The sequence below is a fragment of the Piliocolobus tephrosceles genome, chromosome 1 (assembly GCF_002776525.5).
Source record: "Piliocolobus tephrosceles isolate RC106 chromosome 1, ASM277652v3, whole genome shotgun sequence".
In the NCBI taxonomy this organism is placed as follows: domain Eukaryota; kingdom Metazoa; phylum Chordata; class Mammalia; order Primates; family Cercopithecidae; genus Piliocolobus; species Piliocolobus tephrosceles.
In genome coordinates this window covers 102,294,679-102,366,767 of record NC_045434.1, presented here as the reverse complement: position 1 = coordinate 102,366,767, position 72,089 = coordinate 102,294,679, and positions in this window count along the sequence as shown.

The window sequence follows — 72,089 nt, the reverse complement described above, 5'->3', positions numbered from 1 at the left end:
CCAGTCAATGCCACAGACTTATGTAAATCAGACCTGACACCCTGCACCTCTCTGTTTTCTTCCCCAGGACATTTCCCTTCTAGCCTTGACAGGATCCACAGCCTCAGAGCAGCCCTGAGCACCAAGTTCTCACTTTTGGAGATCTTACCAAGAGATTTGTGGTGTGGCAGCTTGCCAGGCCCTGATCACTTAGCCAGGAGAGCCTGCTGTGGGGGAGGGAGTCTGACATGCAGAATCAGGAACAAGCCTCCCTTTCCAAAAGCACTGCTAGAGCATCAGTGCTAAATTGTACTTGACATTGAATTTCAGCTTGGGGCAGTTTTGTGTGAAACTTGACTTCAGTGAGACATTGATCAACACGAATCTCTTCATGAGTTTTGACACAATCAATTTTCTCCAGTGGATTGGGTGATCGTTAGCTGACTTACAGAAAGGCCGGGGTCACACACAGCTTTCTGTGGGCCTCAAACCTGCATGCAAGGAAGAAATTATGAGAAATTGCTGCTGGCAGTGGATCGCCTCCGTCCCTACAGAACATAACCAATAAGAGTCTATGAAGAGCAGACCCGCCTTTAATCTCATTAGCTCAGAATCTGGGTTTTTGAGAGAGTTAAGAAAATCTAGTTGATTTAGGAAATGGGAGCAAAGTTGGATGAGACTGCTCACTCAAGGTGTCCTTCATAACCATGCCTTGTCTCAAACTTCCTTCACTTACTAGCTTCGTCTTTATTTACCTAGAATTGGCTAGAGATGGAAAGAAAAATAAAGCTCTTGATAAGTGTGGATTTGTATAATTAATTGTGAGACTTTGGTCAGTGAACCAACAGGCAGTATTGGGTTCTTAGAAAGACTCTGCAGTCAGAACAAGATTTTAAGACACTAAACCCCACCCTTATAGTGCAAAGCTGTCCTGCAACAAGTCAGTTGAATACTTTTCTGAATTTACATGATTCACAAGAAACAAAAAGGCTTACTTCTCCAAAAACATGAACTATACCAACAGAAATAATGTCTACATTTGTTCCCAACTCTATGCCCAGTGGTCAGCTCAATGTCTGCTACATGTTTAGCATTCATTTAAAAAATGTTGAATGCACGAATGAATAATTCAACTGTCATATTCCTAATATTGGAGTACTTTTGGTGGTATTACTAGAAGTGGTTCTAGAAAGCTCCCATTAACAAACATAAATACTGACTTATTGGCACACCTGTATATGTGAGCATGGCATAGCATATATTCAGTATTTCCAAGTTACTGAACTTTGCTTATTCAGTCAATTTGGAATGTGAAGTGACAAGTACATTTTCAGGTGAGGGAGCAGTCTTAAAGCACTTCTGAATGTGCATTACTAGAGACACAATTGTGATCAGCAAGAAGCAGAGAGTCATCCGACTGCAGCATTCCCCAGGGAGTATTGTGCTATCCCCGCTACCAGAGCAACTGAGAGCCTAATAATCACACAAGTAACCCCTACCTATTACCATGTGTATTATTTCATTTTCACACCGCTATAAAGAACTACCTGAGACTGGGTAATTTATGAAGAAAACAGGCTTAATTGATTCACAGTTCTGCAGACTGTACAGGAAACTTACAATCATACAAAGCAGGAGAGAGAGAGAGAGAGTGAAGGGGGAGGTGCTACATATATTCAACCAACCAGATCTCATGATAACTCTATGACAAGAACAGCATGGGGGAGATCCACTCCCATGAATCAATCACCTCCCAACCAGGCCCCTCCTTGAACATGGGGAGATTACAATTCGATATGAGATTTGGGTGGGGTCACAGAACCAAACCATATCACTATGACTTGAAAGATTGTTAATAAGAGTGTCCTTTAAGCATGTCTCCTTTTCCTCCCCACCTAAATGCACTGGTTATTCTGCATCTTCATGAGGAGATAGACCTTTCAGTTCTTAAGAGGGAGAAGATCTGTGGGGCCTGAACTAAATGGGCTTTGAATTAACTCTTCAAGAAAAGCCAGGACCTTCCTCAGACAAAATCAATTTACCAGGAAACTGGCAGATTGTGCAAGATAGGCCAGTCTCAGTTATATCACACTTGAGACTCAAGAGCATCTAGTACAAATTAAATTTTATTTTATTTTTTTAATATATTGTTTTTTTCCTGTGTTCAGAATGTGTCCCCACCCCTAAATTCATACGTTGAAATCCTTATCCCCAAAGTGATAAACCTAGAAAGCACAGCATTAGGAGGTGGGGCAATGGCACCCAAGATGATAGCATTAGGAGGTGAGGGCTTTGGGAGGTCATTAGGTCACGAAGGTGGAGCCCTCCTGAATGGGATCAGTGCCCTTACAAAAGAGATCTGAAGTAGACTCCCATTTCTTACACCATATGAGGTTACAGCAAGGAGACTGTGGTTTATGAACCAGTAAACGGTCCCTCACCACACACTGAATTTGCTGATGCCTTAACCTTGCACATTTCAGCCTCCAGAAATGTTAAAAATAAATTTATGTTGTTTATAAGCCACTCAGTTTATTATATTTTGTTATAGCAGGACAAATGACCTAAGACATTTGTAAAACAAATGTTTTCATATTATTTCTTAAAGCGGTGGCTCAGAATTAAAAGACATAGATTTCAATCTTGTATACACCTATCTTGGTGTATACACCAAGATTTTTTCTTATTTTTTCTGGCCTGTTTCCTCAGCTATAAAGTGGGTATGATAGCTTTGCTGCCCCCCCTTATAGTTTTTATAGGAATTAAATAAGTTGATAAATATGAAAGCTTGTAGGAAACTGTAATTTACTGCACAAATAAAATGCAAGCTTTCATTAGTATATACAATATATAGCTTGACAATACAAATAATTTATATTTATTACATGGTACGTATTGGTATATAATTTTACATATATTGTTGAAAACCTCTAATTAGTATTGAGTTTTTTATAGATGAGGGATGCTCATCTTAAAGAAAAGTAGAAATTCAGACCATTCTATTCTCAATATAACCTTCAACAAGTCACTTAGCTTCCTCAAGTATCAATTTCTCTGTTTTTAAAATTGGTAAGTCCCCCAGCCCAAGGAAATGGTGAGTGATTGTGTGATCCCAGAAACCACACTTCTCCCATGGATTTCTGCAGCCCTCGGGTTAGGAGATCCCCTCATGAACCCGTTCCAACCAGGGTCTTTGGTCTGACACACACAGCTGCATGAAGTCTTGGCAGAGCAGCTGCCAGGCATGCAGAAAGACCCAAGAGTTTTGTATGTTCTGGTTCTGGGATCCCTGCCAAAGGTGACTGCAACTCAGGCAAGGCAGGAAGTCCACATATACCCCTAAGAAGAGGGCTGGATCCAAGGGGCTGAGCAGTGTCAATCTGTGGGCCCCACTGCCATGGAGCCTCACAGAATAAGATCCACTGGCTTGGAATTTCAGCTAGCCTCTAGCAACAGTGTTGCACTGTCCTGGGAGAGGAGGGGTTTCTTGGGGAGAGGGGAAGGCCACCATCTGTTTAGATGGCTCAACCATTCCAGCCGGGGGTTTAGGAGAGCCCAAACCAACAGGGGACAGAAGGGATCCCCTAGCATGGCATAGCTGCTCTACCAAAACTTTGCCAGACTGCTTCTTTAATTGGGACCCTGATCAGTTCCTCATTTCTGGGTGGGACCTCCCAACCAGCGCCTGTATTTTCTGACTGACAGAGTTTTTATTTCTTCCTGGGACAGAGTTCTCAGGGGAGGGGTGGGCCACCATATTTGCTGTTTGGGCAACTCAGTTGATCCAGCCTGTGGGCTTTGGAGAGCCCAAGTCAACTGGGACAGAAGCGGTACCCCAGCATGGCACAGCTGCTCTATGAAAGTGTGGCCAGGCTGCTTCCTTAAGTGGGTCCCCATTATCTTTCTCTTCGCTGGGCAGGACTTTGAACCAGAGCCACCAGCCACTCCTGCCAAAGTTCTCTGGCCAACAGAGGTCTGAAAACTTCCTGGGACAGAGCTCCTAGAGGGAGGGGCAGGCCACCATCGTTGCTGCTTTGACAACTTAGCCATTCCAGCCTCTAGGCTTTGGAAAGCCCAAGCCAACTGGAGGTGGAAGTGGCACTCCAGCACAGCACAGCTGCTCTACAAAAGCACGGCTAGGCTGATTCTTTAAGTGGGTCCCTGATCCTATTCCTCCTGACTGGGTGAGACTCCCAACTGGGATCTCCAGCCACCTCCTACAGCTGCATTTGGACTGGCAGCAGGTCCATACCTCCTGGGACAGAGCTCCCAGAGGAAAGGGAAGACTGCCATCTTTGCTATTTCACAGACTGCAGTGGTGATACCTCCAGGTACCAGAACATCCAAGGTGACTAGGGACTGGAGTAGATACCCAACAAACCACACAAGCCATGCTGTTAAAAGAAAAACAAACAGACAAAAAACCTCATCCAAAAGTCAGCAACCTTGAAGATTGAAAGTAGATAAATCCACAAAGATGAGAAGGAATCAGTGAAAGAATACTGAAAACTCAAAAAGCCAGAGTACCCTCTGTCCTCCAAATGACCACATCAACCCTCCAGCAAGGGTTCAGAACCAGGCTGAAGTTGAGATGACTGAAATAGCAGAAGTAGACTTCAGAATGTGGATTAAAATGATATTCACTGAGCTAAAAGAGAACATTCTAACTCAATGCAAGGAAGTTAAAAATCATGATAAAACATTGCATGAGCTGACAGTCAAAATAGCCAGTAAAGAGAGGAACATAACCAACCTGATACAGCTGAAAAGCACAGTACGAGAATTTCATAATTCAATCACAAGTGTTAATAGCAGAACAGACGAAGCAAAGAAAGAATCTCAGAACTTGAAGACTGTCTTTCTGAAATAAGACAAGCAGATAAGAATAGAGAAAAAAGAATTAAAAAAATTAAAGAAACCTCTGAGCAATATGGGATTATGTAAAGAGACCAAATCTATAACTACATGGTGTACCTGAAAGAGATGGGAAGAATGAAACTAATTAGGGAAACATATTTCAGGATATAATGCATGAGAACTTCCCCAATCTGGCTAGACAGGACAACGTTCAAATACAGGAAATGCAGAGAAACCCAATACTCCATGAGAAGATCATCCCCAAGACACATAATCATCAGATTCTCCAAGGTCAAAATGTAGAAACAAACAAACAAACAAAACTGTTAAGAATGGCCAGAGAGAAAGGCCAGGTCACCTACAAAAGAAAGCCCATCAGACTAACAGTAGGCCTCTCAGCAGAAACCCTACATGCCAGAAGAGATTGGGGTCCAACATTCAACATTTTTTTCTTTCAAGACAGAGTCTCGCTGTGTCACCAGGCTGGAGTGCAGTGGGGTGATCTTGGCTCACTGCAACCTCTGCCTCCCAAGTTCAAGCAATTCTTCTGCCTCAGCCTCCCAAGTAGCTGGGGAACTATGGTGCAGACCACCATGCCCAGCTAATTTTTGTATTTTTAGTAGAGATGGGGTTTTACCATGTTGGCCGGGATGGTCTTGATCTTTTGACCTCGTGATCTGCTTGTCTCAGACTCCCAAAGTCCTGGGATTACAACATGAGCCACCACATCTGGCCCCTCAACATTCTTAAAGAAAAGAATTTCCATCCCAGAATTTAATATCTCTCCAAACTAAGCTTCATAAATGAAGGAGAAATAAGATTCTCTTCAGACAATCAAATGCTGAGGGAATTTTTAACCACCAGATCTGCTTTAGAAGAATTCCTGAAGGAAGCACTAAATATGAAAAGGAAAAACCATTACCAGTCACTACAAAAACACACTGAAATACACAGACCAGTGACACTATAAAGCAACCACATAAATAAGTCTGCAAAATAACTAGCTAGCATCAGAATAAAAGTATCAAATCCACACAACCAATAGTAACCTTAAGTATAAATGGAAATTCCCCAATTAAAAAACATAGTATGGCAAGCTGGATGAAGACCCAAGACCCATTGGCATGCTGTCTTCAAGAGACCCGTCTCACATGCAGTGTCACACATAGGTTTAAAACTGAAGGATGGAGGAAAATTTACAAAGTAAATGAAAAAACAGATAAAAGCAGGAGTTGCAAACCTAGTTTCTGACAAAACAGACCTTAAACCAACAAAAACAAAAAAAGACAAAGGGTATTACATAATGGTAAAGGGTTTGATTCAACATGAAGAACTAACTATCCTAAATATATATGCACCCAACATTGGAACTCCCACATTCTTAAAGCAAGTTCCTGGAAACCTTCAAAGGGACTTAGACTTCCACATAATAATAGTGGGAGACTTTAACACCCCACTGACAGTACTAGAACACATCATCAAGAGAGAAAATTAACAAAGATATTCAGGACCTGAATTCAGCTCTGAATCAAATGGATCTAATAGATAGCTGCAAAACTCTCCACCCAAAAAACAACATAATACACATTTTTCTCATTACCACATGGCATTTACTCTAAAACTGACCACATAATCTGAAGTAAAAGGCACTCCTCTGCAAATACAAAATAACTGAAATAATAACAAATGGTCTCTCAGACAACAGTGCAATCAAATTAAAACTCAAAACTAAGAAATTCACTCAAAACCACACAATTACATGGAAATTGAATAACCTGCTCCTGTATGACTTCTGAATACACAATAAAATCAAGGCAGAAATCAAGAAGTTCTTTTAAACTAATGAGAACAAAGATAAAATGTACCAGAATCTCTGGGACACAGCTAAGGCAGTGTAAAGAAAGAAATTATAGCACCAGGTCGCCCTGTGGACCCTAGGCCACAGCAACAGACTCACTTGCATATAGATGTGGGCACTAGGGCTGCCCACGAACCCCAGACTGCAGCACCAGGTCTGCCTACCGATGGAGAAGAGTACTAGATAAAAAGTATAAATCTCACTGGTGAAAGTAAATATATAAACAATCACAGAATAACATAATACTGTAATAATGATGTGTAAATCACTTTTAACCCTAGCATAAAAGTCAAAACGGAAAAACTGAGGATAACTGTAACCACAAAAAAATTGCTGCTAAATACACAATATAAAAAGAAATAAACTCTGACATCAGTAACATAAAGTGAACAGTAAAAGTATGGAGTTTTTATGTCATTAAAGTTGTTATTATCAGCTTAAAATTGAATGTTATACTATGAGAGTTTCAATGCGAGCCTCATATTAACTAGAGAGAAAAACCTGTAGTAGACACACAGAAGATAAAAAGAAAAGTATGAAAACATATAATTACAAAAATTCATCACACCATGAAGAAAATTAGCAAGAGATGAAGAGAAGAACAAAAGAACTACAAACAGACAGAAAACAATTTTTAAAATGACAATACTAAGTACTTCTGATGAATAACTATTTAAATGTAAATAAACTTTTCAATCAAAAGATATAAAATAGCTGATCAAAAAAAAAAAGACCCAGCTATGTGCTGTCTACAAGGGACTTACTTTACATTTAAGGATAAACATAAGCTGAAAGCACAGGGATGGAAATTGTAACCAAAAGAGAGCAGGGGTGGCTATAGCTATAATTATATCATATAAAATAGACTTTAGGTCATAAATTTAAACTCAAAAATGTGTCACTAGAGACAAGATCACTATACAATAATAAGGGGTCAATTCAACAGGGAGATATAACAATTATAAATATATATGCACCCATCATAAGAGAACCTAATATATAAAGGAAACTGACAGATATGAAGGGAAAAATAGATAACCATTAAAAAAAGTAGAAGAATTTAATAACCGAGTTGCATTAATGGTCATATCTTCCAGGCAGAAAATCAACAAGGAATCAGCAGACTTGACAATCAACCTAACAGACATACATAGAACATTCCACCCAACAGTAGCAGAATATACATTTTTCTAAAGTGCACATGAAACATTCTCCAGGGTACATCACATGCTAGGTCACAAAACAAGTATTAGTAAATTTAAGATGATTCAAATAATTCCAAATATCTTTTCTGACCACAATAAAATTAAGTTAAAACCAATAAAAAAGGAAAATGGAAACATCTATGAATACATAAAAATTAAACCATGCACTCTTGAACAATCATTGAGTCAATGCAGAAATCAAAGGGGAAATGATAAAATATCTCAGGCAAACAAAAATAAAAGGTAACACACTGAAACTTATAGGAGGCAGTTAAAGCACTACTAAGAGGAAAGTTTACAGCTATAAATACCTGTATTTAAAAAAAAGAATGATTTTAAATGAACAACCTAACACTACACCTCAAGGAACTGGATAAAAAATGAACTAAGCTTAAAGTTAGTAGAAGAAAAAAATAATAGGGTGGAGCAAGATGGCCAAAGAGGAACAGCTCCAGTTTCCAGCTCCCAGCGCGAGTGACACAGAAGACGGGTGATTTCTGCATTTTCAACTGAGGAATGCAGCTCATCACCAGCAACAGATCAAAGCTGGATGGAGAATGACTTTGACGAGCTGAGAGAAGAAGGCTTCAGTCCATCAAACTTCTCAGAGCTAAAGGAGGAATAATGTACCCAGCGAAAGAAGCTAAAAATCTTGAAAAAAGAATGGAAGAATGGATAACTAGATTAATCAATGCAGAGAAGGTCATAAACGAACTGACAGAGATAAAACCCATGACACAAGAAATAAGTGACAAATGCACAAGCTTCAGTAACCAACTCGATCAACTGGAAGAAAGAGTATCAGCGATTGGGGATCAAATGAATGAAATGAAGTGAGAAGAGAAGTCTAAAGAAAAAAGAGGAAAAAGAAATGAACAAAGCCTGCAAGAAGTATGGGATTATGTGAAAAGACCAAATCTACGTCTGATTGGGGTGCCTGAAAGTGAGGGGGAAAATGGAACCAAGGTGGAAAACACTCTTCAGGATATCATCCAGGAGAACTTCCCCAACCTAGTAAGGCAGGCCAACATTCAAATTCAGGAAATACAGAGAATGCCACAAAGATACTCCTCGAGAAGAGCAACTCCAAGACACATAATTGCCAGATTCACCAAAGTTGAAATGAAGGAAAAACTGTTAAGGACAGCCAGGGAGAAAGGTCGGGTAGCCCACAAAGAGAAGCCCATCAGACTAACAACAGATCTGTTGGCAGAAATTCTACAAGCCAGAAGGGAGTGGGAACCAATATTCAACATTCTTAAAGAAAAGAATTTTCAACCCAGAATTTCATATCCAGCCAAACTAAGTTTCATAAGTGAAGGAGAAATAAAATCCTTTACAGACAAGCAAATGCTTAGAGATTTTGTCACCACGAGGCCTGCCTTACAAGAGACCCTGAAGGAAGCCCTAAACATGGAAAGGAACAACCGGTACCAGCCATTGCAAAAACATGCCAAAATGTAAAGACCTTCGAGGCTAGGAAGAAACTGCATCAACTAACGAGCAAAATAACCAGCTAATATCATAATGGCAGGATCAAGTTCACACATATCAATATGAACCTTAAATGTTAATGGAATAAATGCTCCAATTAAAAGACACAGACTGGCAAACTGGATAAAGAGTCAAGACCCATCAGTCTGCTGTCTTCAGGAGACCCATCTCACATGCAGAGATACACATAGGCTCAAAATAAAAGGAGGGAGGAAGATCTACCAAGCAAATGGAGAACAAAAAAAAGCAGGGGTTGCAATCCTAGTCTCTGATAAAACAGACTTTAAACCATCAAAGATCAAAAGAGACAAAGAGGCCATTACATAATGATAAAGGGATGAATTCAACAGAAAGAGCTAACTATCCTAAATATATATGCGCCCAATACAGGAGCACCCAGATTCATAAAGCAAGTCCTTAGAGATTTACAAAGAGACTTAGACTCCCATACAATAATAATGGGAGACTTCAACACCCCACTGTCAACATTAGACAGATCAATGAGACAGAAAGTTAACAAGGATATCCAGGAATTGAACTCAACTCTGCACCAAGTGGACCCAATAGACATCTACAGAAATCTCCACCCCAAATCCACAGAATATACATTCTTCTCAGCACCACATTGCACTTATTCCAAAATTAACCACACAATTGGAAGTAAAGCACTCCTAAGCAAATGTAAAAGAACAGAAATTATAACAAACTGTCTCTCTGACCACAGTGCAATCAAACTAGAACTCAGGACTAAGAAAATCAATCAAAACTGCTCAACTACATGGAAACTGAACAACCTGCTCCTGAATCACTACTGGATACATAACGAAATGAAGGCAGAAATAAAGATGTTCTTTGAAACCAATGAGAACAAAGATACAACATACCAGAATCTCTGCGACACATTTAAAGCAGAGTGTAGAGGGAAATTTATACCACTAAATGCCCACAAGAGAAAGCTGGAAAGATTTAAAATTGACGCTCTAACATCACAATTAAAAGAACTAGAGAAGCAAGAGCAAACACATTCAAAAGCTAGCAGAAGGCAAGAAATAATTAAGATCAGAGCAGAACTGAAGGATATAGAGACACAAAAAACCCTCCAAAAAAATCAATGAATCCAGGAGTTGGTTCTTTGAAAAGATCAACAAAATTGATAGACCACTAGCAAGACTAATAAAGAAGAAGAGAGAAGAATCAAATAGATGCAATAAAAAATGATAAAGGGAATATCACCAACAACCCCGCAGAAATACAAACTACCATCAGAGAATACTATAAACACCTCTATGCAAATCAACTAGAAAATCTAGAAGAAATGGATAATTTCCTGGACACTTACAATCTCCCAAAGCTAAACCAGAAAGAAGTTGAATCCCTGAATAGACCAATAGCAGCCTCTGGAACTGAGGCAATAATTAATCACCTACTAACCAAAAAAAGTCCAGGACCAGATGAATTCACAGCTGAAGTCAACCAGAGGTACAAGGAGGAGCTGGTACCATTCCTTCTGAAACTATTCCAATCAATAGAAAAAGAGGGAATCCTCCCTAACTCATTTTATGAGGCCAACATCATCCTGATACCAAAGCCTGGCAGAGACACAACAAAAAAAAGAGAATTTTAGACCAATATCCTTGATGAACATCGATGCAAAAATCCTCAATAAAATACTGGCAAACCGAATCCAACAGCACATCAAAAACCTTATCCACCATGATCAAGTGGGCTTCATCCCTGGGATGCAAGGCTGGTTCAACATACAGAAATCAATACACGTAATCCAGCATATAAACAGAACCAAAGACAAAAACCACATCATTATCTCAATAGATGCAGAAAAGGCCTTTGACAAAATTCAACAGCCCTCATGCTAAAAACTCTCAATAAATTTGGTATTGATGGAATGTATCTCAAAATAATAAGAGCTATTTATGACAAACCCACAGCCAATATCATACTGAATGGGCAAAAACTGGAAGCATTCCCTTTGAAAACTGGAACAAGATAGGGATGCCCTCTCTCACCACTCCTATTCAACATAGTGTTGGAAGTTCTGGCTAGGGCAATCAGGCAAGAGAAAGAAATCAAGGGTATTCAGTTAGGAAAAGAAGAAGTCAAATTGTCCCTCTTTGCAAATGACATGATTGTATATTTAGAAAACCCCATCATCTCAGCCCAAAATCTCCTTAAGCTGATAAGCAACTTCAGCAAAGTCTCAGGATACAAAATTAATGTGCAAAAATCACAAGCATTCTTATACACCAGTAACAGACAAACAGAGAGCCAAATCAGGAATGAACTTCCATTCACAATTGCTTCAAAGAGAATAAAATACCTAAGAATCCAACTTACAAGGGATGTAAAGGACCTCTTCAAGGAGAACTACAAACCACTGCTCAGTGAAATCAAAGAGGACACAAACAAATGGAAGAACATAGCATGCTCATGGATAGGAAGAATCAATATCGTGAAAATGGCCATACTGCCCAAGGTTATTTATAGATTCAATGCCATCCCCATCAAGCTACCAATGAGTTTCTTCACAGAATTGGAAAAAACTGCTTTAAAGTTCATATGGAACCAAAAAAGAGCCCGCATTGCCAAGACAATCCTAACTCAAAAGGACAAAGCTGGAGGCGTCATGCTACCTGACTTCAAACTATACTACAAGGCTATAGTAACCAAAACAGCATGGTACTGGTACCAAAACAGAGATATAGACCAATGGAACAGAACGGAGCCCTCAGAAATAATGCCACACATCTACAACCCTCTGGTCTTTGACAAACCTGACAAAAACAAGAAATGGGGAAAGGATTCCCTATTTAATAAATGGTGCTGGGAAAATTGGCTAGCCATAAGTAGAAAGCTGAAACTGGATCCTTTCCTTACTCCTTTTACGAAGATTAATTCAAGATGGATTAGAGACTTAAATGTTAGACCTCATATCATAAAAACCCTAGAAGAAAATCAAGGTAGTACCATTTAGGACATAGGCATGGGCAAGGACTTCATGTCTAAAACACCAAAAGCAACGGCAGCAAAAGCCAAAATTGACAAATGGGATCTAATTAAACTAAAGAGCTTCTGCACAGCAAAAGAAACTACCATCAGAGTGCCCAGGCAACCTACAGAATGGGAGAAAATTTTTGCAATCTACTCATCTGACAAAGGGCTAATTTCCAGAATCTACAAAGAACTCAAACAAATATACAAGAAAAAAACAAACAACCCCATCCAAAAGTGGGGAAAGGATATGAACAGACATTTCTCAAAAAAAGACATTCATACAGCCAACAGACACATGACAAAATGCTCATCATCACTCGCCATCAGAGAAATGCAAATCAAAACCACAATGAGATACCATCTCACACCAGTTAGAATGGCAATCATTAAAAAATCAGGAAACAACAGGTGTTGGAGAGGATGTGGAGAAATAGGAACACTTTTACACTGTTGGTGGGATTGTAAACTAGTTCAACCATTATGGAAAACAGTATGGCGATTCCTCAAGGATCTGGAACTAGAAGTACCATATGACCCAGCCATCCCACTACTGGGTATATACCCAAAGGATTATAAATTATTCTACTACAAAGACACATGCACACGTATGTTTATTGCGGCACTGTTCACAATAGCAAAGACTTGGAATCAACCCAAATGTCCATCAGTGACAGAATGTATTAAGAAAATGTGGCACATATACACCATGGAATACTATGCAGCCATAAAAAAGGATGAGTTTGCGTCCTTTGTAGGGACATGGATGCAGCTGGAAACCATTATTCTTAGCAAACTATCACAAGAAGAGAAAACCAAACACCGCATGTTCTCACTCATAGGTGGGAACTGAACAATGAGTTCACTTGGACTCGGGAAGGGGAACATCACACAATGGGGCCTATCATGGGGAGGGGGGAGGGGGGAGGGATTGCATTAGGGAGTTATACCTGATATAAATGATGAATTGATGGGTGCTGACGAGTTGATGGGTGCAGCACACCAACATGACACATGTATACATATGTAACAAACCTGCACATTATGCACATGTACCCTAGAACTTAAAGTATAATAAAATAAAATAAAATAAAACAAAATAAAATAAAATAAATACAATATCAAAATTCTATGGATTCTTTTCTACATTAAGGAAGTTCTCAGTACCTTAGCAATCTGCTTGTAAAATAAGAGCATTGCAGTTGAGAAATGTTAAAGAGTTAATCAGGTACAAAAATCAGTATTTAAACTCAGGTGTTTCAAATGTTTAGCACTTTCATTATTAATTGTTTCCAAGCATGTACAGCCTTTAAAAGTAAAATCTACAGATTCTGGGAAATCTTTATTACAGAAGTCTTCACTTGGCAGGAGTAGAGACGTTGTTAATATAACTAAAATTTTGCCATGAAAATGATGAAACAGTTAAGAAATGGAATAATTATAGAGCTAGCCAGAAATATTTTGTGACAATCTCTGAGTGGCTAAGGCACTATGTACTATAAATATGTAACCATAAGTATGTGAACATATTAAGAAAATTTCATTTTACAAGATAGAGTCAGCCACATCAATAGTCAAAAAATACATAGCAAAGAAAGCAAGCTTACCTTTTTCAAACTAATGTCATGAGTTTGAGATAGTAAGAGTTTAGAGACATAGAATTTCAATAATAATTTCAGTAATATTTATCTTTTATATAATTTTATTATATTTTGAAATGTGGCCTTATCTCATTTAATCTGATTCTTGAAAAAATATAAATGTTACTTATAGACCTGATATGCCTATATTTTTTATAATTTTAAGAGTCTTTTTTATTAAGACAATGTGATGTAAAATGAAAGAGTTTAATTAAGGTCAATTTAAAGAAATATTACATCATCATAATAATATAGTCAGGTATAGACAGCAAAATATCATGTAGATGACATTAAAATGTTTGAATATGGGAAAAAAATAAAAGGAGAGGATATGCCCCTGATATTTATTCTGCCATTCTCCCGAATTTATGGTCCCTCCTACAATTCGATAGGTTTTAAATTCTTAAACTAGAGAAGAGCAACTCATCTCCAGACCGTGGGTTTAAGATATGCGCGTGCACACACACACACACACACATCACCAAAGCCAATGTTTTCTCAACAGACAGACTACCACTTATTAAAGCATAAATAACAAACAACTCTAAGAAATTTATTTTTAAAATGGTACTTGCATAAGGGATATATTAAAAGCAACAACCATTATTCTTACTTTGTACTTAACATTATTTCTAGTCTTCATAATAGCTCTGAAAAGTAGTGGGTTTTTTTCTAATTTTACCATTAAGAAAAATGAAGCTGATAGATTTTAAGAAATTGTCTTAAAGTATCATTGAAGAAATAGAAGAAAGAAGATTGGGCTCCTATAACATTGTTACTGTACTTTTAGCTTCTACTTGTGGTATAGTTTCTACCTTAAATTACACATTTATAAAAACAATTTTTAAATTACCGGTACAAAAATAAGCACATAGACCAATGGAACAGAATAGAGACCCCTAAAATACACCTACAACAAACTCATCTTCAACAAAGTTGACAAAAATAAATGGGAAAGGACACCCTATTCACTAAATAGTGCTGGAAAAACTGGCTAATCACATGCAGAAGAATGAAACTAGATCCCTACCTCTCACCACATACAAAAATAACTCAAGATGGAGTAAAGACTTAAATGTAAGTCTTCAAATTACAAAAAATCTAGAAGAAAATCTAAGAAATACTCTTCTAGACATTGGCCTAGGCAAAGAATTTATGGGAAAAAACCCAAAAGCAAATGCAGCAAAATCAAATGTAGAAAAATGGGACTTAATTAAACTGAAGCACTTCTGCATGGCGAAAGAAATTCTCAATAGAGCAAATAAGCAACCTACAGAATGAAAGCAAATATTTGCAAACTATGCATCTAACAAAGGAGTAATATCTAGAATCTATAAGGAACTTAAACAGATTAACAAACTGATATGGTTTGGCTCTTTGTCCCCACTCAAATCTTATCTTGAATTGTACTCCCATAATTCCCACGTGTTGTGGGAGTGGCCTGATGGGAGATAATTTGAATCATGGAAGCAGTTTCCCCCATACTGTTTTCGTGGTAGTCTCACGAGATCTGATAGTTTTATCAGGGGTTTCCACTTTTGCATCTTCCTCATTTTCTCTCGCCGCCACCATGTGGAAGGTGCCTTTCACTACCTGCCATGATTCTGAGGCCTCCCCAGTCATGTGGAACTGTGAGTCCAATTAAACCTCTTTTTCTTCCCAGTCTTGGTATGTCTTAATCAGCAGTGTGAAAACGGACTAATACACAAGCAAAAACCAAACAACCCCATTACAAAGTGGGCAAAGGACATTAACACTTCTCAGAAAAAGACATACAAGTGGCCAAGAAATATATTCAAAAATGCTCAACATCACTAATCACCAGAGAGATGCAAATCACATCACAGAGATTAAAACCACAATGAGATAGCATCTCATACCAATCAGAATGGCTGTAATCAAAAGCCAAAACATAACAGATGTTGGCAAGGTTGCAGAGAAAAGGAAATGTTCATACACTGCTGAGGGAAATGTACATTAGTTCAGCCCTTGCGGAAAGCAGTTTGGAGTTTTCTCAAAGAAATAAAAATAGAACTACCATTCGACCCAGCAATCCCATTACTGGGTATATACCCAAAGGAAAATAAATTGTTCTACCAAAAAGCACATGCACTCATATATTCATCACACCACTATTCACAATAGCAAAGACATGGAATCAACCTAGGTGCCCATCAATGGTGGATTAGATAAAGAAAATGTGGTACATACACATCATGGAATACTATGCAGCCATTTAAAAAATTTTTTTTAATTACGTCCTTTGCAGCAACATGGATGCAGCTAGAGGCTGTTATTCTAAGTGAACTAACACAGAAGTGTAAAACCAAATATTGCATGTTTTCACTGATAAGAGGGAGCTAAATCTTGGGTTCACAAGGACATACAGATGGAAGCATTACACACTGGGGCCTCCAAAAGGAAAGAGGGAGGCAGTAAAGGAGGGAGGCAAGGACTGAAAAACTTCCTATTGGATACTATATTTTCTGTCTGGATAATGGGATCAATAGAAGTACAAACCTCAGCACCATGCAATATACCTCTGTAACAATCCTGCACATGTACCCCCAATTCTAAAATAAAAATGGAAATTTTTCAAAAGCAATTTAAAAAATGACAATACCTGTCTTGTTTATCTTACAGATACTAGTGAGAGTCAATTAAGATTATTGATGGGAATATCCTTTGAAAAGTATTAATAACAATAAAAGTGTAAGGCATATTTTGTATTTTTCAAAAAAAAAAATATGGAAGCTTCACTGAGTATTGTCCAATGAAAGAAACACATTTCCTCTGTTGATGTTAGCATCTTAGGAACTGTCTGCCTCTGAGTACAGTCCTCCTGTTCACTTAGAAAGACTTATAGGTACCGGCCAGGATTTTTTTCAATATGCTTAATGCAGTAAAAATGAATAAAGTAGTCCAGGCGCGGTGGCTCACGCCTGTAATCCCAGCACTTTGGAGGCCGAGGTGGGCGGATCACAAGGTCAGGAGATTGAGACCATCCTGACTAAAACGGTGAAACCTCGTCTCTATAAAAATACAAAAAAATTAGCCGGGTGTGGTAGCGGGCGCCTGTAGTCCGAGCTATTCGGGAGGCTGAGGCAGGAGAATGGCATGAACCTGGGAGGTGGAGCTTGCAGTGAGCCAAGATCGCGTCACTGCACTCCAGCCTGGGCCACAGAGGGAGACTCCATGAAAAAAAAAAAAAAAAAAATGAATAAAGTGATATCCCTGGCCCATGGTCATTGTCAGATCACCACCCAAGCACAATGTCTTCCTTGGAAAGGAGCAAATTCACCAGTTTGGGGCCACTGTATTCATCAGAGTAGTAATACCAGCAACTGTAACAAACTCCCAATTTCCAGTGGCTTAACACTATAACTAAGGCTATTATCTTACTTATGTCACAGTCTAATGCATGTTGGGTGGCTCTTCTTCAGGCTGCCTCCTTTTTGTGGCTTTGACATTATTTAACAGTTAGATGAGAGAATAATGGGAGTATGAGGAAGGCATGTCAGATACTTACCATCTCAGCTGTTGCAGCCTTAACTTCTCATAATCCTTAGGCTAAGCTAGTCACATGGCCAACTAACTGTGAGACAATGCAGTTAGAGGCTGGACAATGCAGAGGAACACAAAGGACAGTGGTGGGCAGTAATGGTCTCCACAGGGCTCCATAAGCCTTAGTCCTAGCTCAGCAAACCACTTTCTGGTCCTACACACATAACTGTAGCACAATCCACTCAGATAGAAACATTTGGTCATGTCTTTATTAAGATAAAATCAGATGAGATGCAATAGCATGCAATGGGAAGAGAGGAGATAGGATGAGTAGACTGGCTCCTTACAAGCATCTGTATACCACTAGCACCTGCACCATGTCTGTGCACTATACAGATGCTGGTATACCATCCTAAAAAATGAGCAGTGTGCATCTGTTCCATAACAAAACAAAAGAATAATAGGTGACAGCAAATATCTAAAGAAGATGCCTCTTTCAGCAAACGTAGGCTTAAGTTGTATGGTTCTCAGTAGTCTTTAATTATGATACATTTAATGAGGTTTAAGGATGGCAGGAGGCAGAGCAGTGATCCTCCTCTTTTCCTGGCTTTAATTTGGTTCCACAATATCTAAGCAGGCATAAACTACCTTCTTCACTCCATTCCTCAATTTTCAACTCTTTTTCTTTCCTTGTCTCTCCTGCTTTGCTCTCCAGATGGTTTTCTCCTTCAAATCCCCCTCCTTGATTTTCTTTCCCTCTCCTAATACCAATAGCATGAGGGTTGGAGCAGATGTGGTCAAGATTTGACATGTGGTTAATGTTGGACAAATGTGAGCAAAACAAAGTGTGATCAGTCATTAAAGAGAATTCTAGGTTTAAAAGGGACTCTAAAAATTGTGGATTTCACAAACAAGGGGTACAAGTAGCAATTTCCTGCCCATCAATTATGATTTAAACTCCATTGGTATTATTTCTTTTAGCTATTGATATTCTGTGTAAGATTCTGTGCCAAAAAATACGAAAAAGAGTGATGAGGACCGGTATTCTTATCTTATGAAAAAGAGAAATGAGTTATGGAAGATAATGTCTTGGCCAAAGTCATACGATGAGTGATTGAGGGAAAGACGGAGGGAGGGCTACAATTGCACTGCCCAGTATGACAGCCACCAAGCACACATTGCTCTTGAGAATTAAAAATGTGATTAGTCCAAACTGAGATGTGCCATGGTGTACAATACACATTGGGTTTCAAAGACTTAGTAAAAAGGACATAAAGTATTTCAATAATTTTTTGTTCCAATTACCTTCCAAAATTATAATATTTCTGTATTGGATTAAATAAAATATATTATTAAAATTAACCTAATTATTTATTTTTCATGGGGCTACCAGAAAATTTTAAAGTATATCTGTCACTCAAAATATATTTCTATTGCACAGTGCTAAACTAGGATACAGATCTTTTGTTGCTATGAGAGTTCTTTCCCTTGCCACAGTATTACTTTTATTTGCTTTGTTTGTTAGTTTGTCCATTTGTTTGTTGGCATGATTACTTTCTTAAGCACCAATCATAACCCCATCAAGACCTTATCACTTTTGTCAACCTTAAATCAAAAGAAATGTAAGTAAAAAAATCTAATCCTTCTGCCTTCCTCCAAATGTGAACATGCTTTTCTATGCAGAGACAATTATTCATATGTACCCTTTATGTCACTCTGATTTTGCCTCACTGAGATGTAGGTGGCCTTAGAGCATCAGCTCCATACTTGAATCTTTCACACACACCAAGGATACTGCAGGCTCAGTGTCTGCTAATTCAGTGGAACTCTTTTGCAGGTTAGGACTTCAGCAAATGCCCAGGCAGTCCAGCTATCTGTAGAAAGGCCTGGCCTCATGGTTTGGAGAGTTTGCTTTATTGAAATGGAAAAACTGTTACTAGTTCAGCTACTCAGTCTTCCCTCCAGTCACAATCTGCTTTTTAGATCATCTACTTTTTATCAAGTTCTTCTCTGACAGGAATTAAAATAGGACAGAGTTCATAGGGCTCAGGACCAGTGCTTTTTATTTCCATTGTGGACTTGGAGAGAAATTGAAAATAAAAATTTCCTTTAGATGGAAGAGGAAGAGAAGAGTTGGAGAGAATACAATCTTCTGCTATTGTTGTATTGCCTTCTATTCCTTTTTTTTTTTTTTTTTTTTTTTTGGTTTATTGCTCTCTTTTATTCTGGTCTTATCCTCCCGTCCTATTTTTCTCTGACTGTTTGTCACTAAAGGCTTGGTGGTAGAATAGAACAGCCTTTCAATCAGGCAGAATCTGATAGCCTACTATATGCCAAAGATCTGACATTGTGCAGTGTGCTGCAGGAGAAAGAAATGGACCACAAAGGGCCATCCCTGTGACATAATGCCCTGTGACATTTTCCAAAGGGTTCTATCCATTTTTGCATTCAGAGAAAGTGAAAAGCCCATCTTAAGGCGATTACTTTCTTTTTTTTTTCAATCACACAAATAACCATAGAGATGAATATAACACACACAGATGTACTTCTGCTTCCCCAAAGTCTTAACTTTTTATATTTGCTTCAAATCTTTATAATGCTCTTAAGGAGATTGCTTCTGTACACAGTGTCCTTGGAGCTCAAGCCCAGTCAGAGATATCTGATTGGTGGTTAGTCTTTTTATTTTTATTAACTTCTATCTCATTGATCCTTGTTGTTAAACCTTAATAGGAGTTTGCCTATGGCAAGGTCATGGATTAGAGGTTTTGTTGCCACCAAGGAGTAGCAATGTCATTAGCAAACTCTGTCCGTCTGAGCTTCTGCATTGTTGGTATCTTTCAAATGTCTCCATCATCTACTGTTGAATGTCTCTATTATTTTTGCAATAACTTCTAATGGAGGTGTTTTTCTCAGGACATATGTTCTGAAGCTTATGAAGGAAATCATGGTGTATTACCTGAATAGGTATTTTTTTCTCTTTGAAGATTTGTTCAGTGGAAACACAAAGGTCATTCACTTAGCAACCACTCCTACCGTTGACCCACGACATGAGAAGCAGAGGTGATTCTAGAGAAAGATGATCAGTCCAAGCTCAGCTTTTACTGGCAACCAGGAAGATTCCAGATTCTAAGGACAAACATAAATCCTGCCCCCAGAAGCAGAACCGATTCCTCTCAAATTGTCATCAGAGCTAAACTATAAAAACCACAGCTGTCACCCGAGCCCCCATTCTCAACACCCAGCTTCTGCTTGCCATTTTGAGTGATTATCAGCCACATCTTTGTCCAGATTCTGAGGGCCCCAGCCCATTCCCCTGGACAGTCTGTCACATTCTCTCCAAAGCGCATCTGTTCAGAGGCATTAATGTCGCACTTTAATTCAAATCACTTTATCCTTTATTGTCCTGAAATAAACAAGAAAGGAAGTAGGAGGAGGTGGAGGAAGAGAGGACAGATTTGTAGCAGGAAACAGAGACTGACCCTGTACCTATGTTTAGGTCAAGGAAAAGGTAGAAGGGAAGAGGGAAGAGTCGGTAATTAAACCCAGTAAGCTGCTTTCCTGAATTACCAAGCAAGGTCAGGAGTAAGACTTGATTTTACAAAAGATATAAATCAAATAATCTAAATCCATCTTTTAGGACACATTTTGAATTCAATGCTCTTGTCCCCTCTATTAGTTTTATATTATTGTGTAACATCTTACTGCAAAAATAGAGGCTTAAAATAACTAACATTTATCATTTTATAGTTTCTCTGAATCAGAAATCCAGACACAGCTTAGATGGGTATGTGTGGCTCAGGTTGTCTCATAAAACTGCAGTCATGCTATGGGCCGGGGCTATAGTCTTATCTGAACACTTGACTGAGGGAGGTCTATTTCCAAACACATTCATGTGGTCATTGGCAAGATGCAATTCCTCACACCAAGGATGCTTCTAGGACCACTGTCTGCTAACTCAGTGAAAACACTTGGGCAGTTTAGAACCCCAGCAAATGCTGAGGCTGCTCAACAACCCTCAGAGAGACCTGGCCTCATTGTGTTGGGAGTCTGTTGTTATTAAAACAGAAAAACGATTACTAGTCCAACTACTGAGTCTTCTCTGTAGTCCCAACCTAATTTCTATATGATCTTTATAGTGAGACTTCCACAGGGCTGTCTGGTAACATTGCAGATGGCTTTCCCAAGGGTGGGCATCCAAAAGAGAACAACAGAATATTCCCAAAATAAAAGTCACGTTATTTTTATAACCTAATCTTAGAAGGTTATTTTTTTAAAAAAAGCATGTAATGTAGAAGTTATATCTGAACACTTCTGCAGCATTCTGTTGAGCAGAAGTGGATCAATTAGTCCAAGTCACATTTAAGGAGGGAGGATTATTCAAAAGCATGAATACTTGGGATCATTAAGACGATCTTAGAGGCCATCTATTGCATTCTTTATCACTGAGTCACTTTAATGTAAGGGTTTGTTTTGTGTACATTTATAGAATTTGTTTCTTAAAGTTTTATTGATCAAGTTAGAGGTAACGTATAAAAAGTGTTACAACATGATGGATGATTTAGCCATAAACAATCTGACTGAAAGCAATTTTGTGGAAATAGAGTGGTCCAACAACAATTTGGTCAAAATATATCCTAGTCACTGGAGAAATAGATATATAAACACAAAATAAAAGTAGAAACTTCCCAAGTCCTAAAAGGCAGAAAAAAAATTCCTGAAGATTCATAGGGGTTACAAAACAACTTTCCATGATGTACCAAAATAAAAAATGTCATGAAACTAGAGACAGGCTATTCCTACTCCAACACATGATTATATTGGTCAGCTTGCTTCATATGAAATTGTATTTGGTTAAATTGCCCTCAGTTGAATTACCCTATCTTGTTAGAAAAAAATTACAATTCACTTTGGAGCAAATTTGTTGCCAGCATTTTATGTAAAGATTTCCAGAGTCAGCGATTAGTGCTAGAAAGCTGAGAGATGGTGCCAAGTAGCAAATTACTCCAAAACTTAATGGTTTAAAATAACAGTAATAATTTGTCATGTCTCATGTTTTCTGTGGGTCAAGAATTTGAGGATAACTTAGCTGGATATTCTCACTTGGGATTTCTTACGAAAGAAGAATGCAGTCAGATGTCAGATGTAGCTGCAATCAACTGAAGATTGACAAGGGTTGGGCCACTTCCTAAGTGGCACAATCACATGGTTGTCCTGTTGGTTCTGGATATTGGTGGAAACCTCTGCCATAGCACCTCCATGGAGCTCCTTGAGTATGTGTTATGGCATGGCAGCTAGCATCCCCCAGAGTAGAGGATCTAAGACATAAAGGTGGAAGATGCAATGCCTTTAATGACTCAGCCTCAAGGGCCACATACTGTGATTCCCAGCATATTTTACTGGTCACACAGAACCAGCCCTGATTCAAAGTGAAGGAACACTATACAAGAGTGTGAATTCTAGGAGATATGAATCATTGGGGGTCATCTTGGAGGCTAGCTATCATACAAACAAAGGAGATGGGCCACAACCAGTCAGGTTTTTACAAATCCTCCTCTCAAAGACCTTTTGTCTTATTACAGAGATAAATACTGCCTCTCCTTGGCTTCTATAGAGCGTAAGTCAAAGTGAATTGAGACTTTCAGGCTGCATCCAAGATGGGCAATTGAAGTACAGTTTATGGGAAGAGTCAGCCTTTAACCTAAGAGTGGCCTGGTGGAATAATAGGGACATAAGGGAAGGCTCTTACCCAGTAAAATATCAGTCCTACTCCTAGGGCAATAAAGCTTAAATTCCTCTAGAAACAGGAAAAAAAAATGTTATTACATAGCTATAGGAAAATCTTAAAGTGGAAACACCCACAAAGAAATGTAACATACTGATCTAAATTTGCATCAAGATATGAATAATTTGTGACAGATACTGTTCTGAGAAGAAGCTTTCAGAGAGGTTGGGCAACAAAAAGAAAGTGAAAAGAACCTTACAAAAAATATGGTAGAGGCTTCCAAAGAAGTAAAAGTTAAATCACTGACGTCATTTTTCCCAGACCCACACTTGTTCTGTAGCAGTTCAAAGAGAGAATTATAGAAAATAAGATATAGTAGCCAGGCCAGGCACAGTGGCTCACGCCTCTAATCTCAACACTTTGGGTAGCTGAGACAAGAGGATTGCTTGAACCCAGGAGTTTGAAGCCAGCCTGGGCAACCTGTTGACATCTCATCACTACAAAAAAATGTTAACAATTAGCTGGGCATAGTGGTGCATGCCTGTGGTCCCAGCTACTTGGGAGGCCAAGGCAGAAGGATCACTTCAGCCTAGGAGATTGAGGCTGCAGTGAGCCATTATCATGCCACTACACCCCAGCCTGGGTAACAGAATGAGACCCTCTCTTAATAAAATAAATAAATAAATAAATAAATAAATAAATAAATAAATAAATAAATAAAATGAAAGTTATAGTAGTCAAAGACTAGAAACGGATGCTAAAATAGCATGCAGTTAGAAACCAGTAATTTAAAGAAATGTAATTTTAGACCAGTGATTAAAGGCTGTAGTTAGACTATGACTTATTTTTGCCTATTGATGAATGGTAGCTCCTTACATGTCACTCTGCTGTTATACCTTTAACAGCTCTTACCTAAGGCAGTATCAATAGGAGAAGCACAGAGAAAGAGGAGATGGCATGGGAATCTGCAGAGGTACAGTCATAAACTACACTTGAACCAGAAATGAATTACTACAACTGAACTTCTGCTGATCCTTTACACTATCTGGAATTGTTACAAATGGGCAGAAAAAAAAGTATACCAACCTTGGCCTGTATTCCCACAAATGACTAAGAGCTGGCTGTGTAAAAAGTTTTAGGTCAAATCTCGTGACAATGAGCTTCAAGAAGCATAAAGGGATGTCCCAGTGCTTCCAGGATTTTACAATTTGGTTGTACCAAATATTGCTCAATATCACTCTCAAATACCTGAACACCATTTTAAGGAAATAGTCCCTATTCAAATTGATTATGACCCAAGATACATAGATCACAGGCTACAATTTCCAAAAATGTGGATATTTTAATACCTAATTCCTTTGCCATTTTCCTTCCAGAACCAACTCTGCTAACACATTCCCTCTTTCTGCTAGAAAAGAAAAAAATGCCACCATCTTTAATTTTCTCGATCAGTCATGGCCACAAGATACCATTTTTTCATTACCAATGAGTGCATCTAGGGACCATTGTGCTCACATACTCTACCATGCAATCAAATGTTTCTTATTTTGAATTTAGAGGAAAATTCATTGGTGCAATTAGAAATTCTACACACATACACGTTAGAAAACATACTTAATCAGAGTACCAGCATAAGTAGAAGTGTTCTCTTTAGCGGAGCCCTTCACAAATGAGACAAAACCTGTGATGTATTTGTCTCTAGCAAGACACTACAGAATGCAGAACTTGATGCAGGTTTAAAATAGTGTCCCTTGCCCTCTCCTTCGATTAGACTTTAATGAGCTGTGTCTGTCATGTTCACTGTTGTATCTTGGTAAGCAATATGGTGCCTATCATATAGTAGAAGTTCAATATTTGTGGAATGAATAAATGTGGATAAATAATAAATGAGTCAATGAAACATATTACAATTATTCCCCCATCCATCTATGAACTAATTTCAATCATCTTATAAGTTTTTCCAAACCCTAACTCCAGCTCGATATTCCAGATTCATCTGGATTCCCAGCACTCTTTCTCATCTTCTTACCAGTTGGCCCCGATTTTCAGACACCCATTTACCCCCTCCTCCCTTCCCAAACTCCCTCTAGTCCCTACTGACCCCTGCAGTTGAGACCGGCGTTCTTCTATCTTCACGTACAGAACAAAATTAAAACGTGTGCAAGAGAAATGAGAGCTCAAGAAAAAACACCTACTAGCCTTTACTATGCCCCCATTCAAACCCTGATTTTAATCATTTGTGCATATATGTATTAGCGCATTCATTCTTTCAACAAATAATAGAGTGACTTCTGAATTCTGTTATTCATATTGATACATACATACATCCGATATGGAACCTCCAGTAGTTGCAGTTCAATAATCAAGATCTGGGCTGGGCGCGGTGGCTCACACCTGTAATCCCAACACTTTGGGAGGCCGAGGAGGGTGGAACATCTGAGGTCAGGAGTTTGAGACCAGTCTGACCGACATGGTGAAACCCCGTCTCTACTAAAAATACAAAAATTAGCCAGGCGTGGTGGTGGGCACCTGTAATCCCAGTTACTTGGGAGGCTGAGGCAGTAGAATCACTTGAACTCAGGAGACAGAGGTTGCAGTGAGCCAAGATCATGCCATTGCACTCCAGCCTAAACATCAAGAGTGAGACTCCGTCTCAAAAATCATCATCATCATCATCATCATCAAGATCTGGCAAAGAAGGAAATTATTCCTAGTGCTGAAATGCCAAGTTACTCCTGGTGCTGAATCCCATTTCAGTGATGAGTATAGGGAAACAAATATTACTGAGTCTCTACTATGTGCCAGGCACTGTACTGCACACTTTTCTTTTTTTTTTTTTTTTTTGAGACGGAGTCTTGCTCTGTCGCCCGAGCTGGAGTGCAGTGGCCAGATCTCAGCTCACTGCAAGCTCCGCCTCCCGGGTTTACGCCATTCTCCTGCCTCAGCCTCCGGAGTAGCTGGGACTACAGGCACCCGCCACCTCGCCCGGCTAGTTTTTTTTTTGTATTTTTAGTAGAGACGGGGTTTCACCGTGTTAGCCAGGATGGTCTCGATCTCCTGACCTCGTGATCCGCCCGTCTCGGCCTCCCAAAGTGCTGGGATTACAGGCTTGAGCCACCGCGCCCGGCCCACACTTTTCATATGTCATGAAGAATCATTACTATGGAACTTGAATAATGTCGCTGGATACTGTTTTAGTACATTGAGCCTGTGTGTCCAAGACAGGCCTCCAGCTCCCTACACTTCAAGTCCTCTGGCTTTTGTAAAACAACTGAGTCACAGGTAACAGATGCAACTGTAACTATCAAGACACAGATCTTGCTTGTGTTTACAGAATTGTGATCCCACCAGAGGAAACACTGGTTCCCTTGCCTGTGTTTACAGAACTGTAAGCCCTCCAAAAGAACTCTTTGTTCGATGTTAGATTACAATTGCATTACTCTCCAGCTTTACAAGAAACCTAACTTCCAATTAGTCATAAAGAGGATGACTGAGTATCTGAGACAGAATATTAATAAAATCAAGAATACACTCACTGTAATATGTTTATGGCTTTATTAAATTTTGATCAGGATGGGTATAGTGGCTCACGCCTATAATTCCAGAACTTTAGGAGGCTGAGACAGGCAGGTTGCTTGAGGTCAGGAGTTTGAGCTCAGCCTGGCCAACAGGGTGAAACCCTGTCTCTACTAAAAATACAAAAGTTAGCCGGATGTGGTGACGCATGCCTATAATCGCAGCTACTTGGGAGGCTAAGGTGGGAAGATCACCTGAGCCTTAGGAGGTCGAGGCTGCAGTGAGCTATGATCGCACCACTGCAATCTAGCCTGGGCAACAGAGTGAGACTCTGTCTCAGATATATATAAATTCAATAAATAAATAAGTATTGATCAAAGAATACATCCATATCCTTTTCTTTTCTCATTTGAAACTGTGTCTTCTTTCCCGCTCCCTGCCCTTGTTCTCTGTTTCCCCTTCCCATCTCTGAATGTAAATGGTTGTTTTCACATTCTTTGGATTTGGGCACAATGAGTACAGCCCACCATCCAAAATGCTTCTAGGTTTGAAGGCCTCCTTCTGAGCATCAAGAAAGTTGAGATGATTTGCCAGGTGTGTGAGTTCTTACTGTGTGCCAAAGTAATGCGCCAAATCACTTGGGAAGAGACCTAAGATTTTCCAGTGTCTAGATGAGCCAATGAAATATGCTTTTAAATGTTTGAAATATAAATTGACTACATTTTGTGAAAAGATTCTCTGTTATAACTGGAACCTGGCAAGAGTAGGAGCAACCTGAGGGGACTTTCTCCTCTCTGACTTGAAAGCCCTGGGGAAGTGGGGTTTCACTTTTACGCAGGTCTGGTTGCCAATGAATTCAGTATGATTGAACCTCACATTTTAGGTGCCAGGAAATTTTCATTAAAAATAAAACTCTTGAAACTTGACCTTTTATGATCATAAAATTCCACACCATTTAGCACATTAACAGCACCTGAAATGATGAGTGAACATCTTGATTTAGTTTAGCATAGAAAGCATCTGATAAAATGGGATCCTTAGGGGCATCTCTGAGGTTTTATAATTACCATGAGCTGTCATCAGTACATTATATCTGTTGTCTTCCTGATTCATTACGATCGTTAAAGCTAAATCCACTGTAAGTACAATGGTGGAAATGTCCATAGGCCATCCACCATGTATTCTGTAGATGAACAGAACCAACAGGGCAGATAAAGTCTGAATAAAGCAACAGAAAAGACTTAGCTTTAACTTGGAGCCCCTTCTAAACTGGGGCTATTTCACAAAACCTTTGATTCCTCACCACCTTCCTTTCCAAAAGTACAAAGCCAAAAGGAAATGAGGATAGAAGAGTGATCTGTCAGAGGTTTCATAATTATGTAAAAGTTCACTACCCTTCCTTCCGAAAGCACAAAAAGTCAAAAAGGAAATGAGGATAAGAGAGTGATGTGTCAGAAGGTTTTATAAATATATGAATGTTTATTTACACTAAATAAAATTATAATTTCCCCAATGTTTCAGAGTTTCAAAGTATTCCTGTCTTATTTTTGTCTCAACCAAGCCCTGCTCTACAAATATTTACATGATCATATTTCAGGAAATTGAAGAACTGAGAACATTCTCCAGATAATTCACTGTAAATTATTATCACCAATAATATGTTCTAGCTCCTAAATTTCTCTTCTTCTGAAGAAAATATTATATTTGGATGATGATGATGAGTCTCACAACCCCAGTCACATTCTGTTTCTTTGTGCCTGGGTAGGTCATGAATACTGAGGACTTCCTCCTTTTCTTATTTTTTTTATATGCAGATAAAACCCTACAAGGAAATTCACACAAATATTAATAATAATTAACTATAGATAGTGGGATAAAGAGTTATAAGTTTTTAATATTTTCAAAATTTTTAACTAGAATAATGTACTTTTCAAATAAGGAGGGAAAAGACTATAAAGTTTGTTTGAAGAAAGGTTCTAGGGCCCAGTTCTCATTTAATTAGAGTTTTTCCATGTAGATGGATGACACTCAATTACCTGGAGTTTATCTACAGCACTTCATCTTCATGCATGATGAAGGACTCCCAAGTTTTTGTATTCACAACCCTGAACTTTTTCTGCCACCTCTCACCAATTAACCTTTTTCTGCATCCTGACAAAATGGAATTTTCCTCTAAATTGTTTCTCAACCCACATACTTCTTCAGGGAGAATCAATGTAAGAAGCTACCATCCCCTACCAATGTATGAAACAAGGCCCTGAATATAAGACCTTAACCATCTGCATTTATGCAACTCCTACTGATTGAGTAATTGAGAAGGCTTGGCAGATTCTAATCTGGTCACACTAGATTCTAGTTCTGCCTCTTGGAATCATAGAAGGAATAGAATACATAATTCTTCATTCCCTGTCTTCAAGTTCTGGGAAGCCTCTCAGGGTTAAACAGCTGCCACATTCCACCTGTAATATAGATACATGCAGTGGAAGGTTAAATGATCCCAAAAGTGAGTTTGTGCTTGAGCACAGAGAAAATTTTAAAGTGCTTTGAGATCTTTGGGGATAGAAATATACATAGTTCCTAACTAAAAGAGATGGTATTTGTTGAATTTGAAGCTTAAACATTCTTCTAAATGGCCATACCTATCAGCTAAATGAAATGGAGAGAAGAAAAAAGACAGAAACAGATTCAACGAAGCATTAGATACCCAAAAGACGTGTTCAGTTGATTAAAGCTTTTTTTTAGTCAGCTTGCTTTGATGTTGCCTAGACATCTATTCTAGAAGAAAGGGGAAATTCACCTTCTCTGATGTCTGCTAACATCCTTTAGGACTTGACAAGGTAATGGGGGTGAGACAGCAGTGTCTCACCCAAAGGGACAATTGATAAATAATCTTCAAAGGGAGAATGCTTGGAAGCAAAATTGTCTTACCTTTGTAAGATGTCCATGTTGGACATCATGAAATAAATAAGAATAGGTGAGATATCTTCTCCATAACGCTTCCCATTGTTTGTCTAATGCACCCAATATGATTTTTTAAATATCTAGGAATACTTACATATCTTAGGAATTACAATGAGACATTATTCAGTAAACCTACGGAAAACAAAATTCACTTTTAAGTTTAGATGCCATAAAAAGGACACTTTGGTCTGCCTCAAGAATTTTGATCATTAGCCTAATAAGACCTGCTGGCTACACTGCACTGCCAAAACAACAACAACAACAACAACAAACACACAAGAAAATGTAGAGTCTTGTCTCCAGTGTAACTCAAATAAAATGCTTAGGTTTTTATTAATCATTAGAAATGAATCTCTATTTAGAGATTCAGAATAGTAGCATCAAATTGTATATTATAAAAACACATAAATGCTGCCTAAGACCAACCTTTAGGTTACCTGGAGGCCTCTCAAAACAATACTACAGGAGTCGTGGGTCTAAAGGAGAGCACACAGAATAAAAAACAGAAAAAAAGGATCTGCTCTGGACCTTACCTTGTTTATAACCTCATGTGGATCACTTCACTTAAATCAAATTATCTGTGCATGAACATCGAGGTCTAAATGTTTTTACATTAAGTATGAATATTCTTCCTATAACAGGTGATTTGGCAAAAAATGCCCTCTGATTGATTGTGTGGACATCCTTTCTCACATTTTAAGGGAATAACACAACTCACAGCCCAGAATGGTATAAAGATAGCTGCTTTATTATTAAGGTTGGAGTACATATCGACATCTTATTTTTTTAAGTTTATCTTAAGATTAAGTTCTGCAATTTTCACCTTTTTAAAAACAAATCTTTTCCTAATGGTTCCAGCTTCAAGTGTTTATTAGATCACACAGACATCTGTCAACAGAAATAATTACTCTTTTCCCATAAAGGAAGATAAGGAAAGACCTCTCTGGAAATTGTGAAATTTCTAGAGGATGAGGCACCTACTTCTGCAAAGATTATCTGAGATTTAGAAATTTATGCAAAAAATTACAGATTCAATGCTATTCCTTTCAAACTACCAATATCATTCTTTACAGAATTAGAAAAAACAATTCTAAAATTCATATGGGACCAAAAGGGAGTATGAATAGCCAAAGAAATCCTAAGCATCACACTACCTGAATTCCAACTATACTATAGACCCACAGTAACCAAAACAGCTTGGTACTGGTACAAAAATAGGCAAATAGACCAATGGAACAGAATAGAAAAATCATAAGTAAAGCCACATACCTACAACCATCTGATCATCCATAAGGCTGACAAAAACAAGCAATGGGGAAAGGACTCCTTATCAGTAAATGGTGCTCGGATAACTATTAATAGCTAGGCATATCCAGAAGATTGAAACCAGATCCCTACCTCTTACAATATATAAAAACTAACTCAAACTATATTAAATATTTAAATGTAAGACCTTGAACTATAAAAATCCTGGAAGGCAACCTAGGAAATACTCTTCTCAACATCAGCCTTGGCAAAGAACTTTTGCCTAAGTCCCCAAAAGCAATTGAATCAAAAACAAAAATAGACAAGTGGGGCCTAATTAAACTAAAGAGTTTCTGCACAGCAAAAGAAACTATGAACAGAGCAAACAGACAGAACAGGAGAAGATATTTGCAAACTATGCATCCAACAAAGGCCTAATACCCAGAATGTATAGAGAACTTAAACAAATCAACAAGCAAAAAACAAATAACCCAATTAAAATATGGGCAAAAGAGGCCAGGCATGGTGGCTCACACCTGTAATCCCAGCACTTTGGGAGGCTAAGGTGGGTGGATCACAAGGTCAGGAGATCAAGACCATCCTGGCTAACACGGCAAAATCCCGTCTCTACCAAAAAATACAATAAAAAAAAAAAAAATTGCCAGATATGGTGGCAGGCACCTGTGGTCCCAGCTACTCGGGAGGCTGAGGCAGGAGAATGGTGTGAACCCAGGAGGTGGAGCTTGCAGTGAGCCTAGATCACGCCACTGCACTCTAGCCTGGGCAACAGAGTGAGACTCCATCTAAAAAAAAAAAAAAAAAAAAAAAAAACGGCAAAAGATATGAACAGACACTTCTCAAAAGAAAACATACATGTGGCCAGCAAACATATGAAAAAATGCTTGGCATCATTAATCATGAGGGAAATGCAAATCAAAACCACAATGAGATACCATCTCCCACCAGTCAAAATGGCATTATTAAGAAGTCAAAAAATAACAGACTTTGGCAAGCCTGCAGAAAAAAAGGAAGCACTTATACATTGTTGATGGGAATGTAACTTAGTCCAGCCACCGTGGAAAGCAATCTGAAGATTTCTCAAAGAACTTGAAACAGAGCTACCATTCAACCCAACAATCCCATTACTGGGTATACACCCAAAAGAAAATAAATTGTTCTACCAAAAAGACACTTGCACTCATATGTTCACTGCTGCACTATTCGCAATAGCAAAGACATAGAGTTAACCCAGGTGCCTATCAGTGGTAGACTGGATAAAGAAAATATGGTACATGTACACCATGGAATACTATGCAGCCATAAAACAATGAAATCACGTCCTTTGCAGTAACATGGATGGAGCTGGAGGTCATAATCCTAAACAACACAGGAACAAAAAACCAAGTATCACAAGTTCTTAGTTATAAGTGGGAGCTAAGCACTGAGCACACATGAACAGAAATATGAGAACAATAGACACCATGGACTACTGGGTGGGAGGGTTTAAAAAAACTACCTATCAGGTACTATGCTCACCACCTGGGTAATGGGATCTGTACTCCAAACTTCAACATCATGCAATATTTCCATGTGACAATTCTGCAGTTGTCATTTGAAAGGTGGTATTTTAAAAGAGGCATACTGTACTTCTTAGAGCAACCAATAAAAATTAATAAAAAAGATTTTTTAAAAAGAAATTTATACACAGAATTTTCCTCAATAGTTTTTCAATTGAAAGTCATGTCTTCGTGGTAAAAACAGAGATGCTAGCAGCAAGAGCAACTAGGGTTAATTCTGACTCCAGATGGATTTCTGGTCTACACTGATAGGTTGGCCATTAGCATTGTTCAGATTCTTATATAAATTGTATAGACTCCCACAGGATGGACATAAACCACATTTAGGTGGAAACTAAATCATTGACAGAGAGTTTCAACAAAACACTAACTGGATAACCTTTTCTTTCTTATGCTATAGCCAGGAGGACATCTGAAAGGATTGAATCACAAGGGGAAACATTTCTAACCCCAGGCACAGAATGTTCTTCACAACATTTGGCCATGCAAATATGTATAAAATCCTCCCACTTCTTTAGAAAATAACATTGGAATTAACAAAATAGCTCTGCATTGAAAGATAAACCTTTCAGCATTTCTGAATATGTGTAAGTTTGTACACATATCAGCTAGTTAGAAAATACGTAACTGGAAATGCGCAAATACAATTCGTGGAATCCGTAATGTTTTGATAGAGACTATTTTAAAGCTGATCTTTGTACAATCTGGAAGAAAATGAGGATTTTTAAATGATCTCAATTAGTAAATCAGCTGTATAGAAAAATTAGGTTTGCATAGGGCAGCGATCAGCATAAACGAGAACGAAGCATGAAAACAGATCACTAGATTACAAAACCAGCACCTGAAAGTGGGGGATCTATTGGACATTCCACGCTCTCCACTTCTGGTTAACGAAATCAAAGATAGTGCTGTGAGGATGAATTGAATAACTAATATCAAAACCACACTGCAATGATAACTGAATTATTCATAATTAATCATTCTAAACCATTTTCCAGTGATACCAAACTTCTCCCTAATTACTAAATTCAAATGAAGTCATGTTGGACTCATTACTAACCTCCCTCCATAATATCCAGACAATCATAGGTTTTTCCAGATATCCCTTTACTGCCACTTGCATTATCTTTCTTCTCCTTCCTGTATATCAGTTTTTCATCAGTCAGTATCTGAATTACCCAACAATCTTTCCTATCTTGAATACCACTGAAAACAAATCTTCCTTAAAGGCTGTAATTGCACTGCTTGAAAACATACAGGAGCTCTCTGGTAAATATTTACTCAAGCCCAGCCTTCTCTGCTAGCCTTTCTGGATTCCTTTTAACCCGTCTTACCCAATTCATCCAATAGTACTTCCCAATAGCTGCCAACATACTTTCTCCAGTGATAAGAAGTCACTTCTGGGAAAATGCCCTGTTCCTTCTCAGACACAGAGGCCTCATTTTTCACTTCTGCCTCAATTGTCTCCCTTAACTCAGTTTCTTAACTGTTTTGCAAATTTTGTGAATTTCATTCAATTCACTCCAATATACATAGATTAACGTTGGTAAGGAAAATATTCCAGAGTGACCACGCATGACAGTGGCAGAGTAAAAAGTTTTAAAAACAAGCGGCGGGGGGAGGGAGCAAATCATAGTGATTACTGAAGCTGAGAAATGTACCCCAAACTGTTCTAATCTTTTTATCATTGAATTCTGTGCTTTGAATTTTAATTATGTTTACATGTTCATACATTTTTACATAAGCACATGAATATGATTGTTATCTGAACACACGGAATATTTGTAAGTCTCCCCCACAAACACTTTTTGGTTGGCTTCTCCTCACTCTTCTTTACCATTTCTGTCCAAATTATCTTCATGCCCACCAAAGAAACCCACGTTTATAACTAATTTGTATTCATTTGTTTTTTTTCTAGCATCAGATAATCTTATGAGGCAAATATATACATACACACATATAAGAAAATCTTTTGAACATTGTTTTAACAAAAATGGAATAATACTATCTATATTTTTTCCTACATCTTGTTTTTTATCACACAATTCTTTATTTTAAAAAGAAAGCCTTCAAGTAAACTGGCATATCTTTACTTTTTTCCTTTTTATTATACAATTTACCCATTTGTGAATACATGACTCATTTAATCATACCTATAAGGGTGGCCATTTGTTTTGTTGCCACATTTTGCTCATACTAACATCACTGCAATAAATACAATCTATCTTGATGGGATAGATTCATGGAACTGAAATTTTTAGGTAAAAGAGTTTACATAATTTTATTTTAATTTCTGAAAAAGAGCCATAATGCTTCTACCAGAAAAGACTGTCTTTTTTCATACATCTTGTTCAGCAATTCTTATTATAGTTCTTTTAAAATTGTGCCTATCCAGTGGTCTAAATGTAATATCTCATCATTATTTGAATTTGTGTTTCTCTGACTACTAGTACATTTTGGCATCCTTGGTCTTGTTCAAGTCTCATTGTGCTTCTTCAAACAGGAGTTCACATCTGGAATTTTTATTCTGAAAATAGCTATGATATAATCTTTAAATATTACCTTTTTCTTAGTCTCTCCATTTTCTCTGTTTGTAACTCCTATTAGATATATATTATCCTTTTAATTCTAACCTCCATGATTCTTAATTTCTCATTCATATTTTCTATCCTGTTATATACTGAGGTTGCATTCTGTGCATTTTCTTCATCTCTACTCTTCCAGGTACTAGCCTTACACAGGGATTTGCATTCTAGCTTCTCCCATTTATGTTTCTACACCTATGTCTCCTGTTGCCTTAAAAGTATTCAAACTTTGGCTTCTAGTTTCTTGGGCCTACACCTTAGTCCAGTATTCTGCTGTACTGTCAATAGGTTGATGCACGTCAATACAAACAAAGTAGAGATACGAGACAGGATGGGACAGGATAGTGACAAGCCTCGAAATCATGTCAAGTGGAGGGTTTGTTTATCCAAAAACAAATCTTTATTTTGTTCTTACTCTTGAATAATAACACTTCTACTGGGTAAAAAATTCTAGGTTTACATTTTCCGCCTCAGAATTTTAAGGAGTTTCACATGGAGAGACAATTTCATGTAGAAAATATAGGTTTATCTCCAAAAATCTGAAGTGTTTTCCTGTAGAAGAATAAATAAAATTTCTGTGTCACCTGGCAGAATGAAACTAGGGCTACTAAGTGTCCGCTACAAGGAATGACTTCTGGTTCACACAGAGAATTTTCCAACATTCAGAACTACCAAAGATAGCATGGACACTCTCAAGAGGTACTAAGACATCCACAGTTGGAGAGGTTTTCAAGTTTAAAGAGAACAACTAAAGTAGACACACATTTGGCACAAGTGTTATAGAAGAGGTTTAAGTAGCACAGATTGTTGAAATAATTGGGTTTTTAAGTTTCTTCTAGAACTTGGAATTTCCAGGTCCTTTGCATCACCTAGATACAACTCCACAGCATTGGCTATGTGATGTGCCAACAGTTGTTTAGTGTTTATTGATTAGGTTAAAATTTCTGTACTGTTCAGATCTCAAAACCTCAGTGTCTTATAACAACAAACTTTTGTTTGTTTGCTCACATTACATGAAGGTTGCAGCTTGGCTGTGGTTTTGTCGGGCTATTCTGAGAATACCTCAGTTTAGGCAGCTCCCTGTGCCTTCTCATTCTGAGACTCAGGCTGAAGGATGAGCCACTAACTGGAGCAAATTGTTTTCAAAGTAGAGGACAGAAGCTCAAAGTGGGTGGGGAGAGCACAGCCAAACCATACAAACAAGCACATTTAAACCTTTGAAGGTGGTTTATGTCATCTGCTCATATTTCAATGCCCAAAGCAAGTTGTATAGCCAATCCCAAAGTCAGTGGGACAGGAAAGTAGATACCTCCTACAGGAAAGCTTAACTAGGGCAGGAAAGAGCCAGAGGTATAGCAGAACCAGCTCATACTGGCTTCTAACATAATTTTTTTTTTTTTTTTTTTTTGAGATGGAGTCTCACTCTGTCACCAGGCTAGAGTGCAGTGGCGCAATCTTGGCTCACTACAACCTCCGCCTCCCGGGTCCAAGCAATTCTCCTGCCTCAGCCTCCCGAGTAGCTGGGACTACAGGTGCCTATCATCACTCCCCGCTAATTTTTGTATTTTTAGTAGAGACAGAGGTTCACCATATTGGCCAGGCTGGTCTTGAACTCCTGACCTTGTGATCCACCCGCCTCAGCCTCCCAAAGTGCTAGGATTACAGCCAACAGTCATTTTTTTAATTTCAGGGGTTTGGCCAGCTAATTGTTAATCCGTTAACATCTTCAACTGGACCTTGATGGAAATTTTCACACCATGGAAGTTGGAAAATGCTACAAATCGAACTTCTCTCCCCTCTCCTCACTTCCCCAAGGGTGGTTGTTCAATATTTACCAGCACACCACTAGAGGGAACCAATAAGTGTAAACAAATAAAACTGGCTACTATTGTTTTCTTGGCAAACAGCCTCTGGGGGTCAAGCAGTAGCAATGGACGAACAGCACTTAAAAATCCTTCAAGGTGTGTCTCTTTTCTACACCCAAAAGGACATGGTGCTGATTTCTTCACTCAGAGGAAAGAACCAATATCCTTTAGACTCTCTTGCGTCATCCTCTGGCACTGCACTGCAAGTTGAAGCCAAATCAAGGAGGCAAAAATCTATTTATCCTCCCCTCTCTCATCCACTCAGTTTAAGATCTTGTTTCTTTGACAACATACCTGACACTGAAACTACTTCCACTTCCCGCTTCTCCCAGCTACTTTGAGTGTATCCAGTAAAACACTTCCATGCCTGTCTGTTCTGTTGGCTCACTCTATTGCTGTCACCCCACATGAGCACTTGGAATAGTTTCCAAACGAAGACCCCGGCTTTAGCACACAGTTCCCTCCTTAAACGGGGCTCTAATTGAGTCCAACACTTTCTTTCTGCACTGTAGGCTGGACAGTGCTAAGTGCTGTCATTTAAGGAACTATAGGTGCAAGAGCTGGGCTTTCCAAACCCCATGCTGTCATCTGCCCACTGCCCACACTTACCAATTGGCCTACATTGCCAAGGTTTCCTAAACTAGTACCTGAAGTCAGGGGTATTTGTGGATTCCCCCTAGAGACTATGCCATCCTAAGAATGATGAAAGGATTAAGAAGAAACCAACGTGAAAGGACACCAACAGGTGTTGGCATAACTGCCTCCGGTAAACGAACAAGGCTATTTCTACACAAAATCCATAGCCACTCACCCGCTTTGTCCTTCCTCTATTGCTCCCAATTTCCCTCTCTCGGCCTCTACCTCTTTCCCCACCTCCTCCACCCTGGAGAGCTGGTTCCAATTGCAAGGCCATTCCTGCAACAATTTCTGGCAACTGGAGTGAAAGGTGCCGACAAAGAGGCCCTCTCCACAGCTCCCTTTTCACAAGAAGCATGTATCCAATTAAAGGATTTTAATTAAAATGCTTTCTGTAGCATCCTGTTTCTACTCATTGTTATAAATTAAACTTGACATTCTCTGATTTAACAGGTGGGTGAGATTATTCTGAAAGCTGCCAGATGAGAGGAAATAGAAGCTGAGCTGAAAGAAGCTGTGTGCCTGGGAACATGAGAGAGACAGAGAGAGAGAGAGAGAGTGTGTGTGTCTGCATGAGCCACACAAGTGCACAATTATATGTGCATGTGTTTGTCTTTAATTGGTTTTAAATTATTGTTTTAAATGAGAAAGTTGCAATACAGCAAGGGGAACACCGAAAGAAAATAGAACCACAATCTAAAAAATTAGAATTTCATGCAACAGCCTTAAAATCTCAGCCAGCAGTACCCATTTGCACATTTCTCATTAGTGGCATTCCTTTTTGAAGCATAAACTAAGAAATATTTGTAACCTCCATTTATCGTTTCTCATAAATGAAGTTTCAACCCATACTACTCATGCAAAGGAATAAAGATGGATGTTTCGTTGTTGACGATCGAAAGTCTCAGTCATTACAGATTTCACCTCCTCAGTGCTTCAGACAGTCAGTAGTCAACTTAAATGCCCCAAAGAGTTCTTACAGATTGCGCATTACACCTTTTGGTATAAACCAGCCACTTCAAGGTCTCCCTTTTTTCCAACCAGAGTAGTTTACTCACAAATCCTTTGCTTGAAGGGTATTATCTAAATTCCATGCTGTTGTTCATGGGACGGGTTCTCCCTTCCTGAACCTCTTTTTTTCCAAAACTATCTATTCTTTCCAGATTCTGCTCTTTTTCTCTCCCCCATGACATTATACCTAACCACTCCAACACAAACTTACTGCTTTAAATGCCTACCATATGTATTCATTTATTCAACAGGATCAAGCAGTGTTGTAAGTATTTGAGGTACAGCAGTGAACAATAAGAAAATGAACAAATATAAAGTATGTTTAGTGGCAGGTACACACTAAGAGGAAAAATAAAGCAAGTTAAGGCGGATAGAGTGTTGGTTGCATTGTCATTAATTCTGTTATTATTTAAAATTTTGCTTATTGATGTTCCATTTTTTCAATTGGTCTGTTATTTCCTTGAGGATGGGAATTATGCCTAATACCTTGGAGTAATTATCAAAATATTTAATAGCTAGTACATCAGAGGCACCAATCAGCGAGAGTTGAGCTCCGCCATTCTAGTGTGTCTCAATTGGATGTCAGCCCTACTAAACCTCATTGTATCCTCCAGGTTACATTACTCAATATATTTTGATCCAAATATTGATTTGATAATAATAGTTGGTTTCTCATATTATGTAAATGGTACTCTAGTGGCCTAAAGAGTAAATGTATTTTAATCAAAGAGTCTAACTTATTTTTAGAGACTATGCAGGTTAGGCACTCCTCAAGCAAGATAGTTGCCATAAGCCAGTCTAGGTGAATTTTCTTGTCCATCTTAACAACTGACTGGATCTCCTGTCCACATAGGACAGATTTTCCAGGAAAAGCTGTTCTTTCAGAAATTTATTTGTCCTGAGAAAGTCTTAAATTACAGATTTACTATTTAAGTCCCTAAGGAAAAATGCTTTATTTTAGAGTAGAAAGATCATGGACTTTAGGTGTAAACTACAATCTGTTTTAGGAACTTATCCTAGTTAATTAACTTCTTTTTTTTTTTTTTTTTTTTTTTTTTTTGACAGAGTCTCGTTGTTTTGCTCAGGCTGGAGTGCAGTGGTGTGATCTTGGCTCACTGAGAGCTAGGTTCCCAGGTTCAAGGTTGTCCTGCCTCAGCCTCCTGAGTAGCTGGGACTACAAGCATGCACCACCACAACCCAGCTAATTTTTGTATTTTTAGTAGAGACAAGGTTTCACCATATTGGCCAGGCTGGTCCCAAACTCCTGACCTTGTGATCTGCCCACCTTAGCCTCCCAAAGTGCTGAGATTACAGGCATGAGTCACTGCACCCAGCTTGTTAATTAACTTTTCTAAGGTTCAGTATCCTTAATTGTAAAGTGGAATGGAAAATACCAACTTTGCAGTGTTGTAGAAGATAAACCAAAGTGAGGAAATTGCATGGTGCCTACCTGATACAAAATTGATGCTTTGTTGAATGATAGCTATTATAGTTGCAGTCATTATCTACTGGTATCTATAATGGTCCAATCATACATGTGGTCAGATTGTAAATTATACAGATAGACTTGCTTTCACATGCCAATGGATATCTACAGCTTACATCACAAAATGCTTAGGGTTCTACTTTTATGCTGTTTCCACCACTTTATATCCGGGTAATACAATAGGTATCTACACCTTAAATGTAATAAGCATCTCTACTAAACTGCAAGCTCCTTAAGAACATGAATCTCTACTTCCTTCTCTTCTGTATCTTCACTTCCTCCCACTCCATTTCTACACCATTCCTGGTATGAGGCTTCGCTCACAGGAGGAAGCATAACATGGAGCTGGAGAAACAGAGAAGAGTAATAAAAATAATGGAAGAAGGGGATGGGGGAACTGGATGAGTTGTGAAGACTCAATATAGACTGAAAGGGGACATGCTAGAAATCTAACTAATCATAAGTCCTTCTGGGGAACATACACTTTCATTAGGAGACAACTGCTTGAAGCTAGAAAGAAGCAAACTGAAAGGGAATAAATAAGTGAGTCATTTGTCATGATAGATTTCATGATTATGGAACCCATTACTCCCAAGATGTGAAACAAGCTGAAATTCTAAATGGCTACACAAATGAGTGAGAAAAACCCATGGAAGATGAACCAATCACAGGATTCATTAAAGGAAATTAGAATAGTTGAAGTGCAATAGCAATCATCAACAAGCATTTACTAAAGTCTCTCTGTGCCAAGAGTTGTGCTAAGTGCAGATGGAGAAGCAAAGAAGTAAAGAAAAGGCCCCAGACCTGAAGGATCTTAAAAAGCAGGAGAGAAGAGACGTGCCCACAAATGGCCACAAGAACCTACAACAATGAAGTGCTATAAAAAAGAAAAGGAGAGAGAGCTATACCTTCTGTCTGAAGGATCCAAGGAAAATGTAAGCATTTGAGATGCACACTGAAGAAAGGGTAGAATTTGAGCAGTAAAAATCAGTTAGAATTGGGCCATTGAGAGGGAATATAGGCCCTGGAGCAGAAAGACTGAACTAGAATTGATATGCAATATAATGGGGCCCAAATCCTGTGCTACTGCTGGGCCCAACAATTGCTTCCGACCCACCCTACTTGGTGGATGCAGGGAGGGGAAATAGTAGAAAACTTAAGGCAAAGATAAGAAAGAGGTAAATACCAAAAAAGTTACGTGTCTATCAAATAATAAGAGGAACAGAGGTTGAAGAAGATAACATCTACCATCCCCCCTTGCTCCAAATCTCCCTTGATTTGTTTTATATCTAACTCTTGCCTGAAAGGAGTTAATACCGTGCACAACCACTCCACACCGCAACACAATCACATAATACACTCCCATGTCTGTGAGGCTTAAAATTTGGCGCCACAAGTAAGAAAAAGCATGCTATGTAACTTGCAAACTGGAGAAGAAAAGCCAGCGTTGTAAAGTGCATAGGCAGACAAAGAGCTAATGACGAGTGAACATTAAACATATCAATACACACATAATTACATACTTACAATACATGATACACACTCTGCAGAAAGTAATGAGATCATGGTGCAGTGAGAGAGGGGGGATGGGGAACATAAGAAAGAGTTTCCACCCCTCTGCATGGAAGAAGTAGAAATTTACCTCAAATGCCACATTTGGTTTCTCAAATCAGTTTCTAGCACCGTCTCTTACCCGATTCAGGTCTAGTATGAAGAATTTACCCATCTGATGTGAAAGATCTGACAGTTAAAATGCACGCTGAACTATGGGAAAGCCCCAAATTTAACACAGAAAATGTTTGACCATAACTTTCATATAGAGCCACATGGAGAAATTGTATTTTATTCTTCAGTGAAAGAAGAAAAAAGGGTCCCTTCAGCATAATTTCTCCAGTTCTTGACTTTTCTTTGCCCAAGCAGATTCACCAACACAGTGGTGCCCAAGCATGGTATTAACAACTGCTTCCTTTCACACTTAGAATATAACCCTATTCTTACTCTAAGGTACCTGCTAATAGCATCTCAGGGAAACAGAAAAGAGCAATAATCTTTCCTCCTGCTAATTCTCTTTCTATAATACAGGTAGGGCAACAAACTTTCCTGGCCCTGGGACTGACCAAGTCTTAGTATTGAGAATCCCACATCCCAAGAAAGCCATTAGTTTCAGGTAAAGCAAGAAGGTTGGTCACCATATCTGAACATACCACGTGAAGTCCTGAGTTGCCACTGAGCACACACAGCAGGACGGGGGAGTGGCATGGAAGTGGTAACTGGAACAACACAATAGACTAACTACCTCCCTCACAGTTTTGTAGAGACCCAGGTCTTGACTGAAGAGCTTTAACCCACTTTTTTGAGACTAAAAAATATGCAAATTTGAAAATGGGTATAATAATCCCCCAAATTCCTTTACTCTGGATAAATTAGGATGCTTCAACTAAAAAAATCTAAAATAAAAGCCACATTTTTTTCATTTTAGTTGTTTCAAATTGAAAACAGCTAGCCTTTGTCGTGAAATATTGAAACTACAGAAAATGTCTTAGGGTAAATGTTGATCTTCTGCTAAAAAAAAGTTTAAAAGTTAAAATATAATTTCTCAACTGTAAATTTTATTTTGAATTAATGGGGAAATGTGAAAGAATGATCCTAACTGGATGCAGACAGCAAAACTCCCAGATTCTATGGAGTTTTCAGCTCATAATCAAAGAAAACATTCTGCATACAGGGAAGAATAGAACAAGCTCTATTTAAAAGTAAATTTTGTCTTAGAAGGATGAAAGCGATAAAAGATAATTTGTATCTCTTATTCTTAAAAAGTGTTGCTCTGTAGATTGGCTACATCGGAATTACTTAGAAAACTTATAAAGGACACAGATTTCCAGCCCCAATTCTAACAGACACTGATTTAGGTCTGCATAGAGCAGGGAGTCTTATTTTAACAAGCTTTCTAGGTAATTTTGATGAGCAGCTGATTTTGCAAACAGTGACTTAGACAATTAAGATGGTTTAAGTTGGCAAGTTCACATGGATTATTCTCCAACCTCTTGTCAAGGAACAACAGGACTCGATGGTCAAAAGATCAAGTTCTCTTAGGATATAACAATCTAGAATATAATCTTGGCTCTGTTACTTGCTAGCTATATGATCTCGGACAAGTAAATATACTTTCTCCTTCTTTTCCCCCTTTTATAATGGAAATAATAATAGTAACCTCCTGGAATTTATTTATTTATATATAAATACATGTCATACTCTTAGAAAAGTGCATGCCATATAGTAAGTGCTCAGTACATATGAATAGTTCTTATTAATGTGAAAAGAAGAAACAGAAGAGAGCTCATAATCACCATCAATGATTCTATATAATTTAGCATATGAAAAAAGTGGCAGAAGGCTAAAGATAACTATACCAACTAATCTGCAAGAAAGAGCAAAACAATGTTTTCCAGAAACTTCATTGACTTCTAAGAAAGTTTTCAAGCAGATGTGTGCACTGCTGATTGTAAGTACTCAGGGAAATAAATCACTACAAGAAAGTGAATAATGCATAATGTGTAAACTTCATTTCAAACATTTAAGTTTCCTTTAATAGCTTTTATATTTTTTATTTCAGGAAGCTTTTCCTAACATCTTTATGTACATAACAAGTTGAAACTTAAGGGAGTGGCATTCAAGATGAACATGTTCAGAACAGAACTCTTAATTCTCCCCACTACCACCTAACCTAACTCTATCCCAGTCTCCCTCATCTCAGAAATGTACCATCATCAATACAGAAACCTGGCATATTAGCCTGTTTTCATGCTTCTGATAAAGAGATACTCTTACAAAAGAAAGAGGTTTAATGAACAGTTCCACATGACTGGGAAGGCTTCACAATCTTGGCGGAAGGTGAAAGGCATATCTCACATGGCAGCAGACAAAAGAGAGCTTGTGCAGGGAAACTCCCATTTTTTAAAACTATCAGATCTCAAGAGACTTACTCACATCACGAGAATAGCATGAGAAATACCCGCCCCCATGTTCAATTATCTCCCACTGAGTCCCTCCCACAACATGTGTGAATTCAAAATGAGATTTGGGTGGGGACACAATCAAACCATATCACCTGGGAATCATCTTGATCCCTAATTCCCACACAGACACATGTGCAAATCATCCAATCAGTCTCATAAATTCTCCCTCCAAAATATATCTTGAATTTATCTACTTGTCTTCATCCTGACTGCTACCACCTTGGTACATCCCATGACTCTCTCTCATCTAGAATCTCACAATAGCCACCTAACTGACCTCCTCATTTCCACTCCCAGTCCCTACAAGGCATTCTCCATGCAGAAGCCAGAGTGGAACTTTTAAAATATATTTTATGCTATTTCCCTGCTTAAAACCCTTCTGTGCCTTCTGTGACAGTTAATTTGATGTGTTGACCTGACTGGGCCATTGAGTACTCAGATTTTTGGTTAAACATTATTTATTGGTGTATCTGAGGCAAAGGCGGTATTTCTGGGTAAGGTTAACATTTGAATGAATAGACTGAGTATCCATTTGGGCTGGTATAACAAAATACCTCAGAGCGGGTAATTAATGAACAATAGAAATGTATATTCTGTAGCACAGCATCACACAATATTACCATGTAACAAACCTACACTTATACCCCTATATCTAAAATAAAAGTTGATAATCTTTTTTAAAAAGAAATATATTGCTCACAGTTCTGGAGGCCAGGTTGTCCAAGATCAAGATGTCAGCAGATTCAGCGTCTGTTGAGGGCCCCTTCCTCATAGATGGTGCCTTCTTGCTGCATCCTCACATGGTAAAAGGGGATAACAAGCTTCCCTGGATCCTTTTATAAGGGCACTAATTCCATTCATGAGGACTAAGTTCTCACGACCAAACAAACTCCCCACCTCTTAATATTATCTCACTGGGGATTAGATTTCAATATATGAATTTTGGGGGGACACAAGCATTCGGACCATGGCACTGACTAAAGTAGACAATATGGGGTGGGGAGCTCGTTCAATATATTAAAGGCCTAAGTAGAATAAAAAGCTGAGTAAGAAAGAACTCTTTTGCTCTGGATGGCTGTCTTTGGGCTGGAATATTGACCTTCTCCTGCCTTGAGACTCGGAATTAGACTGGAACTTACATCATTGGCCCTACTGGTTCTTAGATTCAGACGCACACTCACACATACATCATTGACTTTCCTACTGCTCAGACCTTGGAATTTGTGGTGAAACTGTACCACCATCTCTCCTGGATCTGGACTTCTCAGCCTCGATAATCCTGTGAGTCAATTCTTTATTAAAAAAACCTCCCCACCCATAGATACACACACACACACACACACACACACACACACACACACACATCCTATTGGCTCTGGTCCTCTGGAGAACTCTGAATGATATACCTTCCCATTGTGCTTGAAATACTACGTCTAAATTCCTTATTAAAGCCTGCAAGTCCTGCATAATGTGTTCCCATTCACTCCAGTCCCCAGCGACTTCTCCAATCCAGTTTCCTGCCACTCCCCCTTCCTCATGCACACCAACCACACTGGCCTTCTTTCAGTTCTTCAGCATGTAAGACTCACCCCACAGCCTCTGAGCTTACTGTTTGATCAATCTGGAGAAAAGATTGCTCTTTCCAGCTTTTTACATGATGGGTCTCTTCCCATTGCTTGCATCTCAGTTTAAATGTCTCTTCACAGAGAAACCTTCTCTGACTAGCCCTGCCATATCTAAAATGTGATCCCTCATTATTCTATATAGCTGTGCCCTATTTATTAGCTTTGTACTGCCAACAAAACCTCAAGCAGCACAAGAACAGAGACCTTGTCTGTTTTACTCAGCAATACATCCCAAGCACTGTATCCAGCTTATGGTGAATGCTCAAGTATTGTGTAAATGAATATATTAATGAGCAGGTAAGTGCACAGCCAAGTAAACAACCATACCCAAAGACTTTACTAAAGCTTATGTTTTTGTTTAATAATAATTCAACATATGTAAAGATTTTTTTCAGGAAGGAGTGATATGGAATAAAACATTTCATCTTCCTAGTACAATTTCAGGAAGCACTAAGGGGCAGCAGCTCATGAGATAGCCCTGAAATCTTGGCATAGAAAGTAGCCTTTTACTTCTCTCAAGACCTATCCTATGAGCATTATTTAATTTGAATTTTCTGTCTTCCTTTCTCCTCACTGCAAAATGCTCAGCCAGATTCACAAATGGTGTTAACTAAATTGGCCACCAGTGAAATATTTTGAAGCAAATTAAATAACCATGGAGTAGGACGACAGTTAATGCAACCAATACTTAATGATTTGTGGAATCAGTGTAAGCAGTGCTGGGAGTGGGTGAGGCCGATGTCGGTAACTCGGCTGAATAAAACCCCACATATGCCAGGGATCCATTTACCTCGTCTCTAGGTTACTCCTCCCAACAAAAGCTACACAAGGGTTGCTGGCCAGAAGCCAGAGGGGCCTATGGGACTTCCACACCCACTCACTCCTTCCCAAGCCCAGGTCTCTGGCCGAGGTGCTAATGAGCAGTAAAAAGGCCAGAAGGTGAAAAGAAGGAGGGGAAAAGAGGGCTTAGATTATCCACGACCTGTGTAATCAGTCCCTGAAGATTTGGTTTAACTAGATTTGCAGAATCCCCTTTCTACCCAAGAGTGTGTGAGAAACTCAGAAGAGATGCTGAAGTACCAGGAATTGAGACATGGCCTTGTTAAGGGTGTGCAAATATTGACGCAATTTCCATAAAAAGTGCTTTGTGGGGGAATGAGGATGGGTATTGAGTGCCGGTCAATAAGAGCTCTCTGGCTGAGGAAGTTTTTATAGCTCATTCAGCCACAAAAACTAGTATGACATATTTGGGCAAAGGTTTCTGGAAACCATTTCCCTTCACCACTCCCATAGGTTTACTCTGTGTCCTTCCTCTTCAGAGAAGTACTTTGGCAAAGGAGAACACACAAAGTAGTAAAAGCAGGTCTCCGAAGGTTACAAAAAACTCTGACTTATACAATCTTCAGATTTCCATGGCCTAAATACAGGATTTCAAACTACCATTGTGACGTCAGGGAAGGCAGAGTTGCAAAGAGATGTGCAGAATCATGGTGGTGACCTGGTATAGCTGGCTCCAGCATCCCGCAGATGAGCGCATGGATTCTGGGAGTCAAACATATTCATCTCCAATCCTGTCCTACCTCTTAGTAGCTATGTGACCTTGGACAAGTTACTTAACCTCTCTGAGCATTATATTTCACATATTTTAAATAGGGATCGTACAGAATAAACACCTATTAGTTAAAAACGTAGGTTTAAAGAAAACAGTGCCCAGCACATGGTAGGTGCTCATCAAATTGTAGAACATGGCGATTACTAATGATGATTAACTTCAGCTACACTATCCATAATTATTGTAGGGAATTGATGAGCATCTGAGAATGCCTGTGTCAGGAAGACTCATGGAAACTCCAGCAAACTTAACTATTTAGGCACAAGGGCCACAATTCTGTGCATCCTTCTTGAGAAGAAATTAGAGAAAGAAAAGAACTATAACTTCTTTCTAGAAATATACTTCAGATTTTTATTACAAAAATTTACTTATGTTTTAAATGTGTGATAATTTTTAGTTTTTAAGAAAAGCTATGGAGAGAAAATCCAGAAGCAATGCTTTCAGAGTAGTAGAAATAAGCATTGAGCTTTAAAATTAGCCAAAAATTGAAAATTATTTAAAACTCTTGCTATGACACTCTAATATAGACCCAGATAAAACTCGTGGGAAAATCTTATTGGAAACAGTGAGATAAAGCAAAGAGGTAGATTCGGAAGATTCCTAAAGTTAATTTTTACAAATGAATTGAGGATATGCACTTTAACAGAAATTGTAAAAAATAATAAGAATAAAAGCAAAAATAAAAGAGTAATTAACACAAAACAAATTAAAACAAAATTTAGCTTGAAAATTACTCATGGTAGAAAAAGCATCAAGATAGTGCTGAGTGAAATACAATAACCTTCCTACCTGTTGACAAGTATCAGGTTTATATAACAATAACTCATGAAGTTTAGAAAATCGTTGTAGTGTTTGTATAGTGTTGCGTAATGAAGGAATCAAGAAGGTGGATTATGATGGGTGACTGAGCAATGTAACTAAAACCACTTACATTTCACAATTTCATTGGCCCCAGAATCTGTGAACAGACATTTCCCAGTGGGGAAGTCAAATCATCCTTACTTGCATGTGAACCTCTAAAGGTTGGCGGAGACCACATCCATGCCGTGTGTGATGTGGTACTATGTAAAATCTCTGGAGAGTTCTGAGACTGGATGAGCCTGAGCGCCATCATCATCTAGCTCCTCCGCCAATTCCTGAGTTACGGCAGCTCCTTTTGGATCAAGACTGGAGACACCACCACCACTAAGTGTTTGGACACTTTTTGGCTCACCTGCATCTGAGAACAGTGACATCACTGACCAAGCCTCAGGTGTCTGTGCAGCTCCCAAGACCCTGATCAGAAACCTGGGCAGGAGGCCATAGCAGAAACTCTTTGGACCAGGCTCAGTAAATTACTTCAAAGCAGAAGTTTAAAGACAAAGGAGCCTACAGGGAACAATAACAACCAACACTCAGCCTGATCTGGGGTGCTGAACTGCATCTACACGTGTATGCTGGTGGGGCCACTTTTTTTGTAGACTACTGTATTAGTCCATTTTCATGCTGCTGATAAAGACATATCTGAGACTGGGCAATTTGCAAAAGAAAAAGATTTAATGGACTTACAGTTCCACATGGCTGGGGAGGTCTCACAATCATGGCAGAAACGCAAGGAGGAGCAAGTCACGTCTTACATGGATGGCAGCAGGCAAAGAGAGAGCTGTGCAGGGAAACTCCCATTTTAAAAGCATCAGCTCTCATGAGACTTATTCACTATCACTAGAAAAGCACAGGAAAAACTGGGTGTGGTGGCTCACGCCTGTAATCCCAGCACTTTGGGAGGCTGAGGCCAGTGGATCACCTGAGGTCGGGAGATCAAGACCAGCCTGATCAACATGGAGAAACCCCGTCTCTACTAAAAATACAAAAAATTAGCTGGGCATGGTGGTGCATGCCTATAATCCCAGCTACTTGGGAGGCTGAGGCAGGAGAATCACTTGAACCTGGGAGGCAGAGGTTGCAGTGAGCAGAGATCGTGCCATCACACTCCAGCCTGGGCAACAAGAGCAAAACTCCATTTCAAAAACAAAAGAAAAGAAAAGTACAGTAAAGGCCTGGCTTTACTCCCTCCCACCAGGTCCCTCCCATAACATGTGATAATTCAAGATGATATTTGGATGGAGACATAGCCGAACCATATCAGCTACTTTTTCCCCAGCTTTACTGAGGCATACTTGACAAATAATAGTTATATGTATTTATATACAACAGGTACAATACAATGTTTTAATATACGTACACATTGTGAAATGATTATCACAATCAAGCTAATTAATGTATCTATCACCTCAAATAGTTACCCTTTTTGGTATGGTAAGAACATTTAAGACAAACTCTTTTAGCAAATTTCAAGTATACAATACAATGTTAGTAACTATAGTCATCGTGTTGTACATAAGGTCTCCAGAACTTATTTACTCTCCATGACAGAAACTTTATACCTTTTAACCACCATCTCTCCATTTTCCCCAACTCCCACAGTCCCTGGGAACCAACCGTCTACTTTCTGCTTTCATGAATTTAACTTTCTTAGGTTTCATATATGAGTGAGATCATGCAGTATTTGTCTTTCTGTGCCTGGCTTATTTAACTTAGCATAATACTGGTGGGGCCACTTTTTAGGAAAAGCCAAGATATGGAAACCTAAATTGATTTAAAAGATAAACCAGGATCCAATTATTCTCATCACAAGCGGGATCTTTCTTCATAAAACTATTCAGAGTAAGGTTATTTTATGTATTCCATCCTCTGCTACTGTTAAAATATGCTTGGTTCTCAAAACTAGGTTCATTCACCTTTCATTAACATAATATTTGCATAAAATACAGTGTAGCTCTATTTAAATGAATTTAGTTTAAACAATTAAATAATTCTATTTAAATGAATTTAAGTATAGGAAATAGGAGTTTGGTTAATGGTCTGTTTGGATAACATTTTAATCCAGGAGCTCATTAGTTTTTTTTTTAAATGTGGAAGTCAGTTTAGTGCAAACTGATTCATACGAGTATTTTCATTTCTCTGGTGCGCATGTGTGTTTGGGTTTTTATTATCATTATTATTGTAGGAGAGGTTTCAATTAAAGGTTCAGAAAAATATTCATAAGTGGTTTCTGTTTGAGTTCAGCAGATCATCTAGGGACTCCTGATTTCGTTCAGTTCAATCTCCATGTATTTGTGTCTGTTGCATACATGGACGTGTCTGTACCAAGTATGGGTGTAGGCAGAGATATCCATCTTGAGTTTTGTCCAAGCTCACCTCACCCTTTGTCTAAGCACTCAGCTCCTGATTGTAGAAAGAGACCTCTGGGTGCACAGGAAAGTCTAAACTCCATAGAGAGAGAAGCAGCTTCCCATGGCTGAGTGGCAAGGCCCCCAGGAACAGCCTCCTGGGATGAAAAGCCTCCCAGATATCCTGGGCCAGCACTTTCCCACATAGTGCTCAGGCAGTTTGTGACTAGCTGCTGCTAATCCCACCACCACACCTCTTCCTGGGTTATTTCAACAGAAATCTGAGTACCTATTATGAACCAGGCTCTATTCTATGAGCCAAAACTCAACACTGAACAAGAGATACACATTTCCTGCTCCAGCCACACATCACAGTGTTCTTCCCCGAGATACCCACCTCTTGAGTTATCATAATTTTCAAGAATGGAACAGGATAGATAATAGATATTGATCTAAATTTTTGAATGATAAGGCTTGCCACCTTACCTGATATTCATTAGTAAATAAAATGATTCCAAGGAAGAAAGACCCTGAAATGCAGCACCTAAATTGCAGGTGATCATTGGGAGGTGTTTGGTCTATACCATGTTTATATCAAGTATAAGATTTACATTTACCTGCAAGAATTATGGCATGTTAAAAGAGCCTGTGTGAATAAATAGGTAGCAGATTTGGAGAAAAAGTGAGTTTTGCTTTATTATAAATCTATTCTTCTTCATTCCATTATTCAAAAAATATTTGTTAAACCATTACTCTGAGCCAGGCACTTGTTCAGATAAATAGGTAAGTATTGGATGTCTCGGGCTTTAATACAAATGTTTTCATGTTCATTACGTGAAATGGTCCACAGAATTATCCTGTGCTGAAGACAAGGCAAAGCTATTATTATTATTATTCCAATCATGGTCCTGAGTACCCAGAGTCAAGGGTCCAAAATGCCCTTCTCAAAATTGCATAGCTGATGAGCAGTGTTGTTACTAGGCAGAAATTAAGAGCACCGAGACTGGAGTTCTACTACTTGGGATCAAGTCCATCCTCTGCTGTGTGACCTTAGGCAAGTGATAACATCTCTGTGCCTTAGTTTCCTCATTAGTAAACAGAAAGAATAATAGTTCCTACCTCATTGGGTTGTTATTGTTATGAGAATTAAATAAAATAATGCCAATTAGACACTTAGAACAGTGTCTGGCAGCTGGTGAGTGCTTAATAAGCCTTCACCATTATCGTCAAACTCAGTCTTCTGGTGCCAAAGCCTCTATCTGCTGCCTGTGTCCATAACTCCTGCCTGATTCCACTTTGCTCAGGGTTTTTCCTCCCTCAGATCAGAGGCATTAATACTTCAAACTCTCAAATTCCACTGGAAATTCTGATTACGCTCATCAAAACTATTATGACAAAAGCCTTAAGACTGGTGGCCATGAACCAATACAGTCACAGTTTTTCACTTTCCATATGAAAAACAGTTATATTTTCCAAGTCAAGCCAGTCTCCCTCATGGAAGTTAAACCACTCTGGATTCTGGTAAGCTTGACATTCTTTTTATTAAAGCACTAAATTTGTCTTTATACAGTAGAGGGAAAACTTGCCTCCAAGAACTAATACAATGTTTTAATATCTATACTGATAATAATTCCTTAAGAATATTTTTAAATTTAGTTTAGTTTGGTTGAGGAGAACTTCTGTGGTTTTTATTTTCACACACTGACCCCTTAGACAGTAGACAATCAACACACATTTCCTGTGCATTTATCTTATGCTGAACCCTGAAATAAATACCGCAGATTCAAAGGTAAGTAAAAAGTGGTTCCTGACATCACGGACCAAGGGAACTTGGAAAGGCAGCTGCCCTCTGAATGAGTATCCACATGTTCTTATGAGTTACCTTGTTTGAAGAAATCTTATTTGGAAATGAACATTTTGAAAATTGCATGCTGAGCTCACCTACTTCCATACTTTATGAAAGTTGAAGGTACCAAGAAGCTGATCAATCTCATAATCTCATAGATGCTACAAGGATGGAGAAAACTGAGTCTGTTCTATCAATAAACTGGGGGAAGCTCCGCAGCCTCCAATTCAGAATGGGGAGACACTTTGGCCGGGTTGGAAGCCCATGAGATTGGCAGAATGTCCAGTGGTAGAGTCCTCAGGCCCAAGATTCATGTTCTTTTGGCAAAATAACAACTTCCTACTTCAGAGTAAACAGGCTTAAAAGCCTTATGGAAATGGTTCTGAGAGATGGTTCACTATCCAAAAGCTCTTACAAAGGTTTCAATAAGTTAAGTGTGAAAGAATCAGAAACAGATGGATTAAGTTTCTCACAGAATACCCAGGGCTTAACAATTAACAACAACAAAAACAAGTTTTAAAAAGGGAAACCATGTATGGCCATTGTCCAAGTTTGAGCCCTTGAATGAGGGTTTGGAATGTTCTTCCGGACACCCAACTCTATGGGGTCCTTTATTATCTACCATACCAAAACTATGAGCTTTAAATGAAGTTAGGTTTGTATACTGCTGCAGCCTTCTCTAGAATATGAACCACTGGAAATGCAGCCAGACACCACTCAGTTATGCAGATCTGTTTCCCAGTATATGCTCCACAGATCACTTGTTCTATGATGTGTAAGCACCCATACCATTGTTCAGGCCATCTCTCTGCCAAGGAGAATCTCTGCTGAATTAACCCCTCACGTCCCTCAAGGCTTACCTCCAATGCCAACTTCTTGGAGACATTTTCTTTGTCCCTCTCTCAGCCAGCTCCTCCACACAACCTGACAACTGCCCTTCCTATTGGGTGACTCCAGACAGCTGGACCAAAGCAAAGCCCTAGTTGTCCACAATCCAAAGAATGAGCAAAAGCCAGTTAGCACCTTTGAGAACTAAGTCTGCACTCCAATACCACAGCACTGCACAACTCCAGGGGACATTGTTAATTTTGTATTCAATGAGAATGTCATCCTCCCTAGCAAAAAACAATGTGCATAATAATGACTTCTGGGGATGGGAAAAAAGGCAGCCCTGCTGCATTCATCTGTGGCCCTGCCTCCCCACACTTAACAATGTGTGCTAATGGCCATGCTACCCAGGACACTGCAAAGGCAGACACATACACCATAGTTTGAAGTGGAGAGAAAAGTAGAACCCTGTGGTTTTTATGCGAGAGACCAAAACATACAATGATCTATATGGTTTAGATTTAATGTTTCCCAAAGTGTATTCAGCAGATTGTTTGAGGTGCTGGACAAAAATAAGATTATCTGGTCAAATTAATTTGGAATTTCTTCTGAATGTCTTAAAAGCATGCAATATGTTGCTTTGTATCATTAACTTCCAAAGCGGAAGTGAAGAGAAAGTAACTGGTTCAGTGGTTCCCAAACTCATCTGACCAAAAAACCTATCTTCATAAAGCAGTATTGTGGCTTTCTGAGAAACACATAAAGCAATAAAAAGATACAGTTTTCTGCCTCTTGTTAAACAAACGGCATAGTGTCCCACCTCAATCTTATGGCCTCACTTGGAGCCCATAATAGTTTTCTTGCACCAATTGTCCTTAATGTGAGAGGTCCATGGATGTGTCCCAGAAGGCTTGTGAATGCCCTGAAATTGCATGCAAAGTTATATTCCCCTATGTATTCTTGGGAGATAGGCCTTCAGATCTGGGGAAGAATTCAACACTCCAAACTAAGGCAAATTCTCTACCAAATCCTTCTTCATTACTGTGGAAAAATCTGGGGGAAGGAGAAAGGGAATTATTTTCATGCCCAGGTAAATGGGGGCACATAAACAAACTCAAGAACACAAATTTTTATCTAATAAACATTTATTAATTAAACATCCCTGGATCAGTAACAATGTGGGTGATGTTCCTAATTTGGTCCAGAGTCTTTCTCTGGGAAGACTGTGAAATTTTCACTTTGTAAGGACCGGTTTGGCATCAAGTATTGCGATGAGAATTCTAGTTTCCAAGGCTCTCACCCTCCACCATTCCTACGCCATTCCAGCTGGCTGGCAAGGGCATAGATGGCAAATCCATTGCAGGGGCTCCAGATGCCTCCAGGCATCACAGAAGTGGGTCTCATTGTACAGAAAAAGGATCCAAGATAAAACGAGCAAGTTCAAAAGATCACGATGCATTTTCATTGATCTTGGACTTATAAGAGCCGTGCCATCAATCACAGTCGTTTAAAAATTCCTATTAATGGCCCAGAGTGCTGGGGTTCCCATATGGTTTGTCTTTAAACATTTGGTCTTGGGCATCTCTTTAGAATCTGCATGAGAATCTGTCAGTGTCAGATTCAGACCTTTGCCTGCTTCCTCACTCCTGGCAGTAGTGTAAGAGAGGAAAGGAAGAACATGTGCTTAAATATGTGCTTTGGGACAATGGAGATTTCGGGTTCAGCTATGGAGCCAGAGGACTGACAATACTTGCCCCCAGGAGAAAGCAGAGGGCTAAAACAAGATTGACCCAAGTCAATGAGAAGGTCCTAGGACAGGTCCTGGAACCATAATGAGGAAGCAGCAAGTCTGGAAAGAAATTCTGCCCCAGCTCCTCCTTGCAAGATATTCTGGTGGCACCAGGGGCAGGGCTGACCCTGATGTCCCGCAGTGGAGAGGCAGTGGGTATCTGAGGGACTGTGTATGTAGAACAAATCAATAGGAACTGAGAGAGCACCAGGAGGTAGGATTGTAAGGGAAAAGGCCTTCCCTCTTGTTCCCTCTCCTGCCTTCAGTGAAGCAATGCAATGCACACTAGCAAGGCAGGGAGAAGAAAATCCAGCCTTGGCTTGTCACAGTGGCTCTTGCCTGTAATCCCTGCACTTTGGGAGGTTGAGGCGGGTGGATCACTAGGTTAGGAGTTCCAGACCAGCCTGACCAACATGGTGAAACTCTGTCTCTACTAAAAATATAAAAATTAGCCAGGTGGCCGGGCACAGTGGCTCACACCTGTAATCCCAGCACTTTGGGAGGCCAAGATGGCTGGATCACGAGGTCAGGAGATTGAGACCATCCTGGCTAACACAGTGAAACCCCGTCTCTACTAAAAATACAAAAAATTAGCTGGGCGCAGTGGCAGGCACCTGTAGTCCCAGCTACTTGGGATGCTGAGGCAGGAGAATGGCGTGAACCTGGGAGGCGGAGCTTGCAATGAGCTGAGATCGTGCCACTGCACTGCAGCCTGGGTGACAGAGCAAGACTCTGTCTCAAAAAAAAAAATAGCCAGGCACAGTGTCGTGCACCTGTAATCCCAGCTACTCAGGCGACTGAGGCAGGAGAATCACTTGAACCTGGGAGGCTGAGGTTGCGGTGAGCCAAGATCATGTCATTTCCCTCCAGCCTCGGCAACAGAGGAAGACTCTGTCTGAAAAAGAAGAAAAGGAAGAAGGAGAAGGAGAAGGAGAAGGAGAAAGAGAAGGAGAAGGAGAAGGAGAAGGAGGAGAAGGAGAAGGAGAAGAAGGAGGGGAGGAGGAGGAGGAGGAGGAGGAGGAGGAGGAGGAAGAAGAAGAAGAAGAAGAAACAAGGGAAAGAAGAAAGAAAGAGAGAAAGAAAGAAAGAAAGAAAGAAAGAAAGAAAGAAAGAAAGAAAGAAAGAAAGAAAGAGAGAGAGAGAGAAAGAAAGGGAGAAAGAGAGAAGGAGAGAAGGAAAGAAGGAAAGAAAGAAAGAAAGAGAAAGAAAAAGGAAGGAAGGAAGAAAGGAAGGAAGGAAGGAAGGAAGGAAGGAAGGAAGGAAATCCAACCTTGCATTATCCAATATGAAAGCCACTAGTGACATGTGACAGTTGAGGACATGAAATATGAATTTGAAATGTGCTATATGTGTGAAATACACATCAGATTCAAAGGACTGGTGTGAAAAAAATGTAAAATATACCACTAATAATTTTATATGGATTATGTGTTAAAATAATTTTTTAATTTTTAGTTGACAAATAATAATTGTATATATTTGTAAGGTAGAATGCAATGTTATGATACATGTATACAATGTGGATTGATTACATTAGGCTAATTAACATAACCTTCATCTCACATACTTATTACGTTGTAACGTATTTTCATATTGGGCAAAATTAAATGTATTACTAAATTGATTTGCTCCTTTTTTACTTTTTTAATGCAGCTATTAAAATATTCAAGATCACATATGTGAGTCATAGTATATTTCTATTGGACAGCCCTATTCCAAAGCATGATGTTACTTTCCTAGGGCTACCCTGACAAAGTACCGTAAGCTAGATGCCCTAAAACAACAGAAATGTATTCTCTCACAGTTCTGGAAGCCACAGGTCTGAAATAAAGATGTCAACAAGGTGGTCCCTCTGAAGAGCTCTGAAGAAAAATCTGCTTCAGTCCTCTCTTCTAGCTTTTGGTGGTTGTTGGCAATCCTTGGAGTTTTTTATTTGTAAATGCGTCAATCCAGTCCCTGCCTCCATCGTTAAATGGTATTCTTCCCAGTGTGTCTCTGTTTCTGTCTCTTCTCTTTGTTTAAGGGCACCAGTCACGTCAGATTTAAGACCCACCCGTCTCCCATATGATTTCATCTTAACTAATTACATCTGCAAAGACCCTACTTTCAATCAAGGTCACATTTTAAGGTTCTAGGAAAGATATAAATTTATACAACAGTATTCAAGCCAGTACAATGGCTAAACCTGTCCTTTTCAGGAAACAGGAGTCCAAGCCTCGCCTCCATGGAGAAGACACATTTTCTCAGCCTTGAGTGGTGAGATATGCCCGCCATGTCCCCTCACACACTGCACCACAGATGCTCTGAACTCCAAAAGAACTGCTGTCTAATGAGGAGTTTGCTAAGGTAAAACACATTCAGGACTGGAATTAGGAGATGGGTTCTAGTCCTGGCTCCCTCATTAACCACCACAGTGGCCTTCAGCAAAAATACTAAACCAATCTGAACCTCAGAGTTCCCTGTCTCAGCAATGGAAATGCAAACCCCTGCACTTCCAAATTCACAAAATAGCTGTGAGGATTACATGGGATCATTGTAAACGTCTACTAATAATCTATATACAATATAAGTCTTTGTTACAGTCTGCTGCCAACTCCTATCCTTTTGCTACACCAGACAAACAGGAGAATCACTTTGAAGGCTGGAGGATCTGAGATCCCTCAGCTTCTAGCACAGATGGAGCTGGACTCCTACAAAATCCTCCCTGTGGAACTACCTGCTCCCAAATTTGTCCCTTTCAATCCAGTCTTCTCACTGTGGCCAGGGGATTATTTCCAAATTTTTGAAATCTAATCTTGCCGTTTACTTTCTGCTTAAAAATACTTATCAAAAAATATGTATTGAAATAATAAATGATGCAGACCTTGCTTCTTCTGATCCGGGGACAGAAGAATGTTGGGGTGATCTTCCAGTAGTCTTCCTCCGGTTGAGGCCCCAGGATTAGGAGTCAGGCAAAAGAAAAAGAAGATCTTAGTTGATGGAAGATTTGTGAAATTGTATGATGTACAGAGCAGGAATTGGACACCACACTATGTGGAATACATGCAGCCATTCAGAGGAAGCCCAGGACATCTAAGCCAACTGTGAGGCAGGTTATCAGCTGGGCAAATAACAGCAACTTTGGCAAGACCGTGTTCCAATGACCCATCAAGGGATGAGGCTCAGAGGAAGCCTGAATTAGAAACATTTGCCATTTCTCATTAGGCTCAAGAAAGTTATTTATTTTGTTTTTTCTAGACTGTTTTATTTGGCACATCTTGAGTGAAATGGCATTCTCTTTTCCCAAGGTGCTTGAAACTGCTTGTTTGTTTTTGCAATTGGCCGTTTTACAAGTAGGGGTCATGAGCACTCACACTGAGACCTGATGCCACCTGTGAGCACGTTATTCTGCTAAAATACAGGACTTGGGTAAGGTCAGCTGCATGGCAGATAGGCTCTGCTTGAGGATGGCAATGCATTTCCCACCTCTATTACTGACGGCTACTGTTTGTAGCTCTGCCAAGGAGTCTTCCAACGTCCTCCTCCTTTGCGGTGCACAAGGATCCCTAAGTCAACTGTGAATTTGTTATTGATGCCTCCTGCACTCCCAACAACAGTCTCTATCAATGCCACCTTCTCCTTAAAAATTCCAGTGCTCCAAGTCTCCCATCCAGTTAGTTCTGAAAGAAGCTAAGCCTATGTCTTCTAAGTAAGGTGATCATATGTCTTCAGTTTCTCTTGCATAAGCCTAGCTTCACTTGTACTGACACTAACAGTGCCCCTTTTTCTCTCAAAATTGTCCTGGCTTGGATGATAAACTATAAAGATACCCTATTTTCAAACTATATTTTCTAAAGAGAGTTCTTTTTGAATGATACCATTAGAAGATGCCAGAGCAATATGTTTTCTTAGGCAATAAGTTTGGAAAACATCTTTCATTTTGTCTTAGAGAATCACAACTTATATTAGCAAATTAAGAACTCTGAGAAGTCCCTGCATAAATATGTCTGCTTAACTTTGTTAAGCCCAATGTTTCCAATATTTATTAAACCACATCCCTTGATTTTTGATAAACACATATCAATAGTTCCTTGGAAAACAGTTTGGGAAACACTTCCCTGAAGTGTAAGAGAATCAATGTGCTTCTCCTCTCAGAATTTCAAAAAAATCCTTCTGGGAGAAGCATATAATCATCTGAAGGGTGGATGATACCCTCTGCAAATTATCCACGTTGGTCATAGCTATAGTTTTTGAATTAAAAATCAGACAACATGATCTGACCCATTGATCTGACATGGTCTAAAAATGAGACAAGATCTTTGAAATCAGGACAGACCTAAACAAATCTGAGACATCTATATGTGGTCCTGCCTACATTCCTTTCATGGCCTACCTCAGGACAGATTTTTTTCAACCCCTCAGAGGGAGGTCTTACCACTAATATGTCCAGGCTTATCTCTGAAATCCTCCTAGGGCAGTAACGTGGTACTGTTACTCCACCAGCCTTGCCTGCTCTACCATGCAGCAGTCAGTCACTAAAAGGCTGAGTGCTCAGGCACAAAGGCAGGCCACCTTCCATGTGGTCATCGGGTAAAGACCACCTTCCATAGGGTCATGGCAGCCTCCTCTCTGGTTCATGGGGTAAAGATATGACTGACTGGATCTCACCCACCCATCCTCTAATCTTTGCCATGAAAACCAACCACAGTTTGTGTGTACTTCTGACAAATCTGAATTTCTAACAGAGTTAAAGCCTTATCCCATTGAATTAAAGCCTTATCCTGTCGTGCAGTACCCAGCACATAGGAGGCATCTGCAAACATCACAGGCTGAAAACTCTTACAGCCTACAGAAAAGGACATCTGTGTTTTCTTTACCATAAACCTAGGATTTTTTCTGTCATATCTTTTATTTCTCCACTCAAAAGATCTATGCTAACAAAGTGTTTTTGGTTTTGAAAAATGTTTCCAATTTGTTACAGGCTTGGTCGTGGTCTTACAAATCATCTTTAATGCGTCTCCAAAATCTGAAATGATACTTAGTTAATGTGCCGGTATCTTCCTCTTATAAAATAACTGTCCCATGACTCTTAGCAGAAGAGGAGAAATAGAATTGATTCTAAACACTTCCAGGTATAGTGGATGATATAAATACTATAATCCAGGAGTGGGCCTCTGACAATCCTTAAACTATTCCAATCTGTGGAATTATTTGATGACATGTTGATTTACCTCATTCTTAGTTCCAAGACATGGGTCCCCTTTGATCTTTGGGGAAAATTTTTCTTCTCTCCCAAACTGGAGACTCGATCAACCACCACCCAGGAGTAACTTTATTAGAGCTGGACAGTCCATTAAGCCATGCTGACTGTATCCTGGCCTTCTGAATATTATCAAAGAATAATCTGGTAGAATAAACCCCCTTATTGCTATGACTCATTCCTGTAGAAATTTCTGGAAAGAGCATTGAATGTAGCTGAAAGTTTACAAAAAAAAAAAAAAAATTAAAAAAAAAAAGAATTCCCCAGCTGGGTGTGGTGGCTCACACCGGTAATCCCAGCACTTTGGGAGACCAAGGTGGGCGGATCACCTGAGGTCAGGTGACCAGCCTGAGCAACATGGAGATACCCGGTCTCTACTAAAAAATATAAAAATTAGCTGGGCATGGTGATGCATGCCTGTAATCCCAGCTACTCAGGAGGCTGAGGCAGGAGAATTGCTTGAACCCAGGAGGTGGAGGTTGTGGTCAGCCAAGATTGTGCCACTGCACTCCAGCCTGGGCAACAAGAGTGAAACTCTATCTCAAAAAAAAAAAAAAAACAAACAAACAAAAACAAAACAAAACAAAATTGCCTGTATAACTTTATGAAAGAACAAAGTATTGTTTCTCTGTGAAAGGTGAAGACTGAGTATGGTCCACAGTTTGTTGTATAAAGACAATGTTTACATTTCCACTCAGGCCAGACTAAGAGAATGTGGACTAGGAAACTATCTGGTTCTGTAGAAAGACCCTGGGAGAGAGATTCTGGATATGGGATGACTCGTTCATTCACTTCTGTTCACCAATCATTAATGAAAATCTACTATGGTTTACATACCACAGTACCCAGGCTTGTGGAGATCAGCAAGGACAATTCCAGGCCTTTAAGCTCACAACAGTTAATAGGAAAGACAACATACAGTAGATCATGACTATGTGTCAGTTAATACTGAGAGAGAAGAATGAGGCCCTGAGCAAGCTATTGACATTTCTCAGCAGCATTTTTAAAAAGTAAGAGTTTCCCACATGAACAAAATAGACAGGTGTTAGAAATAGATAATCTGTGCCATGAAGAAATGTCAGCACACAGACAAAAGATCTCTGTCTCAGCAAGGCAATCTTTACTTTCTGTAGAAAGGGTGTTCAGTTGCAGATGGAACAATGGTGAGAGCACACCTGAACAAAGGAAAAGAAGACATATTTATCCCTTACACATTTGGGTTATCCTTACTACTGTGTCCTGCATCCATTGGCTGGGGCTGGACCTCACAATCTTAAACTAATACCCGATTTGCTAATAACCTAAAACTTTCCTAAATAGGTAAGTGCAAGGAAGAACAAAGAAGGAGAGGAAGTTGCTTATGAAAGGTTTAAGGAAGCAATAACATTTCCAAATAAGGAAGGGGCATTGGCTGTGAGCTGGAGCATGTCTGTGAGCATGTCCAACAGTTACATAAGATAGGGCTTAACAAAGAGTTATTAGCACAAAGCAAGGAGGCTTGAAGTAAGTTAGTCTTTAAAAGAAACTATTATTTCGAACACTTATGATTTATTCTTTAACAAGAAGGGAAACTTTGAAGAGGAAACTTTTTACTTTCTACACAGGGTATTCCAGGCCAGTTAAAGGACTCTGCAAAAGTGAATATGTATAGAACAGTATGGCATTAGTTAGCACAAAGAACAAATGAGGAAGTGGTAAGAGATGAGGCTGGTGCTAGACTGCCCAAAGACATAAGGGTGGACAACTGAGGTCCCTATCACTCAATAACTCTAAGATTCATGATCGTTTCCCTCCAGGCTGTCACCAGCTTATGTGCCATGAAATGATAGAGTAGCTCTTATTAACCATGTCAAAAGCTCAAAGTGGAAGGTCAAATCCAAGCAGGAATGAGGACAATGCTGATGGATTTCCCTGCCTAGTTTAAAAGGATCCGTATGCTCACTGGAAACTAGCTGCACCAAGGACCAGGATAATGTGCATGTATGCCTCACACTGCTTACAAAGAGGCTCATCTGGGTTTCTGCAGACAAATAGATATTTGACCTGACACAAGATGTCCCCAGCCACAGGAGGAATCATACTGGTTTTTTGCCTGACACCCTTAATGAGGCAATTTGGATCTGAAGCCTCCACAGGACCACGCTGCCACTCATCTGGTTAAGTGAAGTGAGTATGGGTTTCTGGTGGCCCATGATGAACGTTTGCCCCATACTTGAAGACAGCAGCACTGCCCTCAAGAGAGCAGGCTGCCCCAAAAACTGAGCCCAGAACTAATTTAGTAAGCATGGCTTTATACAGCTGGACAGAAAAGGCAGCAGGGCCTGTGCTTTTCCATGAGGTAAAGTTTGGAGTCATTAAACCCCTTAATGTCTTTAGATGAAGCCTCGGCATCCAGCACCAGAAACACAGGACCTGGGAGGGAACTGCTACAGGCACATCCTGCCCTTTGCCCCTTGCTTTCCCATAAACATTATTGGATCTCTTGGGCCCAGAAGTCTCTGTTTTTGTTTAACATACATGGTGACTTCTAAAGATAGCCAGAGGTCATTTCTACTGCATTGAGAGCCTCTGAAAGCTAGGGCTTTCTTTTCTACATTATCTCTCTGAACTATCAAGTTTTAGAATTTATTCTTCTAGAAAATATCCCACAAGCTCAATTTGATTGCCCCATATTGACAATTCTGTTACCAGGGCTAGATTCATGAGTTTCACATTCAGGAAGTCCCATTGTTTCATGCTCTGCCATTGCCATCTTGAAATGCTTAATACATTTGAACAAGGAGACCCACATTTTCACTTTGCACTATCCTGCATAAGATGTAGTGATCCTGACTGCAACCAGTAAAAATATACCTCTGGCTTTGGAGTAACACTTTTTCTTTTTTACGTTTTCAAAGGGCATTCACACTTGTTATCTCATTTGATCCTCACAATAAAGCATCCAGAAAAGGACAGCAAGTGGAAGAAAAGACAAAACCATTAAGTTAGAAGAAACCTGGGTTCCAATCCAGGCTCTGCAATTATTAGTTATGTGAACTTGAGCTAGTTATTTAACTTCTCTGAACATGGGCTTCCTCTTCTGTAAGACAGCACAACTACCAAGCACATTTAAATTGGTGAAATAATTATGTGAAATCGTGTATGTCTCCTTCTGTCATGGACATGTAAGTGAATAAACCTCGGTTCCCCTTTGCTCTTCTAGCTTCTCTTTCTGTCCTCCATTTCTCCCAATTTGCAAGATATAAAAGGTGAAGCTGAGCGATTTAGACGATCTGCCAATTGTGTTATTCTGGATCCTATAAAAAGCAGAAGTCAAGTTGGGATTAAATGTACAAAGATTTTATTAGAGGAAACGGATGTGTGAGAGAAAAGGGAGAAAGATGGGAGACTCAGACAAGGACGCAAGTCTGACCAGGAGTGAAGAAGAGAATGAGAGACGGTTGGGTGGAAGAGCCCTAGACCGCTGTGCCATCTAAGAAAAAGATTCGAGGAGGCCGTTGGGGCTTCTTTGGGCCAGCCAGAGTCAGCTCCCAGCCCCTACATCTCCCAGGAATGGTCTTGCCTCAGAATCCCAGCTGCGCTCACTCTGGCTGCAGCACTCATGGGAGGCGTGGCCTCGGCGTGAAGGAGGCAGTGGATTTCAGGAGCAGCATCTAGGCCCTTGGTCAATCATTTTCCCGTATTCGCAAGTCCTTAGGGTGCATTTTCATGGCCACCACATCGAACTTCACACTGAGTTAATGACAAAACCAGATCCACCCTTGACTCTTACCCTCGAGGAATTCAATTATCCCAGCCTCTTCCTGTGTGAAGGAAGTTGTTCTTCAGCCATTGTTTCCCCCAAAAGCAGAACAATGTTCTCTGCTGAAGATGCCTCTGTCCTGTCTCTCTGAGGAAGTGAAGCGTTTCCCCCAGAATGCTTCTTTCGGGGCACAAATCTGCTCTACTAGATTTTTGGAGCCCCGGAGGGGAGACTCATTCAATCGGCCCTTTCCACAACCCCATCCTGTAAAATGTTAAGGGTGATTCTGAGAAAATTGCCCAAAAGTTAGGTATCTTTTGGTTGTTGTGATCCATGAAGTAATTTTTAAGTTTAAAAAAAAAAAAAAAAAAAAAAACAAGAAAAAGAGAGGGGGAAGTGAGGGAAAAAGAAAGTGCTTTCACATCCATTGCAATGTTGACACATTACTCTGAAAAGTGGATGAAGATAGGGCGGGTCATCTTACTATTCTCATGTTTTAAATGTGGAAACAGAGGTTTGGAAGATTCAAACCACTCGCCTAAGGTTCCATAGTTCATGGAAGGGAGAGCTGGAACTCCTGCCCACGCCTTCCGCCCTCCTCCGGTAGGACTGAGTCTACACAACACCAGTAAAGTCCTTCATTTGAATCATAGAAAATGTTAGTCAGTTCAGCAAATTGTTATTCTAGCAGCTCCATGCCCCGCCCCTCCTCCCAGCTCTATCCACTTCCTCTCAAGATCTCTTAGGGCTCTAGAGTCCAAGACACCTAACGACTGCCAACATTTGTGGGTGAGAGCTTCTTTTAAAACATCACACAAACTTAATCAAGAATGAAGAAGAAACAACAAACTTAATCAAGTACAAAAAAACACAAACTTAAGAGTAAGCAGATGGTGGGCAGAGAAAAAGGGGAAGGAAGAAGGGAATAAGAACTCCAGTCTAATAAAAATTTATCTAAATAAAGGAATGTTTTAAAACTAAATTAAATTTTACTATGGTGTTTTCACGTAGGTGAGGTATTAGTAGAAACTCCTCAAAGATTTGCCTTAAGGAACAAAATGAGTTATAATATATGTTTCTCGTTCATTCAAATGTCCCTAATGTAGTTTTTAATCCTTAGAACAGGGTCTGAAATTTAGTTTGCATTTGTAATACAATATTAAGAAAAATCGACTAAACTAATTAGTGGGGGGAGATAAGAATATATGGAAATTTACTTTTAATCTTCTTAAATGAAAAATGACAACCTTTGACCCCATTTGAAAGCACTGACTTATTTTCCAGAAAAGCACATACACAATGTCAGAATTAGTCACTAAAAATAGATCCAAAAAGGAGGTGATAGTAATCTAGTTGAAAATAATAGAATAAAACTAAGTTTATTTGTAATAGTATTTTATTCATTCATCATACCTAATTCAGACCAGTTTGTTTATACCCTACTTCCTCTTTACCACCACTCCCACAACTTCACACTTACACACCCTGCCCAGTTCATCTAAATTAAAGAAATTTTACTGTGTTCACGTGGTAAATTTGTAGAAGACTGTTTCCAGCCATAATGTCAAGTAAGAAAGTAGAGCCCCATGGCAAAAGTTTAAAGTACAGATAGCGTCTTTTTTATTCCACAAAATCATAGAACAGATGCTTCTACCCAATTTGAGAGTTCCTTCAACAATATCCATAAGAGGTACTCCTTTTTCCTGCATAGGAACATGTTTTCTTTCCATTTTTTATTTAACATCAAGGGATTTATGTGCATGTTTGTTACATGGGGGTTTGGTGTACAGATAATTTTGTCACCCAGGGAATCAGCATAATACCCAATAGGTAGTTTTTCAATTCTCTTGCTCCCCTAACCCTATACTCTCAAATGTGTCCCAGTGTCCATGTGTACTCAATGTTTAGTCCCCATTTATAAGTGAGAATATACCATATTTGGTTTTCTGTTCCTGCATTAATTCACATAGGATAATGGCCTCCAGTTCCATCCACATTGCTTCAAAGGACATGATCTCATTTTTTATAGTCACATAGTATTCCATAGTGCGTATGTACCACATTTCTGGATTTTATTCAGTCCACTATTGATGGGCATCTAGTTTGATTCAACGAGTTCTTACCAATGCCAGGAATCATGACTGTAAATAGAATGCCTCTAGTTTCTAGAAAATAATTTCAAGTCAAGTTGAAATCAACTCATCAACCACTTGAAACATATTTATCATAGCATCCATGTCATCTTATCCTTTCCAGGTTATATAGAAAAAGTTCTGTCAAACTTTTACTATGAAGATCCTATTTCATGTATAGAGATCCCATGGAATAACTATAAATATCCCATTGTAAAAAAATCCCATTGCTTTGAAACATGTTTCTTGCCATTATATTTCTTTAAGTATAATACACAGCTCTGGACTGTGCCACCATTGAATCTGTTTATTTCCTTCTTCAAAATGGGGTTGGTAGTATTTTCTACCTCATAGATGTATGTTGAACATTAAAAGAAATAGTACCTACAGTTTGTTTTTGTCAGCATCTGTGCTCTGCTTATCCTCTTAGGCACACTGGAGTCCATGTTCCAGCCTCCTTTGTAGTCAGGAGAGACCATATGACTGACTTCTAGAAAGGGAAGGTGGGCCTAAGGATATATACCACTTTCAGACTAAGCCTGCCATTGTGTGTGTGCTTTTCTGGCAAATAAATCAGTGCTTTTAAATGGAGTAAATGGTTGTTTTTCATTCAAGAAGGTTAAAAGCAAATTTCCACATATTCTAATTTTCCCCCACTAATTGGTTTAGTCCATCTTTTTTGTGTGTGATCCTCCCTCTCTTTCTCCATCTGCCTACTGGATGGAAACAGCTCCAAGAACCTACAGGAGGGTGGAGCTACAAAATTAAAAAAACCTGAGTCTCTGCATGACTGCATTTCTTCACCCACATCTCTCCCTTGACCTATGGTATGCAACAGAAGCAAGAATAAAATTTTACTATATTAAGTCACTGAGATTTTAAAGTTCTTTCAGCCCTTAGTCTAATGCTGCTATGTATATTAAGCTATTACTTCCATGGAAAAACCATGTAAGGTAGAGAAATGCTCAATAAATATTAGCTGCCATTACCACTAACAGCACCTCTATCACCACTGCTACTACTATACACATAGTCTGATGGGAGTCCAGTGCATTCTCTTACTTAATCTAGTCACTTCAGCTTAGAATTGAACCTGCTGTTTTAAGAATCACAACATACTTTGACTTGTATTGAATTCTAGTCAACAACTCTACAAAAAGAAAAACAGATTTATTTTCACATGCGATTTTCAACATAGTTCTCCCCTTTTTCTGTACATTCTAAACATTTTGGAATTTAAAAGTAAGGATAAATATACACCTCTGTTAAGTTCGCTAATTTTAATTACTGACCCATTTTGAAGACCATTAATATACTTTTTAATCTTGATTCCCTTGTTCAGTGTCTTATTTTCTTCTCTCAGTGATAATATGTTACAAATTTTTCTGATATACAATCTATTTTCTTCTAAATTGCTAACAAAGATTTTGGTGAAGATAAGGCTAAGTACAAAACCCACTGTAGCGTAGCTCTGGGGGCTCCCTCAAGAATTTAGAGTGGTAAACTCATTAACAGTATTTCAGTTCTACAAACTTGGGCTGTATTGTCATTCAATCCATGACTCACCATTTTGTTCCCAAAATATCCTAAAATCTTCATCAAATGTCCCATTTATTGTGTGATTTGCTATGTGATAGCATTCGCCTAACCAATTAGCTCAGTAATTCTGACATAAAGATAAAATGGCATTTGCTTGAAATAATTGTTTCTTAATAATCTTGAGCTGACTCCTTGACATCACTGCTCTTTTCCAAGTACTCTCAAGTCATCTGCTTACTAGTACATTTCAGAATATTTCCTGGGTTTCACCTCAAGTCTATAGCATTTAAAATTTCTTCCTCCCAACTTCTCTTTCAAAATAATGATGTTTGCCCTTCTCCGATTTTTCCAGGACCTCTCTCAATATCCAAGTTCTTAATAATTACTAACCATTTTCTCATCTCATCTATACATTTCTCAAGTGCCCACATATTTAGATTCATCTGGGCTGAAGAATTGAGGAAATCTGGAGCCCCACTCCCTGAGGCACAGAAAGCACTTGCAGCTACCAAATACTGTAACCATGACTGCAAATCATCCCAGCAACAGGTCGGGAAACTTTATCTCCTTTATGGAGCATCTCCAATCTGGAAAGCCTGCATGTCCACCCAGCTTTGTGCTGAGGGTCTGCTACGTGCCAGGCATTTAATACACATAGCACATTTAATCCTAACCGCAATCCTGGGAAAACTGAGGTTCACAGAAGAAAAGTTGACCAAGGTTTTACAGCTAGAGTCAGGCTGAGTCTGGAGTCAACCAGGTCTTTCTAAATCCCAAATGCAGATTGCCTCCACTGAGTCACACCTCCCTTTTTTCTAGGGCTCTTATACTCTCTTCTCACCTATTAGGGGTTTCAATTCCTGTTGGTTTATGCCTGTATTTAGACTTGCCAGTATTTAGACACTTCTTGGTAAAGGAAACAGGGATTTATCAGAAATTGAGGCCACTTTGCTTCTCCCCTCTCCTGTCTGTCATACATTGTAGGCACTCCCTTAAGTGACTGAGCATATTCTAGCAAAAGGAGCTGATTTTTAACTAGAAGATTCTTCTCTGTGCCCTGTCCACCCTCCGTCAGGGCATACCCTAGCATACCTCTAAGCTGAAGACATAGCTGTCAACTAACTATCTTTTGGTCTCAGCTGGCAAACACTCCAAGTTCCTCTCTACCTGGAGGCATGTGTCATCTTTGGAAGGGACTGAAGAAATGAGATCCATTGATTCCAAGTACAATTTCTGAACAGACGCTGTCTGGTACTGACTCTACCTCTTACACCTCGGTGAACTTGGGCAATGTACTTAACCTCTCTGTGCCTCAGTTTATTTTTCTGTAGCATGGGGATAACAATTCTGCTAGGACAGATGTCAGCTATTACTTATTGTCAAATCAATTTTAATGTTGGCATTTTATCTTCTGGTAAATAAAAGAAGAAATAATTGAGGATTGAGAACACTGAAGTTTGCCGTTAAATTTACATCATGTGAGTGATTACCTCTTCTGCTTAGCAATAAGCAGGAACATATTTTCTGAGTTGTAAATATCATTACATCCAAGCCAAAAGTTGCAAACTCAAATGCCAGTGGAGCAGGTTACATGAAGACTGTTGAATTGGATAATTGATGACACTTTCAAGAGGGCAGCCTTACTTGGCACCCACATAAAACTGTGACCTCAAAATTACCAAATCTTCCTTTGCATTTGCCCCAAGAGATACCGGAAATCCAGACTTCTATGCAAAATTTCTCAATTTTTGAATTTCAGCAAGTTATTTTTTCAATATCTAGCACTTACATGCTTACTAACAACATACCACCTGTTGGCAACCTCTGGCTTGCAGCCTGAAGTCTGAAGCCCCACTCCCCTAGTCACAGAACAGACTTGTAGCTACCACATGCTGTTACCATGACTACAAATAATCCCAGAGATAGGTCAGGAAACTTTATCTTATTTATGGAGCACCTCCAGGCTGGGAAACCTGCGTGTCCACTCAGCTATGTGCTAGAGTCACCCTTTTTTTTTTTTTTTTTGGCCACAGATATTAGTTTACCACAAGACTACTCTTGTCAGATCCCCCAGAACCTCCAGGTCAAATTCTCAGCCCATCCCAAGATTCCAGCCACTCACCGGTGATATTATTTATGGTATCAATTACTAATGCTCCTGAGATTAAGAACCCGGTAAAACAGATGCCAGAGAAGCTGTTGCTAAAATTGTCTATGTATGGTTAGAGGCAAGGAGAACCCTGCCCCTGCCCTGGACATTTGTGGAAAAGAGGGGGAGGTTATTGGGGCCAGCATCCAACGTGTTCGCACTCAAGTCTGCTGAAGCCCACAAGATGATCCATTTGGGGAAACCAGGGCTGGTAGCAGCTGTTGAGTAAGCCTTGCTCATTTTAGGATTATGAGAGAGCTGAGGAAGCCTTGATAAGCCGCTAAGAGCAAAGTCTATCTTTGGAATCCTGCATAATTTTCCTGCAGACTTGATCCACAGGGAGCTAGAGCTAGGGTTAGTTAAAATTTAATTCCTATAGGTAGTCAAAATATATTTTAAAATTTTATTTCATCATTTTTTGGCTTTTTTTTCTTTTTGTGGAGAACAAGCCGTCGCTATGTTGCCCAGGCAGGTCTCAAACTCCTGGGCTCAAGCTATCCTCTCCCCTCTACCTCCCAAAGTGCTGGGATTACAGTCATGAGCCACCACCAGGGCCTATTTAATCATTATTTATACTGGAAATAAGTAAATAAAGAGTTAAAGAAATAAATAAATAAGAGCAACCTAAATATCTGCAGTGAACTGCATAAAAATTATGGCACATAGTCCAGGCACGGTGGCTCACGCCTGTAATCCCAGCACTTTGGGAGGCCGAGGCGGGTGGATCACGAGGTCAGGAGATCGAGACCATCCTGGCTAACACGGTGAAACCCCGTCTCTACTAAAACTACAAAAAATTAGCCAGGCATGGTGGCAGGTGCCTGCAGTTCCAGCTACTTGGGAGGCTGAGACAGTAGAATGTTGTGAACCTGGGAGGCTGAACTTGCAGTGACCCGAGATGGCACCACTGCGCTCTAGCCTGGGCAACAGAGAGAGATTCTGTCTTAAAAAGAAAAAAAAAGAAAAGAAAAGAAAAAAAAATGGCACATCAATACTATGGAATAGTATGCAACCAACACCTATGGGATACTTGAGTTTTTCAAAGGCTATGTATAGAATAATATATATGGTATTGCTCCTTTTTTGGTTAAAGCAAATAAAGAAAAGAAAGAAGAAAATAAAAACTTATGTCAGAGTAAACACATGTGTGAGTATGTAGGTCGAATAGGTTTAGAGAAAAAAATCTGGAAAGCTACAATGGTATATCTGGGGACAGATTTTATTTTTGTTGAATATGCTTTGGCATTTCATTTTGTTACAACAAGCAAGAAGTCGTTTTGTAAATTTTAAAAGTGAATATATGAAGAAAATATTTAGTCCTTATCAGATCAACTCATTAATTCATTAACTCATTAACTTAGCACCTACTGTGACTCCACAACTGTGCTGTATGCCATCAAAAATATCAAAGAAAAAACTTTTGTCTTAAGCATCATAATCCAGTAGAGGAGGCTTTATATATGGATAGTTTACAAATATTTTTCAAATTCAAGTAGTCAAGTCCTTTCTTTTTCATAAGTCAAAAAGAACTGTCATTATTCTTATTTTATAGATGAAGGAAGGTGACGTGCAGAGAACGTGATGTTAGCAAGTAAGAGAACTGGATTGCGATTCGAAATCCAGGAGTTTCTCTACCAAATGCTGATGGGTAAGTGTCTTCTTTCAGGTTTTCTGTTTCTCAGAGTGCCATCGCTATGAAAAGAAAATATATTTCAATAATAACTAAGTATTAAGAAGCACTTACAAGTGCCTGGGCAGAGATGACATACCGAAGTTTTCTAGTGTAATTTTCAAATGAGATTTGTCAGCTTATTATTACTCATCTTTCTTCTTATTTATTTCTTTAAACAGAATCTACTCCAAAGATTGACCAAAAATCATGGACAAGACCCAGCTATCTTTCTTGGAACATTAGAGATGGCAAAGACCTTAGAAATCACCTTGTTTGACACCTCTATTTTAAAGACAGGAAACCGAAGCCCAGAAAAGCCTGAAGGCTGTCATAACCGGTGATTAGTGGCAGAGCTGGGACGTGAATCTACTACTCTTTCAGCCCATCCATGCCATGCTTATCGTTATGAATGGCCCAGTGAAACACCCAGCTAGCATTCCTGGGTGCCCCAGTTTACCAGGAAGGTGCTCTCATCAATTGCAATCTGACCTAAGTAAAATTCTCACTGGTTTAATGGTTCTGCAGATTGGCATTAATGGAATAG